This window comes from Arachis hypogaea, chromosome 17 (genome assembly GCF_003086295.3).
Source record: "Arachis hypogaea cultivar Tifrunner chromosome 17, arahy.Tifrunner.gnm2.J5K5, whole genome shotgun sequence".
In the NCBI taxonomy this organism is placed as follows: Eukaryota; Viridiplantae; Streptophyta; class Magnoliopsida; order Fabales; family Fabaceae; genus Arachis; species Arachis hypogaea.
Window position 1 is genome coordinate 43,113,527 of NC_092052.1, and position 72,089 is coordinate 43,185,615.

The 72,089-nt window shown below is 35.9% G+C and overlaps 1 protein-coding gene, 3 long non-coding RNA genes and 1 other non-coding gene across 6 annotated transcripts; 3 read left to right on the plus strand and 2 right to left on the minus strand.

Moving 5' to 3' along the window:
- Positions 1-23,095: 23,095 nt before the first annotated feature.
- Positions 23,096-26,923, plus strand: LOC140180945 (uncharacterized). Of its 2 annotated transcripts, XR_011875192.1 has the most exons (4): positions 23,096-23,926; positions 23,999-24,080; positions 24,193-24,306; positions 26,678-26,923. It is a non-coding gene; the product is annotated as an uncharacterized lncRNA (long non-coding RNA). The 2 variants fall into 2 exon arrangements; XR_011875191.1 differs by lacking the exons at positions 23,096-23,926; positions 23,999-24,080 and having other exon boundaries at positions 24,177-24,306.
- A 5,367-nt stretch (positions 26,924-32,290) lies between these two features.
- LOC112765500 (uncharacterized) lies at positions 32,291-36,078 on the plus strand. Its single transcript, XR_003183798.2, has 4 exons — positions 32,291-33,130; positions 33,203-33,284; positions 33,397-33,510; positions 35,882-36,078. It is a non-coding gene; the product is annotated as an uncharacterized lncRNA (long non-coding RNA).
- A 1,841-nt stretch (positions 36,079-37,919) lies between these two features.
- On the plus strand, positions 37,920-39,032 carry LOC140180946 (uncharacterized). Its single transcript, XR_011875193.1, has 2 exons — positions 37,920-38,414; positions 38,468-39,032. It is a non-coding gene; the product is annotated as an uncharacterized lncRNA (long non-coding RNA).
- A 2,785-nt stretch (positions 39,033-41,817) lies between these two features.
- Positions 41,818-54,579, minus strand: LOC112763215 (uncharacterized). The gene is made up of 4 exons (XM_025808944.1): positions 54,461-54,579; positions 42,860-42,957; positions 42,035-42,739; positions 41,818-41,948 (listed from the first exon to the last, which is right to left on the minus strand). Exons 1-4 carry the CDS (start codon positions 54,577-54,579, stop codon positions 41,818-41,820), a joined length of 1,053 nt encoding a protein of 350 aa, XP_025664729.1.
- Positions 54,580-65,343: 10,764 nt separating this feature from the next.
- On the minus strand, positions 65,344-65,451 carry LOC112768917 (small nucleolar RNA R71). Its single transcript, XR_003186292.1, has one exon. It is a non-coding gene; the product is annotated as a small nucleolar RNA R71 (small nucleolar RNA).
- Positions 65,452-72,089: the final 6,638 nt, after the last annotated feature.

Sequence of the window (72,089 nt, forward strand, 5' to 3'; positions counted from 1 at the left end):
TATTTATTTATTTATTTATGTATTTATTTTTCTTTTATTTTTCTCAATGCATATGATTAAATTATTGAATGCATGAACATGTCCTAAACATTTCTTTCACATTTTTAGAAAATTCTAACATACTCAATTCTCAAACCAAATGTTTCCAAACCCAATTTCCCACACTTAAATCATAAGCACTCTCACTAGTCTAAGCTAACCAAGGATTCAAATTAAGGACATTATTGTTTTCCGCTGAGAGTTAATGATGTGCTAAAGTAAAGAACAAAGGGGTATAATAGGCTCAACATTGGTTTGCAAAGGATAATGAAAGGGTAAGGCCATATGGGTATGTAAGCTTAGTGAAACAAGGCCTCAATCATATAAGTGCATGCATACATCAAACCATGAAAATATAGAATTAAGCAAGACAAAGATCACAATTTTAGAGAGAAAAACACACACCAAAAATAAAATATTGGTTGATAAAATGTAACCAATCAAATAGGCTCAAAATCTCACTGGTTTTGTGTGTTCGAGCTCTAAACCATGTTCCAGTATAATATTTCTTCAAACAAGTTCAATAAAAGTTTTTAATTTAAATTAGTGAAATGCTATAAAATAGTTTCTTGGAAAAGAAATTCGTTACTTCAACCAAGCAGTGGTAGAATATGCACAAAATCAAACAAATATGCAATCAAATATGCAAATGCAATAACAAATTTGACAAAGAAAATTAAACATTGGTGTTGAGAAGAAAGTAACTAACCCACGGAGATCGGTATCGACCTCCCCACACTTAAAGATTGCACCATCCTCGGTGCATGCTAAGATGTGCAAGTGGACGGGCTGCTATAACTGATGCTATTCTCCAAAGATTGTGCAAATGGAACTTGTCTGTCTCCCCATTTAGAAGCTTTCTCTTTCCCTACTTTGGTGGCCATCCTGAAAGAAGAGGAAAAAAAAGAAAAGTAACCCAGGAATAAAGAGAAGAAAATAAATAAGTCTGGGTAGGTTAATACCAAATAATGAAGGTCTCAATTACATGGTAGCTACAACATGCAAGTGAGAAAATAATAGAAGCACATGGCAAATCAAGAGTGCAAAAATTTGTAACAATGGGGAAGAGAGTGTGGGTAATGCAAGATAGTATAAGCTCATGTCAATGCAAAAGGAATACAAGTATCAGAAAAGATCAACATTGACTTAAATAATATTACCCAACAGTGAAAAACAAGTCACTAAGCACCAAAATAATACCAAAAAAGATGTAACAGTTGAATAAGAAAATTTAACACCATTGGAAAAATAATAGACTTAGAAAAGAAAATAAAAATATACGCAAAATTAATGTTCAATGGATGAAAGTATGCAAATAAATTACATAAAATAGAATGAAAGTGAAGAGGGATGAGAAGTGAAAGAGATGAAGAAAAAGTAAGTAAGAAAGAAGGGAGAAAGAAGGAGAAAAGATGGAAAAAAGAAGAGAGAATGATAATAGAAAGATAAGTAGGATTGGAGAAGAAAAGATAAGATATCTAGCGCAGATTTGGATAAGCTGTGCGGCGCAGGTGACGCGGACGCGTGGGGCACGCGTTCGCGTGGGTTGGGCTATTTTCAAGTGACGCGGACGCGTCAGGGACGCGTTCGCGTGACCTGAAGTGTGCTAGTGGCGCGAGTGCAGCCTCGCGTACGCACAACTCTCTGTTTTAAATGCATTTTGCCAAAAATCTGAGTGACGCGTTCGCGTGGGTGACGCGATCGCGTGAATGGCATATTTTGAAAAACGACGCGGCCGCATGGGGTACGCGGTTGCGTGATAGGGCTTGTACTACCAGCACCATTCCAGCCCAGCTCCATCATAAATTACTGCCATATACCTCTTTACGTCGATTTTGCAGGGCCACGCGTTCGCGTGGGTGACGCAGACGCGTGGGAGGCTCTTTTTCAGAATGATGCAAACGCGTCATTGACGCGGTCGCGTGGGCATATTTGTGCCTAAGGCACACCTCCAGCCATACTTTCGCGTGACTCTTTGCTTCTTTTCTCCTTGTTTCGAAAGCACTATTGACGCGGACGCGTCAGCAACTGCGTGCTTCTTTTTTTTTATGCAGTATGCAAATGCGAATGCAGGCTATATGCAGCTATATGCAAAGATTATGAGAAGTGTCATTAACAAAAATAAAAATAGAGTAAAGTAAAATAAAACTAAGATTGAAACTGAACGATCATACCATGGTGGGTTGTCTCCCACCTAGCACTTTTAGTTAAAGTTCTTAAGTTGGACATTTGGTGAGCTCCTTGTCATGGTGGCTTGTGCTTGAACTCGTCTTGAAACTTCCACCAATGCTTGGACTTCCAATAAGCTCTATCAATACCAAGTAAATTTCTCAAGCTTTGATAGAGTTCTTCACAAGCTTTGAGCTCCCAAATTTGATCCTCATATATTCCCAGATCCCAAATCTTGATTCTACACCCGTCTTCAAGTGGAACATGATGATTCCATCCGGGTGGTAAGCAATCCGAATTCTCACTAAGGCATCCAAATAACTTCCTAAACCCATTCAGTTGAGCTTTACACCAACCCTTGCATTTAAACTTTGAGCTCCCAACCACAACGAACCTAGGATTGTGTTGCCAACCACTAACCATCTCCCTCTTACTCTTAAGGCCACAAAGAGCTCTAAGCTGACCATCTGTCTCAAGTAGCCCATATTCAAGTGGGAAGGTAAAGGTTAAAGATAAGTGTTTTACCTACTTGAATATTGTATTGGATGGTAATGGCTTTGGGAGAGGTGTTTCTAATGATCTTGCAAGTTCCACTCCCTTGTGCTCTTCTTTGAATTCTTCAACCTCCTTGTAAGCTTTTTCAATTTCAACCTCTTCCTCTTGGTAGCTTTCTTCCAATTTAATCTCTTCTTCATTACTCACCAAGGGCATGGGAGGTTGTGCGTCTTCTTCTTTAATCTCCATCTCTTGATCAACCTCTTCAAAGTCGTTAGCCATGATATGCCTTGGAGGTTGTACACCCTCTTCAACATCAAATTCAAACATCTTGGAAGGAGGTTCTATGACTAGACTTTCCCATGGAGGTTCAACATCTCCTAAGTCTTCAACCACTTCTTCCTCTTTAATGATTACTGCTTTGTCCATTTGTTTTAGTATAAAATCGTACTTATCTTTGATGATTTTCTTTCCATGATAACTCCTTTCAACTATTCCTTCATCTTCAAGGGTCTCACCTATCTCCACATTTTGGGCCTCCTCTTGCTCTAAGACAAAATCAGACTTCTCCTTGATGTCTTCCTTCACTAATTCTTCAACCACTCCTTTGACTTCAAGGGTCTCCACTACCTTCATCTGTAGGGCCTCCTCTAGCTTCTTATGAAGTATGGATTTGTGAAGATGATTCCTTCTTTCTTGTTTCATATCAATAGCATAAATGGGATCATTTTGCTCTTGGATCGATGGATGTGGGTGCTCTTCCATGGAGGGTGGTGATGGGATGGGAAGATTATTATGTGGTTGAAAAGGAAGTGCACTGAAGCTTGAGGGTTGAATATTGGAGGTTGAGGGTTGGTCCATGCGGGATATAAGATTTTGGAGTGTAAAGGTGAGACCAATGATATTAGAGATGAGTGTGTTGTTATCCAATGGAGGTTGGGGTGGATAGGAGGGTTCATTTGTTGGGAGAAAGGGCTCATAATACGGAGGTAGTTCTTCTTGATAAGGATATGGGAATGGTGGATATTGAAGTGGTGGTTCTTGGGGGTAATTGGATTGAAATTGGAGTGGATAAGGTTTAGGGTCATGTGGAGGTGAATGGTTGTGGGTGGCTTGTGAGTATGGTGGTTCAAAGCTATGTTGAGGAGGTGGTTCATAAGCATATAGCGGGGCTTGTTGGTACAAGGGGGTCCACCATATTCATCATCTTGGTACGCTCCCTAGAATGGCTCTTGACCATAGTAATTTGGTGGATGTTGTTTGTCACGAAAGGGTCCACCATAACTATTGTCTTGGTATGCATCACAGAATGGTTGTTTGTTATAGCTCACTGGAGGGGGTTGTTGCCAAGAGGGTTGATCAAATCCTTGTAGCTCCTTCCATCTTTGATTCTTCCAACCTTGATGCCTATTTTCATTATAGTTTTTATTCCTTACAACAACATTGGAACCAAACTTGAAACCAGAGGTGTGAGAATTTATAGTAGCAAAATAAAAACAAAAACTAATAAAAAAAATTAATGAAAATAAACTCCTAAAACTAGAAACACTAACAACAATATAAGATAAAGATTTGAAAAAAGTTTAAATTTTGAAAATGTTTGATTTTTAAAATTTTAAATTTAAATTTTGAATTTTGAATTTTGAATTTTGGAATTTAAATATTAAAATTTGAAATTTTATTTTGAAATAAGATAAGATAAGATTTTGAAAAAGATATGATTTTTGAAAAAGATTTGAATTTTGAAATTTAAAACTAAGATAAGATAAGATAAAAATTTTAAAATAAAAATCTGAATTTTTTTTTGTAATTTTCGAAAAAATCAATTAAAATAAAGAGAAAAGATATTTTTGAATTTAATGAGAAAAGAGAAAAACAATAAAATGACACCAAACTTAAAATTTTTAGATCAAAACGAAGAAAACAACCAAGAACAACTTGAAGGTCAAGATGAACACGAAGAACAACTTGAAAATCAAGAAAGAACAAGGAACATTATTTTCGAAAATTTTAATAACTAAATAAAAACTAATAACCTCTTAATTTACGAAAAAGCAAAAATAAAAACAAAAATAAAAACAAATAAACAAGCAAAAAGCAAAAAGCAAATATTTACAATAACCAATAATAATGCACACGTTTGCAATTCCCCGGCAACGGCGCCATTTTGATGAACTGAAGATTGATGGTTTAGAATTCACAATAAATTCTCGTTGCAAGTATAGTTTCTAAACCAAGCAATAATCCTTTCATACAAAAACTTGTTTGTCACTTAAGCAAACCCAATAAAATTGATAACCGAAGTATTGAAACCTCGGGTCATCTCTCAAGGAATTGCAGGGAGGTATGATTTATTATTGGTTATGGAAAAGGTAAAATTTTGGGTTTTTTAAATAGAGAACAAGTAATTTAAATGGCAAGAAAAATAAATTAATAATTATAAAGAAAACTCTTAGCAAGGTACAAGAACTGGAAATTCTATCCTAGTTATCCTTATCAAGTGTGATGAGAATTGTTATTGCTCCCACTTAGTTAACCCTTACTAAATAAAGAAAATTCAAGTGGACCAATCAATTTGACCCTCAAGTCCTAGTCAACTCCCGTGGAAAAACTAGCTTTAGAGCGATCCAAATTAATCAGCAATTCCTAAATCTCAATCAACTGCTGAGTTTGACAACTCAAGTGTTACCAATTACTTAATCAAAGCCAAAAGGGAATAAAAATCTAAATTAAATTAAAGGCATTATAAATAGAGTAAAACAATCATAAATCTGAAATACCTCAAATTATTAATTAAGAAAATCCTAACATGAAGGGTTCATAAGCCAATTTGGCAACATAAGTAATTAACAAGTAAAAGCATTAGAGTATATAAAAGTAAAAGAGAAACATAAATTAAAGGAACATTAAACCTGTAATGAAGAGAAGTAGCCTAATCATAATAGAAATCCTAAATCCTAAGAGAGAAGAGAGAACCTCTCTCTCTCTCTAAAACTACATCTAAAACCTAAAATTATGTGAATGAATGTTGTTTCTGTTGTTTGAATGAATGGATTGATTCTCCCACTTTATAGCCTCTAATTTGTGTTTTTTTGGGCCAAAAACTGGGTCAAAAATAGCCCAGAAATTGCCCCCAACAATTTCTGGTACGTACAGGTCGCTGCAAAGTCATGCGGAAGTGTCGTCTACGCGTTGGCGTGGATTGCGTTTTTGCCAGGTCACGCGTCCACGTGATCCACGCGTTCATGTCGCCTGGCTTCGAGGAAATTATAGAAAATTATATATCGTTGCGAATCCCCGGACGTTAGATTTCCAACGCAACTGAAACCGTGTCATTTGGACCTCTGTAGCTCAAGTTATGGTTGATTTAGTACCAAGAGGTCAGGCTGGACAGCTTTCGCAGTTCCTTCAGTTTCTTGTATTCCTTCCACTTTTGTATGCTTCCTTTCCATCCTCTAAGCCATTCCTGCCCTATAATCTCTGAAAACACTTAACACACATATCACGGCATCAAATGGTAATAAGAGAGGATTAAGATTAGCTAAATTAAGACCAAAGAAGCATGTTTTCAATCATAGCACAAAATCAGGAAGGAAAACATAAACTCATGCAAATCATATGAATAAGTGAGTAAAGAATTGATATAAACCACTCAATTGAGCATAAGATAAACCATAAAATAGTGGTTTATCAGTGTTTGACTAGAGAGTTGTGCTGTTTTGGGGTTGGAACTGTGCTAGAAGCACAAACCCCATCACGCATACGTGTCCCTGACGCGTGCACGTCATTTTCACATAATGGCCATCCACGCATACGCGTGCCTGACGCGCACGCATCATATGCATTTTTTGGCCTCAACCCAGAACGAACAGAGAGTTGTGCATGCGCGTGGCTGCCTTCGCACGATTCACACCATCAAAGGCACGCGCACGCGTGCCCGACGCTTACGTGTCACTATCGAATTTGCGCGACCCACGCGTACGCGTGCTATACGCGTACGCGTCGCATGCGACGCACAATTAAATAAGTACAGCACCTGATTTCAATCCTCCCCTCCCCCAATCCTAATTCTTTTTCATTCCTAATTCTTTCTTCTTCCTTCTTCCTCCTTTCTTCCTTATTCTTTCTTACTATCTACTACTTTCTTCTTCCCTCTTTCATCTTCTACATCAGGTTCTTTTCTTTCTCTCCTCTACTCTTTCATTCTCCTTTCACTTATTGGATTTATTTATTTTTCTTTCTTCTAAATTTTTTCTTTTAAGTTTAGTTATTTATGGTTTCTTTTTTATTCTTTTCTTTTTCCATGCATTTTTATGTTGGTATTGGAGTTTTATTTGGGTAGTACCTTATTATAATTAAGCTTGTAGATATTATGAGGAGTGATTTGATAATTGACATTTTATTTTGGCTCTTATATTCATTTGGATTCATTATTTTCATTCCTATTTTAACTTGCACACCAAATGTTTGTGAAAAAGCTCTTATGGCATTTTGAATCCTATTTTCGTTTACTATTTTACTTGAATGCCTCTTTTTCACAAAATTTGTAATCCACATGTATTTGGGATTATCATTCACAATTGTCATCATGCAATTGATCTTTAATTTGGCACATTTAATAATTGATGCTTGAGTTATACTTCTCATGCCTATTTCTGCATGCCATAAACCCTCTTGCATCTAATTATTCTGAATTGCCTTCTTGATCTTAATTGATGTCTTACCTACATGTTGTAGCTACCATGTATTTAAGCTATTATCTTTTCTTTGGCATTCATTATCACTTGAAATTTTCTCCCTCCTATTTTTTTGTTATATATATTTAACAATCTTCCTCTTTCTTTCTTCCTTAGGAATAGGTACCAAGAAAGGAAAAGAAAAGGCCACTGACAAAACACCAGTAAGAAGAGGAACCAAAAGAACACCGGCTAAGGCACCACCATCTACCAGCGTCAAGCCACCAACAAAGCAGGTGAAGAGGATCATTAAAGTTGATGAATCAGAGAAAGCCTTTCCTGTATGGGACTCCACACGGTTCACTAACCGTTACTGCGAACAGATGTTCCCTATCCTAGCCGAGAGGAACTACAACAATGAGCATCTACTCATTGTTCCAACACACTTTGTTGATTTTGTGGAGCCCCGAATTGAGAGGAGACAGTGGAGATTTTTGAGGAGACAGCCGCAGAAGGCCAACTTATCATGGGTAGTTGAATTCTACTCCAACTTCTACTCACTTACCCTGCAGACTGTCTATGTTCATCAGCGACAAGTCCCGGTCTCCGAGAATGCCATACAGCGAGAACTGGATCTTCCACCTAGCCCAGAGGGATTGGATCCATATCAAGAAGCCTCTCTTAAGCGCCAGATATATCAGTTCGAATAGCGTCCTTGGAGTTATAGCCCAACCTGGTAACACCTGGATCTATGGGCCGCATCGGTCAAAACCCAAGAGCATCTCAGCCCAGTCACTTACCTTGGAGGCTCGCGTGTGGGCACAGATTATGTCCCACTATATCTTTCCGAGCACTCATGAGTCCACCTTCACAGCGGACATGGCTGTCCTCATCTGGTGCATCCTGACAGAGCAACCTCTCAACCTGCCCCGACACATCCAGCAGGCAATGGGACATGTACAGATTGCGGGTAATCTGCCTTTCCCTGCTTTGGTTTCAGATTTAGTATCTGCAGCAGGTGTTTCCTATCGGGCTGGAGACACGAAGGTCGTGATCCCTAGGGCCGACCAGTATGTCCCGAATGGGAAGTACATCAGGCCACCAGTTCCCTCTGCGATCCGGCCTGTAGGCCCATCTTTGGATACTCCTCCTTCTTCTACTCCACCATCATCTACACCACAGGCACCATCTACCCATCAGATGTTCCTTTAGATCCTTGAGAGGTTCGACCGGTAAGACCGGCGGATGGAGCAAATGGAGTGCCACAACAAGTGCCGATACAACTATCTGAAGGAGCTCATAGTTGGTACTAACCCACCTCCAAAATAGAAGGACACCCAGGACTCCCCTTCACCTAGTAGCACAGGGAACCATGGCGAACTAGACAGCGGAGGCGCTGCTTCCAACCCTACCTTGCTCCTTACTGATGGCACGGAGGACCATGCCAAGCCTTAAGTGTGGGGAGGTCAGTCCTTGACTTCCGGAGGTAATTTCTCTCTCTTAACACCAACATTTTAGTTTTTTTGTTGTTAGATAGGGTAGATTACATGATAATAATTGCTTGCATAAATGTTCTGCTTGGTTAAAGTAATGAGTTTCTTTTCAAGACCCTATTTTATAATATTTCACTAATTTAAATTGAAAAATTTTTGTGTCAAACTTGTTTGAAGATTGTAATTTGGAACATGGTTGATAGCTAAGAAGATACAACTTGTGAGATTTTGAGCTTAATTATATGGTTACATTTTTTAACCATGATTTTCTATTCTTGTGTGTTTTCTTCTCTATGACTGTAATCTATAGTTTGTTCCATTCTATATGTCCATTGTTTAGTGTATTTGCATGCATACATATGATTGAGGATATCATTTGTTATCAGCTCACTTATCCCAAATAGCCTACCATTTTAATTACCTTTGTTTGCCACTTTGAGCCTTTTAATCCCCATTTGTTCTGTATTTTACCACATCACTAGTCTTAAGCGGAAAAACAATTAATTACCCCAATTGAATCTTTGGTTAGCTTAAGATAGTGTGTTAACTAAGTGTGGAGAATTGTGAGAACTGGGTTAATGGGAATGTGTTATGTTTCTACTCTAATTGAATATTGGGAATTTGGGGTGCATACTCATGTGAGACCAGAAAAATCATATGTATTGATATGTTATTTTTGCTTTCATGTTCATATATATATATATATATATATATATATATATATATATATATATATAGGGAGACAAAATTACCCCACTGTTAAGTTTAATAAAAAGATCAATGCATATGTGGTGAAATTAAAGAAAAATTTGATACATGAGTATGTGATGCAGAAGTGGAAATTTTGGGTAGCTAGGCATGATTTTAGAATTACATAGAGTGTGTGTGTTTGTGTTAGGTGAGAGCTTAGGTTAGTCAAAGATTCATATTATATCTCACTTGGTCATACATATATCCTCACTCCTACCTTAGCCCCATTACAACCTTGAAAAGACCTCATGATGTTTGCATTGGTATACTAAATATTTGTTGATTGGTTAGATGAAGAACAAAGTTTTAGAAAGCATGACTAGAGAAGAGTAGAGTGATTAACCCTAGACACTTGAGCGATTAGAGTGCATATACACTACCAGTGAGGGTTCAATGCTTGATTCTATATTCCCTGCTTTCATGAGCTATCTTCTTACAAGTTTACTTGTCTTTTATTGTGTGATTTGAATTAGTGGAATCTAATTTATTTTTATCTTGGAGAACTTGTTTACTCTTAACCAAGTAGATAAATACATATCAGCATATAGTTGCATTCACATACATAGGTTGCATCTCATGAGTCTTACTTTTCCCCATTCATTCTTTTATCTCCTTGAGCTTAGCATGAGGACATGCTAATGTTTAAGTGTGGAGAGATTGATAAACCACTATTTTATGGTTTATCTTGTGCTAATTTGAGTGGTTTTTATCAAGTCTTTGCACATTTATTCATACAATTTGCATGATTTTACAATTCCTTCCCAATTTTGTTCTATGATTGAAAACTTGCTTCCTAAGCCTTTAATTATGTATTTTAATCCCCCTTTATACCATTCGATGCCGTGATCTGTGTGTTAAGTGTTTCCAGGCTTTATAGGGCAGGAATGGCTTAGAGGATGGAGAGGAAGCTTGTAAAAATGGAAGGAGCACAAGAAATAAAGGAGACAACCAGCAAGGAGCGACGCGCACGCATGGCTCACACATGCACGTGATTTGAAGATCTGCACAGCGACGCGTGCGCGTACCTGACGCGTACGCGTGACACGTGAAGAAGACCATCGACGCGTACGCGTGACTAACGCATACGCGTGACATGCGCCACGTGCAGAAAACGCAGAAGATGCTGGGGGCGATTTTGGGCTAAGTTTGGACCCAGTTTTTGGCCCAGAAACACATACTAGAGCCAAGAGACAAGCAGAGACTCAACACAAATTCTCATTCGAATAGTTTTTAGTTTTTAGTTTTGGAATCTTAGAGAGAATCACTACTTCCTCTAGGTTTCTTTACTTTCATATTTTGAGAGTTTTATGCTTTTTAATTGGATATTGAGAAGAGTTACTACCTCCGTTGAAGTTGCCATTATTCTAGTTTGTTTCCTTATTCTCTTATTCTTTTAATCACCCATTAACCCTGTTCATATATGGATGTTTATGGTTTTGGAATTTATTAATATAAAGAACTATTTTTATCTTTAATTAATTTTTTGTTATTATTTTATTTGAATTTCCATGTTTTCTCTTCTTTTCCTTTTATCGTTTATGAAAATGGTATTCATGTCAATGGAGTAGACTCCCAACTTGACTTGGGAGTTGATTAAAAGGAGACCCTTGAGTTAGAATACTCAAGTGTAATTAGGAACTGAAAGTTGTTGGCTGGCTCTCTAGTCACTAACGCTAATCCTTCCATAGGAGAGGATTAGGACTTGTGAATTGAAGTTGGTTCAGTTACTTGACTTTTCTTTATTCGGTAAGGGATAACTAAGTAGAAACAACAACCTATTATCATTACACTTGGAAGAATCCAACAAGGATAGAACTTCCAATTAATCTTCTCCCAATCAAGGCTTTTTATTTTGATTATATAAATTCTCTTGCTAATTTTCATTGCTTAAAATTACAATAATTTATTTTTCTGTTCTCCAACTCTTAAAATTTCTCGGAAAATTCCTATCTAATAAAATAGCACCCTTTTGTCAACTCGTTGGGAGACGACCTAGGAATTCTACTCCCAGTATTTTTATTCTAAATTTGTGATAACCCTTTCTAAATTGATAAGCGGAATTTTCGTCGATTAAGAACTGTACTTACAACGCTGTTCTTATTATAATTTCTTAATCGGCAATTTTTTGCCACGTCAACAAGGCTATTGTATCGAGAAACTTTTCAAAACATGTTAGACGTGAAAATCTTAACAGGTCATTACTCTGGACAAAGAGCTTTTCTGCCTCGAATAAAACACAAAACAACTGAGAACTCAAGATTACCTTTTATGCTTATTAGAAAGCAATTTCATGTAAGGTTGAGTTTTACCTTAACGATAAATAAATCACAAGGGCAAACTATCCCTAACGTAGGGATCTATCTCCCTAAACATGTGTTCAGCCATGTTTAATTATACGTTGCTCTATCTCGAAGTGTTTCTCAGTCAACCACAAAAATCTTAGTCAAAGAAGGAACAGTAGATGGAAAAAACGAACAATTCACAAAGAAAGTGGTGTTCAAAGAAATTTTGTTATCTACACCTCAGGTAATTTATGTGCTTGGCAAATACGTGAGCTTTTTTACAAGTATAATCTGTGTATTATGTAATTTTATCATTACAATATCAACATTGGAATAGATAGTTTTGTTCACTAATTTTAACAACTAATGACTAAGATTTTTAACAGATAATTTGATATCAAGAGAGGTCATCAGCATATTAAAAGAGATAAGCGAAAGGAACTCGAACCTCTACTTTACCCAACAGGTATGCACTAACTACGATTCACATAAATTATAAAAATTATATCATACATTCTTAAAATATATCATTATTGGTTTTTTATGAAATTATAGTTTGAAATGTTTATATTTACTTTGAAAAAAATTCAAAATTTGATTTCTTTAAATGTTGTTATCAATTTTATAATTTTAGCAATAAAATTATAAAAATTAAAATTTTAATACCAATAAAAGATAAAAGTATGTCTTATTTGGGACGTATCATTACTTAATTCTAAAATAATATATAAAACACTACTGAAATATGTTGTGATACATATATGCAATAAATTACAGGAAATAGGATTTCAATTGTTATGGAGTACATGGAAGGATGAGCAATCAATTGCATCAATGAGACCAATCGATAATAAAGTAAGGATTACAGCATTAGTGACAGTGACAACTGCATTGATGATACATATTTTTGTTTTAATGTTATTGATCAAACGTGAAATTGACTCAGGTTCATCCAATCAAAATTTAATGTTAAAGCAGACAAAACTCAATTATAGAAAATGGTAAAAAGAGAAATATTGGATCAAAAGAATAAAAAGTAATGCAATAAACTTTTATTACATAATAAATATTTCCGTCTATTTCGTGCTATATACCAATTATGTTAAAACTTTAACTCTTTTTTTTTTCAGTCATGAACTTAGAAGAACACAACTAACTCATTTCGATACAAAACAATATCATTGCAGGTAATTGTTATTAAAAAAAATACCTAACAAAAAAATATGTAATATCATTTAATTTATATTTTGTTAATGATAAACAAGGATTAATGTCATTTCTTTTGTCCTTTCAGAAAGTTTAATGCAAAACAAGATATCACAATTCTACAGGTTTTAATTGAATTCTTCTCTATAATAAGCAATCAATTTAATTGAATAAACCTGAAACGTTTATATAGTTATTTTTATGGTAAACAAAATCTGACAGTTTTTCAAGATGCAAGAAGTTATTGACAAGGAGATGTATGATGAATTACGAAGAATTTTTTCCAGGTACACAATCTTTGTATTTTCCTAATTTTTTCATTAATTCTCTTATAGTTTGATATTTAAAAACGAAAAAAATAAGCACATTCATTTCTTCTATCCTTCCACTATTTGTAGAAAAATGAAGACCTCTTCAGATTCAGAATCATATTTTTAGCCTACTACTTAAAAAAGAAGACAAACATGAATATCCATGATATTTAGGCAAAATTAATCTTTTGTGAATAACTAACATGTATTTGGGTTTACAGATATATTCTTTGTAAATTAGGATAACATTTTTGTCGTTATTTCTTGAACTATACCTTTTTCTGATAATATATACATATATCTTTATTGTATGTTTTTATAATTTAGCATTTTAAAGATTTTTTATAGTAATTTTACTCTCAACAAAATATCATATAAATAAGACTACGTTAATTTTAAAATGATAAAAAAAATGTTTATCCGACAAATTTAAAAGATAAATAATATATTAATATTAACACTAAAATATAATATAAATAAGATCACGTCAATATTAAAATTAAGAAAAGGTAATCTAATAAATTTGAAGAATGAATAATATATTTTAAAAATAAAATTAATTTCTTCAAAACAATAAAAAAACGACTGAATAGCACGTTAATGCCTGCTGAACTGCTAGTAATATAATAGAGTGGATGAGTATCTACGTCATGAGACCCGTAGCAAATGTGTTTCTTAAAAATAAAATAAGATTGATGAATAAAGTGTTCAACACTCCGTAAAGTTCAATTTACACATACATGAAAGAATCTTTGGTCCATACTTCCATAGGAGTTGATAATTTAATTTGTAAATGTGCAATTTTTTTTAAGTACCGAATTCATTGGTAACACTGTCGACCAAAAGCAGCTAATAATCTAATAATAACCATTATAATAATTCCTTGCCACCAACTACGAACCATTTAGTTATAGTAAATTGATAAAAGAAAGCCTTAAAACTGGGGATAAGATGCCAATGTTTGGTTTGGTTATACTCAAAATTAAAGGGCGTAGGTGGTTACTTATTGTTGGTTTTTTAAAAAATAAAATTAAAACCACAGTTTTGGATATTAAAAAAGAGCAAAAAGGGGATTATAAAAAAAAAAGAATAAAAATAAATGAGACTTGTTCGGTATGTGAAGGTGATTGGAAGACGCAAAATTCATTATGCCCAATGGCAAGGAGTTGCTGGATATAGTTTGATAACAAAATATACTTATACTAGAAATTAGTTACCAAATGATCACAAACTTTAAGTTGTAGAAGCAAAGATTAATACATTAAAAAAAGGTTAGATTTTAATATAATTATGCTTTGGTAGTTATGGTGATTATGTAAGTATTATTAAAATTAAAGTTATATTTTTTTTTTATATTGTAGTAATATCTTTTAGGCAACACTTTTTAAAAAATATTATTTAATAATAAAAAAATACTTTAATTTTAGCAACACTTTTTAAAATATCATAGTCACGGTAATCACCGTAATATAGTTATATGAGAATGATCCTAAAAAAATTACATAAAAAATATATTTTGATAAAGTTAAACTAAAAACATAAAAATAATATTGTTTTAATACGATTATAGAAAAAAGTTAGAAAAAAAATAAAAGAAATTTAGAGTAAAAAATAGATTTTTTTTATATTATAAAATACTTAAGTAAGAACCTAGATATTCATTTTTTTTTATTAAAGGGAAGGTATTTCATTCATTGATGTAAAAAAAAAAAAAAAAAAAAAAAAAAACAAAATGGCCCACGTCCAGACACGTTTTTATTTTTAATATTGGGCCAGCATCGTGTTTTTGGAGTCTGGTGTGTTTCACTGGGGTGTGGGAGCTGCGCTGAAGAAATCAAACAGTCCGATTTTAGGAAGAGTAAACAGACGGTCCGATTACTAGTTTCAAGATACACAAACCGGATCGTCCGATTTACGTATCAAAGGCCACGCATCACGCATGCAGGAGGCCAGCCCAGTGGACCCAGTTTCAAAACAACGAAATCCCACCCTCCCATCCCTTTCAACCCCATTCGAAGCCCCCTATTCTACAGCAAACAACAACCCCACATTGTTCCTTTTCTCCTCTCCCATAGAAGGTGCGAACTTAAAATTGAAGATCGAAGTTACTGCTGTAAGGGGAAAGAAAAAATATCAACAATGTCAAGAAGATAAAAAATAAAAGATGTTAATCATCCATACCTACACATTATTAATTATCTTGGTCGTTTAGATTATTTAAGTTTTTTTATTAAATAATTTAATTGATCATAATAAGAATAATAGCATTAAGGATTAGTTTATTGTAGTAATTATTATTAAGTGGATTGTAGGTATATATTAATTTTTATATACTTATTAATTGTTAGAAGAGAACAGTAGAATAATATAATTGTTGAAGATTTTGAATAATAATTAAATTAATTGTTATTATAAATACTAGCGGCTCAACAAGTACTACAGCTGCTTTTTTATTATTTTTTAAAAAATTAATTTTATTTTTTGCTAATATATTATTTACTTTTTAAATTTATTAGATAAATATTTTTTATTATTTTAATATTGGCATGACCTTATTTATATCATATTTTGTTAAAATTAAAACTATTATAAAAAAAATTAAAATGTTAAATTATAAAAACACACAAGAAAGAGGAATATATATAATATAGTTCAAAAAATAATGATAATAATATTATCCTGATTTAAAAAAATTATATATAAACCAAAATACATTTTAGTTATTTACAAAAGATAATTTTTACTTAAATTTCATAGATATTTATATTTGTTTTTATATTTTTTAAGTGATAGGCCAAAATATGAATCTGAATCTAAAGAGGTCTTCATTTTCTTATAAATAATAAAAAAACAGAAGAAATGAGAATGTTTATTTTTTTATTTTTAAATATCAAACTATAAGAATAATTAATAAATAAAATAGGAAAATATAAAAATTATGTACCTGAAAAAAATCTTCCTAATTCATTATACATATCCTTATTAATAACTTTTTGAATCTTTAAAACGGTCAGATTTATTAACTATAAAAATAACTATATAAACGCTTCAAGAGTATTCAATTAAATTGATTCCTTAATATAGTAGGGACAAATTCAATTAATTTAATTAATTATAGATTTGATAAAATAATTTAAAAATAAAAAAATATATTTAAAAATAAATATAAAAATTTTATAAGTTATTTAACTTTTAGGACGTTCAAAAATTATAAATTTTAATTAAATAAGATATTAAAAAATTTATTATGTTATTATTATGTGTAATAAAATCAAGATAAATATTTATAAAGTAATTATTTATAAATATTATAAAGTTTATTTATTTATTCTTTTAACAGTATTTAATCTGAAACAAATATAAAATTTTATATTCAAAGTATTTTTTTATTTTTATTCATAATTCTAATAGATAAAAAAATATTTTTTTAATTTTATATTCATAATTTTAATAGATAAAAAATATTTTATTTTTTAAATTTTATATTCAATTTATTAAATTATCTTTAATTTTATTACTTTTTTAAATTATTAATGTATACTTTATTATATCTTCTTATTGTATCACACACTATTATTTTCTCTTACTATTATTTCTATCGCACACTATTATTGCCTTGTTCTCCTTTCTCATTTTATTCTTCTCCTCGCACCTTCTCTTCACCCGATCGTAATTAATTATCACCAAGTACTATTATCGCAACTTTCAATCTTGTCTATCACTTTGATCTATAATCATTTATTATGTAAACTTTTATGAGTCGTTGAAGTGTTGTTAAAAGAATTAGTTTTTGTGTCTTTTGAATATCTAAATGTATAAGGAGAATAATTTTTCTTGATGTGGGTTTTAAGTTGTCTTATTATTCTACTAAAAAAATGTACGACATAAAACATTCAAAATTTTTAACTAATAAAACAACAACAAAAACAAAGCCTTGTCCCACTAAGTGGGGTCGGCTACATGAATCAAACGACGCCATTGTGCTCTGTCATGTATCATATCTGCAGAGAGACCGTTTACATGTAGATCTCGTTTGACCACCTCATGGATGGTCTTCTTAGGTCTTCCTCTGCCTTTCGCCCTTTGTCCATCATCCATCTCATCCACCCTCCTGACTGGATGTTCTATCGGTCTTCTTCTCACATGTCCAAACCACCTGAGACGCGATTCAACCATCTTTTCCACAATGGGTGCTACTCCAACTCTCTCCCTTATATCTTCATTCCTTATTTTATCCAATCGCGTATGACCACTCATCCATCTCAACATCTTCATCTTTGCCACACTCAGCTTATGTTCGTGCTCCCCTTTAGCCGCCCAACACTCCGTACCATACAGCATGGCCGGTCTTATAGCGGTGCGATAGAATTTACCTTTAAGTTTTAAAGGCACTTTTTTGTCGCATATAAAACCAGATGCACTCCGCCATTTTGACCAACCTGCTTAGATCCTATGATTTACATCCTGTTCAATCTCTCCATTATCCTGTATGATGCACCCAAGATACTTAAAATTTTTAACTTTTCGTAGGATGTTTTCTCCAATCTTCACCTCTATATTGGGGTTTTCCCTTCTCAGACTGAACTTACATTCCATATATTCCGTCTTGCTACGGCTTATGCGCAGACCATATACTTCTAGAGCTTCTCTCCATAACTCCAACTTCTTATTTAGGTCTTCCCTTGACTCTCCCATAAGGACGATATCATTGGCAAAAAGCATGCACCATGGCACAGGCTCTTGGATGTGCTCTGTGAGTACTTCCAAGACTAATGTGAAAAGGTATGGACTTAAGGATGATCCCTGGTGTAATCCTATACCAATAGGAAATTCCTCTGTCACACCACCTTGAGTCTTCACACTAGTTGTGGCCCCATCATACATGTCTTTAATTGCCCGAATATATGCGATCCTTACTCTCCTCTTTTCTAAAACCTTCCATAAGACCTCCCTTGGTACCCTATCATACGCTTTTTCCAAATCAATAAACACCATATGTAGATCCCTTTTATTACTACGATACCTCCCCATCATCCTTCTTAATAGGTATATCGCTTCAGTGGTAGATCTGCCTGGCATAAATCCAAATTGGTTCTCTGTTACTTGTGTCTCTTTTCTCAACCTCCGTTCTATCACCCTTTCCCATAACTTCATAGTATGACTCATAAGCTTAATCCCTCTATAGTTTTTGCAACTTTGTATATCCCCCTTATTCTTGTAGATAGGTACCAAGGTGCTCTTTCTCCACTCATCAGGCATCTTCTTTGACCTTAAAATCTCATTAAAAAGCTTGGTTAACCAGTTGATGCCTTTTTCTCCAAGACCCTTCCAAACCTCAATCGGAATATTATCAGGTCCTACTGCCCTGCCATTTTTCATCTGCTTTAGAGCCTCTTTTACCTCGAAGTCTCGAATCCTTCGATAGTAGTCAAAGTTTTGGTCTTCTTCCCTTGTGCATAATCGACCAAGACTCGGAAGAGTCTTCTGTCCCTCATTAAATAACTCGTAGAAGTAGTTCTTCCACCTTTCATTAATCTTCTCCTCTTGAGCCAACACCTCTCCATCCTTATCCTTTATGCACTTAACCTGATCCAAATCGCTCGTTCTTCTTTCCCGGCACTTTGTGATTCTATATATACCTTTTTCTCCTTCTTTCGTGCCCAAAGACTGGTAGAGACCCTCATATGCTCTTGTTCTTGCTTCACTTACAGCCACTTTTGTCTCTTTCTTAGCCGCCTTATATTTTTCCCAGTTATCTGCATTGCGGCATAAAGACCACTCTTTAAAGCATTCCCTTTTTATCTTTATCTTTTCTTGTATACTCGCATTCCACCACTAGGACTCCTTGTCACTTGGTCCTATTCCTTTAGATTCACCAAAACTTTCTTTTGCTGTTCTTCTAATAACTTCTGCCATCTCCCTCCACATCTCTTCCGCGCTTCCATTCCTATCCCACTTTGCCTCTTCTCCTATCCGTCTTAGGAAGCTTCTTTGTTTCTTACCTTTCATCTGCCACCACCTTGTCCTTGGGTTCTTCGTATGATGTCTTTTCCTCAACTTTTGCTCAACGCAAAAATCCATGACGAGCACCCTATGTTGTGTTGTCAAACTCTCTCCGGGATAATTTTACAGTTAATGCAAAATTTTCGGTCGACTCTCCTCAACAAGAAAAAGTCGATTTGAGAGCTTGTCATGCCACTCTTATAGGTTATAAGATGTTTGTCTCTCTTTTTAAAACATGTATTTGCGATGAGAAGATCAAAAGTTGAGGAAAAGTCCAAAATAGTTTTACCCTCGGCATTGATCACCCCGAAACCATGGCCTCCGCGGATACTCCCATATCCAGTCACTTCTCTCCCAACATGGCCATTTAAATCTCCTCCTAAGAAAATCTTATCTCCCAAAGGTATGCCTTGAACCAAACTCTCTAGATCCTCCCAAAACCTTATCTTGTGTTGTTCGTCCGAACCCACTTGCGGTGCATAGGCGCTAATCACATGGAAAGCACATCCCTCCACCACAAGTTTGATAGAGATGATCCGATCTCCCACCCTCTTGACATCCACTACGTCCTTTTTCCACTACTTATCCACAATTATTCCAACCCTATTCCTATTCTTCACCTTTCCTGTATACCAAAGTTTGAAACCAAAAGTATCCAACTCCCTAGCCTTTGCACCAACCCATTTCGTTTCTTGTAGGCACATAATGTTAATCTTCCTCCTTGTCATGGTGTCCACCACCTCCATGGACTTTCCTATTAGAGTGCCTATGTTCCATGTCCCAAATCTCAACCTTCTATCGCTTCGACCTTTACCTTTTACTTTGTGAATTAGCTTATTTACCTTCGTCCGTTCACGAAAATGCGAGAACCCTTGCTCATTTAATACTACATCCGGGCACCAATGCAGCGGTTCTTGCTTTGACACCGTACTCGAGCCATACGGCGCATTGCTTCCGGGCAACGACCTAGCTTTAGCGCAATAATGTCTTTGATTCATGTCATGGGGGTTCGGCTATATTTTTATGTTGGTTGCCAAAGACCTAACACAACCCTCCTCCTTTATCCGGGCTTGGGACCGGCTATGTACCGCAAGTATATTATTATAAGTTTTTAACTAATAATTATAAAGTTAAGTTGCAATTTAATATAGACCCTTAGAATAAAAGACTGTCATTGCTTCTTACATTTGACTACTATTATATAAGTTGTACGTTTGTTTTATTGTGTAAATTAATTAAACTATATTTTATTATTTTATTTTTCATGTTTTGAAATAATGCGATCCTACTATAAGGATGATATTAATTTTCATAATCTAATACGAATATTCTTACTATTTTGTTTGTCACTTAAATACTATCCATAAAAAATAGTTAGTTAAAATGAAACAGTATAAAGAGAATCAAAAAAATTTTGAATTTAGAGTTCTAATATCTTTCTTAATCATTACTTGATACAACTCATATTTAATAGGTTATTAAAAAATTCTCTCTCTCTTTCTCTCTCTTATATTCTTAACTTCTTCTATAATAAATTTTTTAAATTATCTAATACATAAAATGTCACATCATTACATTTATCTTAAAAGTTAAAAGTTAAAAGTCCGCCACCAGTATAAAATGCATGCTAGAATATAAATACACTTTGAAAATAAATTAAACTACACATATATTTATACACAAATACATTGGTGACTAATTTTAGTGTACAAATAGTATTTTTTATTAAATTTTATGTTCTTTTGTACCAGAATATTATAATTTATTAGATTATTATATTATCTTTGTACTACAGAACAAAAAGTAAAATTCTATATCTTCTTGTTGTTACTTATTTTACTTTATTTTTATTACAGTTTATTATATTATTACATTATTTTTGTACCATATAACAAAAAGTAGAATTCTATATCTTCTTGTTGTTACTTATTTTATTTTATTTTGACTATCTAAATTAGCCTGTATAATATTGTAAAGGTTGAAACTATTAAAAAATATATAACAAAAAATTTAGATATTTATTGTATTATCAGGTTATTTAAAAAACTAATTCATAAATGTTATTATCCTACCACATCTTTAATGTTATATGTCAATCTAATATTTAATAAAGAAATAATATTAACCAACAAAGAACTGATTAAAAATACAAAAAAAATAATTAGCAAAATATCCATGAGAATTTTTTTACTTTACTATTGATAGGTACATATTTTTTTTGCATCTTTTATATGCCAATCAAATAATCAATACACTATGCCAAACAAATAATATTTAATTAATTAATTTTTTTGAAATAAAAATCATTTAGTTTAATTTAATTATAAAAAAATTTGCATGTACTTAAATGTCAGAATTCTACATCGTTAATAATTTAGGAAATAAACATATTAATATTTTAACAAATCATTGGTAGTTGCAAATTTTTTGCGTCTTTTTATGTCAATCAAATAAGAATTTAATTTTAATGTCCTATTAGTGTAAAATAGTTTTACACGTGCATCTAATTACGCAACCCCATCAAAATTAAACTCATCAAATAATGGCTATATGCCAAACAAATAATATTGTGGAATACAAATTTATTAAATTTTTTGTTGTATAATTTATTTGATTTAATTTAAAAATAAATATTTATGTACTCAAATTTTAATTATAATAATTTAGAAAATTAAAAAAATAATATCATTAAATAAAAAGTAGTTTAAAAAAATGAGATTTAACTAAAAAGTAAATATTGATGTACTCAAAATTTAAAAAAAAATATTCTACATAATCAATAATTTAAAAAAATTTTAAAATAATTTTATCTTGTACAAAACCGTTTAAAAAATAAAAAAGAGTTAACAAAATAATTTATGAGAGTTTTTCAGTTCATTATTGATAAGTATATACATGTCAAAAAAATTAAAAAATAAATATTAGATAAAAAATAATAATATTTTTAAATTAAATTAATGAGAAAAAATTTTGTATGTGAAAAACAAATTAAAAATACATAAAAATTAATACAGTTTGGTAAGTAAATTGAAGATAAAGGAAAATGAAGGTGAAAGTTATGCGTGAAATTAATAAAAAACCTATAAAATTTGCAATTGTAGAAATGAAAGTGAGAAAATGATGGAGACGATACAATCACGATGTTGAAGGAAGGAGAACGATGGCTGTAAGATCCAGAACTTTTGAAAAGTCTTATTATGATCAAGTCTCAAATCATATAGTTATTTATAGCCTTAATTTCAGAAATTATTTTATTAAAGGTAATTAAGGCAAGTTTTGATTTATTAGATTTGAGATGAGTTATGATTATTATCCAATTTTATAGGATGTTTGGATTATTTTCTATATTTGAATTATAAAATTGGTAGTTGTGAAATAATAAGGATTTTTATATGGTTTGGATTAAATAATTAATATTTTAAATATTAATACTGCTATTTTGGAAAATAAATGATTTAATTATATTATTTCTAGTTATTGGATTTGGGCATTTTATTGAAAATAATTTGTAAAATTGATGAGCAAATAGTATTTTCTATGTACAAATAGTGTTGGATTTAATTTGGGTTTCAATTACTATATTATCCCTATTTTAAGTGAAATTACCAAAATGCCCCTAACCCTAATTTTCAAAAAAATAAAACCCTAACCCAGTGACCCGTACCCGACCCGGTTCCCTTCACACACACAGCCGCAGCAGTAGACCCCTACCCCTTTCGTCCCTCTTTCCCCCAAAAACAGCAGCAAACATACAAAGCCCTCAAATGGAAACAGAACAGAGAGAGAGGGGCCGAGTTACGGATGAGGAGAGGAGGAGGAAAGCTCGCTGCGCCGCGCGCTGGGCTCCACCATTGCCGCCGCATCACCGCCAGAACCGCGCGAGGGACAGAGGGTAGCTCACCGCGTCGCGCCGCCTCCGCAGTCCATGCCGGCCTGGAACCACCGCTGACGCGTCCTGCTGAGTAGCCGTAGAAGCCTTCCTCGCCGATGCCATGAACTGCGAACAGAGGAGAGAGAGAGGTCGAAACGGAGAGCTAAGCGAGGAAGGGGGTGGTCGTGGGTCGCCGTTGTCGGGGCTTCCGTCATGTCTTGCCGCTCGCCGACGCCGACCGATGGAGGAAGTGCAGCGCCGGCGCGGGTCCATTACCGTTGAACTCGAAGGAGGAGGAAGGCCGCCCAGTCACACCGAGCAGGAGAGACAGAGTTGAGGCGAGCTGGGAGTCTGACCACCAGGCATAGCCAATGTTTGCGTCACTGGCGTCGCCTCCATTGGAACCGCCGTGCCCAGACACGCCGCTGCTGTGCTCCTTGCCGCAGCGCCGCTGCTGTTGCTCACCTTTCGTAGTTGCAGCACCGCGACTGATGAGGGGTCTGCCACCGGTCCGATCTGAGGGGGAGGAGATGCGATCGGAAGAGCAGGCAGGGAGCTATTGCCGCTGCTGCCAGCTCCTGGATGCCATTCAAGCCGCCGCTCCTGCCGCTGTCGCCGGAGAAGTATGCCGGTAAGGGTTTTAATTTGCGGTTTTGGTCATTTTGGATCTTGAGAAGGTTTTAATGCTGCGCGGTTTTTATAGTTGATCCACCAGAGCTTCTGGCCGCCGCCGGAGCTGCTGTTGAGCCGGTTCAAAATCGCAGCTGCTTCGTGTTGAAATTCCGGTAAGAAATTATGTTTCGAAAGCCCTACGTTAGTGTCCCGTACGTGTATTAAAGCCCTTACGGTATTAATGTTCTTAGAGTTTAGTAACTGAGGTTGCTTGTTGTAATTTAGAGCTGTTTATGCTGCTGCGAAAATGTGTGGGGCTGTGCTTTGAAGCTGCCTTTGATTTCGAGTTGAGGTGAAAAGAACTTATGAGGCGTGTGGATTATGGATTTGCGTTTTGAGGTAGGGGCGCTTTCCAAAACTATACTTTATGTATTGGAATTATTACATATGGATACTGATGTGAGAAAATGTGTATTTGGTGATTGTATCGGCCTTATGTATTATTTGATTGTCTCGAAAGCTTATGAATGTTTGTTTGGCTGAATTGTTGTGCAGCTTTGTGAAATGTAATGTTTTAAAGTTGATTCTTTAAAGATTTGAAATATGAGTTTATTCCGTTGAGGATTGGTTTGAATTGAGTCAATTGTTTTGATGATGTGAAAGATAGAATACTCTTTGGAATTCAGCCTGGTTTGCTTTCACTGATTTGGTTTTGATAAATGATTTGTTGCTGAACCGATTCTTTAAAGCTTTGGAAATGAGTTAAATTGATTGATATTGAGTTGATTTCTGAAATAGTTTCTTTGAGATATGCCACTGAGGCGACTGTTGGATTTAGTTTGCTTTTGAATTGATTTCTGGTTTTGGGCTGTTAAAAAGGAATGAAAATCGGTTTAGTTGGGACCCGAACCGGGTGGCAAAAGTCCAAGTTTTAGGGGAGGTGCTGCCGAAATTTCTACAAAATTCTACTCTTGTTTGTAAAGTTATTTAAAAAGGGTTGGATTTGAGAAATTGTATTAATTGATTTATTAAGAGAATATTTATGTTTTCAAGCTTAATTTATTTAATGAACTTTATGCGTTGAGTTCGGCTTATTTAGAAACGAACTATTTGTACAGTTTGAATCACTGAAGGAAAGAATGATGCTCTAATATTGATTTCAATATAAAAAGGAGCTTTTAGTGATTTTAAAGGAATTTAGACTTTTGATTGAGTAATCAAGTTTGAGGCATTTTGGAAGAGCTAGAAAAATGGGTTCCAAAAAGAAACCTGAAAGTGGTTTGATTCAAATGAACCGGTTCCGTTTCAAATGAGTTAATTTTTGGACCGGGTAGGAACTTGTGATTTTGTATGATCGGTTTCATAATAATTCAGTTTTGTTTACTTGAACCGGGAATCTATGATTTTAAAAGTTTCAATGAATTTTAAGGAATTTATATAAGTTGACCTTCCCTAAAGACTTGGGACTCTGGCAAGAAACTTTTGTTATAAAATCCCATTGTTGGATGGGTGATTTTGAATGTTCCCAAAAAGAATCTTTAACTTTCCATGGTTTTGGAAGTTTTGGAAAGAGAATGCCGAGAGTGGCTTTGTTTTAAAAAGGGAACTCACTTTGAGTAAATTTGGCTTATGAGCCTGAGATGATTTGAGAAATGAGATCTTTAAAGCCAAGGCTAAAAAGAGTTGAAATTTGATTTCAAAGTGAAATGGCTTGAGAAAAGTGATTTATGGCTTAAATGCCGGTTTTATGAATTTGATGATGTTGAATGGTGGAAGTGTTGTTTTGTTGTGAGCCGGAATGGCCGTGTATGCTATTGAACTATGGCTGATTGCCGAATGAGTTGTGAGCCGTATGACTGATTATGAATTATGAACTTAAGCCGAAGGGCTGTATTTATTGATAAATTGGCTGGTTCTGAATTGAACCGTGAGCCGGATGGCTGAGATGGATGGTGATCCATGGTTGAGTATAAATGCATGTATGCAATTGAATGAATTGTGAACTTAAGCCGGATGGCTGAGATGAATGTTGTATGCGAGTATGCTTGTGTTTTTTCTCTGGTTGTAAGGGTGACAGGGCACCGATACCCTCTAATGGCGACAGGGCGCAGATACCCTCTAATGGCGACAGGGCGCAGATACCCTCTAATGATAATAAAGCGCAACAGAGAGACTGTGTCCGGGTTAGCTACCGGACACGTCGGGTTGGCTTGGTAACCGACAGATGATATCATCAGCCACTAGGGACAGGCATGCATCATATGCATTTGTGTGACATTGGTTGGGTGTGCATATTATACTTGGTTTGCCTATGTGATTAATTGCTAACTGTTCTACTTGTAATAACTGTTTGTTTGTGCTTGAACTTCCTATTTGTGTTTGCTACTGGGATTCTGTTGGACTGTGGTGATTGGTTGATTGTTGGATTGTTTGGGCCTAGGGCCGTGGTTGGAATGAGATGAACCGATAGTTGATTTCGGTTTTATGTTTCTGATTTGGAATAAAATATGAAAGCCTATTTTGTTTCAGTATAGATAAACCGTTTTGAAAGGCTTTTGAGTTTTTGAGAATTGAATGGTTCCTCTTTCAAAAAAGATTTCCGACTTTACTTCTATTGTAAACCGTTGTTTTTGAAAAGAGGCATAAGACGGTTATGAATCACTGGTGCGGTTATCTTCACGTATCCTATTACAGTAATTCCCAAAAACCCTCTACTGAGAACCCTTTCGAGGATGATGTTCTCACCCCCCCTACATTTTTTCCCTTTCAGGATATGGGCGCAGAAGTTACGAAGAGCTTATTTAATTGTTGTGATGCTCTGTATTATTTTAGCTATGGTTTATTGTACCCTCGCCTTTATCTTGATATAATCTGTAAGAGGGATAGGAATTGTATTGGATTATGGTTGTAATATTACTTATATATATGTATGTATATATATGGATGTACTCTTTATGAGTTTTGTAAGTTGTATGGTATTTATGGATGTATGATATCGGATGAAAGTATTTTTGGATCGGTATTGCGATTTAAAGTTTTAAACAGGCTCATATTTTAGTATTAAATAATATAAAGTCGTCGTAATGTCCGAACTATCAGAGTCGCGCAGCCGGAAGTGTGAGCTTTGGTAGTTAGGGTGTTACATTATGGTATCAGAGCAGTCCTTCCTGTAGAGCCTGAGGAATGGACCGACTATGCTTTAGTTGCATACTCTGAGTGTTTGTCATGTATTAGGTCTTGTCGAATGACGAGAATTAGAGCTTTATGCACATGACAGTCTATTGATTAACGCTGTTAGTCTTGCATTGCATAATTCTTGGTATCAAGTTTGGCCGGCTTAATACTAGTGAATTATGTATATGAAAGCACTGATGGCTTATCATAGATGAAATCCGAGTTTTGAGTAAAGCGAATCGCGGGTTTTGGAAAAGTTGGAAACTATTTCTCGAGGCTATTCAGTTGTGTGTCTTGAATTTTGTTCGAGTCGACCTGTTCTTTTATATCCTAACTTGAAGTTCTTGTTTGCTAGTCCTTTTTGAAAAGTAATTTGATTTTTCAACTCTATTCCTCTATCCATATGCATTCTTGTTTGACCTTAAGTGCATATGCTGGTTTAAGATCCTTGTTGCATCTATCTTCCTCTGTGTGAGTTCTTCTTGATTCAAGTATTCTTTGATATAGTCTTGAACTTGTCTTAATGTGCTGTGACTTTTAACTCTGGGTTCCGAGTTCATTCTTAGAGAACTTGTTGATTCAGTTTTCCTCTTATTTGACAGTGATTACAGCTAATTTTGAGATTTTTATAAAAATTGCTGTTGACTAGATATACACTTATCTATATGTGGAACTTTGGAGATTTCTTATACAGTTTAACAACTATTTATTTCTAATACATCACCTGTACTTTTACTGGTTTGCGGAACTGCATTTACTTCAAATACAATTTGACTTTCTAGTAATTTTACTATAGTGCCAATGCACATCTTCATTTGATTGTGTATTTGGGGTATTTTTCAAAATTCTGGAAAGAAAGGGGATTTCTCGCTTTTATCCCAGTTGAGTTTCATTTGATAAACCTTACTTAATTTATTTTGATTTGACCCTGATTTAGCATACTACATGGTTTATGCCATTGTTGTTCTTTTGAAAATGTTGGACTCATAGCTTTCTTCTTATGAACGGACTCGTTCCTTCTTAAGCTTTTCACCTCTATGAATGTCATACGTGACCCTGTTTTTAACTAATCTTTTACATCTTGTGAACATTACCACTGATCTTGGTTTGTCCTCTCTTGTGAATCTCATCCTTATGTGGGTCAATTTAATTCGTTTCAAAATAGTGCATCGTTTATCCTCTCATTATCTCTACCAGAGTTTTTAGTCAAATATTTATTCTTGAAAAACTACTAATGATTGAGTTGCCTTTTCCTATAACTTTTGTATTCTTTTGGATCAATTGAAAGCTTGTTTGATTTCTCATACCTATTGGATCTTGCTTGAACTACATTGATTTAAGATTCTTTCTTGCATGGCTTGACTCCTTTTAAGTATAATGCTAATTTTCTTGAATATTCTTCTGAGATGGTGATTTCAAGTATACTTTTGGAGTCTTGTTTTGAACTTTTAAGGAAGTTTTGAATTCTCTTTGAAGAAATTCTAAACGGAATTTATTTTCTGTTGCTTGATTGAGATTGAAACCATTGTTCAATTTTTGATAAAATTGTTTTAAAGTTGACATGCGCTATTTTAAATGAGGTTTTGAAAAGTTTCCTTGTTTAATGGAAACCTGTTCGTTTGTAGCGCACCACTTGTTTCCTCTACCAATTTACAAGCAAACTTTTACCTCGGATTTTCTTTTCCAAATAGAGCTTAACTTTCTCTTTCGTCCTTGCTATAAATGTTATACACGCTTGTTTGAATATGGACTTTGGAAATTTTTGAACAAGCATTTGATTTCTCTTCCGAGTTTTATGATTGCTTTTGGTTGAGTTGTGCACCTAATTATCCTTCTAAAATATTTGAGGAGATATTTTAGCCTTTAGCCAAGCTTGTGTGCACCTTGTTTTTTTTTAAATTCTACATGGTCTGTTTCAACATGAAATTGTATTACAGCAAAGCCACGTTTATACTTTTGTTACTCTCTTGAAGAATGTTTATTACTTAACTTTCTTCTAAGCTGCGAAGTGATATTCCTGCAAGTTTTCGATTCTTTTATGAATAATATATTCGGAAGTGTTTTTAATCGTGCTTTTGAAGTTCTGTGAGTTTTGTCTTGGGTTTGAGAGATTCTTCTCTATAAACCTCATATTTCTTCGACTCAGCTTGAATTTGTTTCAAACTAATGCGCTGATTCTCCTTCCTATTGATCCTATTGAATTTCCTTGATCCAAGGATTATCTTGAAGTTGTCAATTGAATTGAGTCTAGCAAACTTCATTGCTTGAGTGTCCTTGTTTATTTGGAATTGGATACATTCTCTCAAATCTTTGAGTATTACCCTTGACAATTGTCTCTCCGTCCTAAATCTGGTATCCTTCTGAGTAGACTCGAGAATTGTTTTGATATCACGTGCGACTTGTAGACATAGTAACGCGATGCATTAGTTCTTTAAGACGTGATGTGTGTATACGGAAGTTGAAGCGGTAGGTGTGCAACGTTATGAGTTGTGGGCGTTTTGTTCCTTGTGAACGGGTTTGCGGTTGTAAGGCTTGTGATCGAGTATGGGATTGTAAAATGCTTGATGGAGTTGGAAAGTTGAAACCTTGAGGTTGATATGAGATTAGTGTGCGAATATTGAGCACATCGTTTTAACTCCATCCTGTTTTATAGCCTTTGATGCTTTGCCCTACTATCACATGATTGACCCATGTTATCTTTTGTATCGAGCCTACCTTGTAATGTTTGCTTTGCAATCACACTCCTACCTTTTGATGACAAGTCATCCTAGCCTATTTTAACTAGTCTTTTTCTTTTGTTTTCATTAGAATTATGCACTTTCTTGAGCTACAAGCAAGCTAATTGAGTAGATTTTCATGTTTCCCTTGATTGAATCAACCATATATGAATTCATGCCATTTCATGAGGTTTTATGCTATATTTGTTGCATATTGTGAAAGAATGAATATCTCATGATTTTGAGCATAGCTTTGATGTGTTTGGTTGATTAATTATAGGTGAAGAAAGCTTGGAGAAGGGTTGAAGCAAGAAGGAATAGCTAGGAGTAAAGAGAAGACAATGGAATAAGTGAAATTGAACCAGGAAGCAAGAAGCTGGACCTAAAGTTAGCATCAAACTTTTGCACAAACTTTTGGTTGAAAAGTTAGCCCCAACGTTAGCCCCCTAACTTGGAGGCTAACGTTGGAACTTGAAAATTCTCCCCTGGGCTCCAAAAGTTTGCGCCAACGTTAGCCCCCTAACTTTGAGGCTAACATTGGCACATGAATTTCTCCCCTGGGCACCAACGTTTGCGCCAACGTTAGACCCCTAACTTGGAGGCTAACGTTGGCACATGAAAATTCAAGGGAGAGGAGCAAAAGTTTGCGCCAACGTTAGCCCCCTAACTTGGTGGCTAACGTTGGCGCCACTAGCACACAAGGGAAGGCCAACGTTCATACCAGCAAGTTTTGTGGGCTGCTATGAAAAGTTGGAGCCAAAGTTAGACCCCTAACTTTAGCTCCAACTTTTGGTCCAACTTTTGCAAAACCCAAACCCGGTTCAATTGGTTCACTTTGGTTCTTCTTCAAACTTCAAGAGCAATCAACCAAGGCCTCTTTCAACCTAATTCCACCAAGAGCAAAGGCCCAACTCAAGGCTTGAAGATCATTTGAAGAAAGTGTATAAATAGGATAGAATTCAAGTTCTTCAGAGAGCTTTCCTTTTGGAATTTTCATAATAGTTTTCGGAGAGCTTTTGATATTGAGTGAACTTTAATTTCTTTGTCTTGGGGAAGGAGAATTCACTTCTCTTCCTCTCAGTTTTATTGCTTTCAATTTCAATTACACTTGTCTTGGATCTTGGATTGGAGAATTGAAGAAATTCTGTTTCAATCTCAATCTTGGATCTCTGTTTCTTTACTGCTAATTGAATTTCATTTCCGGTTAATTGCTCTTCATCTATTTTCCTTGCAATTTACAATTTCCTTGCAATTGTTCTTGTTGGATCTAGGAAGGCATTGAGATCTAGACTTGGTTTTCTAGTCTCTGGGTCCTGAGATCTGAATTTCCCATTTCACTTCTCTGTTTACTGCTTTCTATGTTCATTTACTTTTCTGCTTCATATCCGGTTCAATCCCAATTCCCTTTCCCTCTTCTGTTTAATGCAATTCAACTTTTCCTTGTTTAAATTCTGCAAATCCATTCCCCAATTCCCTTTACAATTCCAGCTGTTTACATTTCTTGCACTTTAAGATTCCGAAATTTACATTCCTTGCATTCTAAGTTTCTGTTATTTAATTTCTTGTTCTTTAAGATTCAGCAATTTAATTCATGTTCTCTTTAATTCCATGCAATTTAATTTCTGCAAATCACAAAACACTCAACCAAATCTTGATTCGCTTGACTAAATCAACCACTAAGCTAAAATTGCTCAATCCTTCAATCCCTGTGGGATCGACCTCACTCCCGTGAGTTTTTATTACTTGATACGACCCGGTACACTTGCCGGTTAGATTTGTGTGTTTTGGGAGAAATTCATTTTTCCTCCAAAATACTCATCACCTTTACACCCTTAAGCATATGACGATTAAAAGTATTTGAAAATCATATATATATGATTATATTTTGAGATATTTTTGCTTCTTCCTTAAATGTGTTCAAGGGTGAACTGTTATGGAATTTCTTTTATTTTGTATCAATTTTCGAGGGCAAAAATTTTTATAAGGTGGGTAGGATGTAAGATCCAGAACTTTTGAAAAGTCTTATTATGATCAAGTCTCAAATCATATAGTTATTTATAGCCTTAATTTCAGAAATTATTTTATTAAAGGTAATTAAGGCAAGTTTTGATTTATTAGATTTGAGATGAGTTATGATTATTATCCAATTTTATAGGATGTTTGGATTATTTTCTATATTTGAATTATAAAATTGGTAGTTGTGAAATAATAAGGATTTTTATATGGTTTGGATTAAATAATTAATATTTTAAATATTAATACTGCTATTTTGGAAAATAAATGATTTAATTATATTATTTCTAGTTATTGGATTTGGGCATTTTATTGAAAATAATTTGTAAAATTGATGAGCAAATAGTATTTTCTATGTACAAATAGTGTTGGATTTAATTTGGGTTTCAATTACTATATTATCCCTATTTTAAGTGAAATTACCAAAATGCCCCTAACCCTAATTTTCAAAAAAATAAAACCCTAACCCAGTGACCCGTACCCGACCTGGTTCCCTTCACACACACAGCCGCAGCAGTAGACCCCTACCCCTTTCGTCCCTCTTTCCCCCAAAAACAGCAGCAAACATACAAAGCCCTCAAATGGAAACAGAACAGAGAGAGAGGGGCTGAGTTACGGATGAGGAGAGGAGGAGGAAAGCTCGCTGCGCCGCACGCTGGGCTCCACCATTGCCGCCGCATCACCGCCAGAACCGCGCGAGGGACAGAGGGCAGCTCACCGCGTCGCGCCGCCTCCGCAGTCCATGTCGGCCTGGAACCACCGCTGACGCGTCCTGCTGAGTAGCCGTAGAAGCCTTCCTCGCCGATGCCATGAACTGCGAACAGAGGAGAGAGAGAGGTCGAAACGGAGAGCTAAGCGAGGAAGGGGGTGGTCGTGGGTCGCCGTTGTCGGGGCTTCCGTCATGTCTTGCCGCTCGCCGACGCCGACCGATGGAGGAAGTGCAGCGCCGCCGCGGGTCCATTACCGTTGAACTCGAAGGAGGAGGAAGGCCGCCCAGTCACACCGAGCAGGAGAGACAGAGTTGAGGCGAGCTGGGAGTCTGACCACCAGGCATAGCCAATGTTTGCGTCACCGGCGTCGCCTCCATTGGAACCGCCGCGCCCAGACACGCCGCTGCTGTGCTCCTTGCCGCAGCGCCGCTGCTGTTGCTCACCTTTCGTAGTTGCAGCACCGCCACTGATGAGGGGTCTGCCACCGGTCCGATCTGAGGGGGAGGAGATGCGATCGGAAGAGCAGGCAGGGAGCTATTGCCGCTGCTGCCAGCTCCTGGATGCCATTCAAGCCGCCGCTCCTGCCGCCGTCGCCGGAGAAGTATGCCGGTAAGGGTTTTAATTTGCGGTTTTGGTCATTTTGGATCTTGAGAAGGTTTTAATGCTGCGCGGTTTTTATAGTTGATCCACCAGAGCTTCTGGCCGCCGCCGGAGCTGCTGTTGGGCCGGTTCAAAATCGCAGCTACTTCGTGTTGAAATTCCGGTAAGAAATTATGTTTCGAAAGCCCTACGTTAGTGTCCCGTACGTGTATTAAAGCCCTTACGGTATTAATGTTCTTAGAGTTTAGTAACTGAGGTTGCTTGTTGTAATTTAGAGCTGTTTATGCTGCTGCGAAAATGTGTGGGGCTGTGCTTTGAAGCTGCCTTTGATTTCGAGTTGAGGTGAAAAGAACTTATGAGGCGTGTGGATTATGGATTTGCGTTTTGAGGTAGGGGCGCTTTCCAAAACTATACTTTATGTATTGGAATTATTACATATGGATACTGATGTGAGAAAATGTGTATTTGGTGATTGTATCGGCCTTATGTATTATTTGATTGTCTCGAAAGCTTATGAATGTTTGTTTGGCTGAATTGTTGTGCAGCTTTGTGAAATGTAATGTTTTAAAGTTGATTCTTTAAAGATTTGAAATATGAGTTTATTCCGTTGAGGATTGGTTTGAATTGAGTCAATTGTTTTGATGATGTGAAAGATAGAATACTCTTTGGAATTCAGCCTGGTTTGCTTTCACTGATTTGGTTTTGATAAATGATTTGTTGCTGAACCGATTCTTTAAAGCTTTGGAAATGAGTTAAATTGATTGATATTGAGTTGATTTCTAAAATAGTTTCTTTGAGATATGCCACTGAGGCGACTGTTGGATTTAGTTTGCTTTTGAATTGATTTCTGGTTTTGGGCTGTTAAAAAGGAATGAGAATCGGTTTAGTTGGGACCCGAACCGGGTGGCAAAAGTCCAAGTTTTAGGGGAGGTGCTGCCGAAATTTCTACAAAATTCTACTCTTGTTTGTAAAGTTATTTAAAAAGGGTTGGATTTGAGAAATTGTATTAATTGATTTATTAAGAGAATATTTATGTTTTCAAGCTTAATTTATTTAATGAACTTTATGCGTTGAGTTCGGCTTATTTAGAAATGAACTATTTGTACAGTTTGAATCACTGAAGGAAAGAATGATGCTCTAATATTGATTTCAATATAAAAAGGAGCTTTTAGTGATTTTAAAGGAATTTAGACTTTTGATTGAGTAATCAAGTTTGAGGCATTTTGGAAGAGCTAGAAAAATGGGTTCCAAAAAGAAACCTGAAAGTGGTTTGATTCAAATGAACCGGTTCCGTTTCAAATGAGTTGATTTTTGGACCGGGTTGGAACTTGTGATTTTGTATGATCGGTTTCATAATAATTCAGTTTTGTTTACTTGAACCGGGAATCTATGATTTTAAAAGTTTCAATGAATTTTAAGGAATTTATATAAGTTGACCTTCCCTAAAGACTTGGGACTCTGGCAAGAAACTTTTGTTATAAAATCCCATTGTTGGATGGGTGATTTTGAATGTTCCCAAAAAGAATCTTTAACTTTCCATGGTTTTGGAAGTTTTGGAAAGAGAATGCCGAGAGTGGCTTTGTTTTAAAAAGGGAACTCACTTTGAGTAAATTTGGCTTATGAGCCTGAGATGATTTGAGAAATGAGATCTTTAAAGCCAAGGCTAAAAAGAGTTGAAATTTGATTTCAAAGTGAAATGGCTTGAGAAAAGTGATTTATGGCTTAAATGCCGGTTTTATGAATTTGATGATGTTGAATGGTGGAAGTGTTGTTTTGTTGTGAGCCGGAATGGCCGTGTATGCTATTGAACTATGGCTGATTGCCGAATGAGTTGTGAGCCGTATGACTGATTATGAATTATGAACTTAAGCCGAAGGGCTGTATTTATTGATAAATTGGCTGGTTCTGAATTGAACCGTGAGCCGGATGGCTGAGATGGATGGTGATCCATGGTTGAGTATAAATGCATGTATGCAATTGAATGAATTGTGAACTTAAGCCGGATGGCTGAGATGAATGTTGTATGCGAGTATGCTTGTGTTTTCTCTCTGGTTGTAAGGGTGACAGGGCACCGATACCCTCTAATGGCGACAGGGCGCAGATACCCTCTAATGGCGACAGGGCGCAGATACCCTCTAATGATAATAAAGCGCAACAGAGAGACTGTGTCCGGGTTAGCTACCGGACACGTCGGGTTGGCTTGGTAACCGACAGATGATATCATCAGCCACTAGGGACAGGCATGCATCATATGCATTTGTGTGACATTGGTTGGGTGTGCATATTATACTTGGTTTGCCTATGTGATTAATTGCTAACTGTTCTACTCGTAATAACTGTTTGTTTGTGCTTGAACTTCCTATTTGTGTTTGCTACTGGGATTCTGTTGGACTGTGGTGATTGGTTGATTGTTGGATTGTTTGGGCCTAGGGCCGTGGTTGGAATGAGATGAACCGATGGTTGATTTCGGTTTTATGTTTCTGATTTGGAATAAAATATGAAAGCCTATTTTGTTTCAGTATAGATAAACCGTTTTGATAGGCTTTTGAGTTTTTGAGAATTGAATGGTTCCTCTTTCAAAAAAGATTTCCGACTTTACTTCTATTGTAAACCGTTGTTTTTGAAAAGAGGCATAAGACGGTTATGAATCACTGGTGCGGTTATCTTCACGTATCCTATTACAGTAATTCCCAAAAACCCTCTACTGAGAACCCTTTCGAGGATGATGTTCTCACCCCCCCTACATTTTTTCCCTTTCAGGATATGGGCGCAGAAGTTACGAAGAGCTTATTTAATTGTTGTGATGCTCTGTATTATTTTAGCTATGGTTTATTGTACCCTCGCCTTTATCTTGATATAATCTGTAAGAGGGATAGGAATTGTATTGGATTATGGTTGTAATATTACTTATATATATGTATGTATATATATGGATGTACTCTTTATGAGTTTTGTAAGTTGTATGGTATTTATGGATGTATGATATCGGATGAAAGTATTTTTGGATCGGTATTGCGATTTAAAGTTTTAAACAGGCTCATATTTTAGTATTAAATAATATAAAGTCGTCGTAATGTCCGAACTATCAGAGTCGCGCAGCCGGAAGTGTGAGCTTTGGTAGTTAGGGTGTTACAATGGCAACAATATTAATACAGAAAAGTGCACCTAATGAGAAGAGAAGTACTAAAAATTAAATAATGAAATAAAAAAAATTTATAACAGAATAATGAGATCAACTGTTGGTATAAAGTACTCACATAAAGAATATAATAAAACGATAAGATCGATAAAAAATTATTTATCACCCCTAATTATTTTTTTCCTCCTTTCATACATGGCGTCGAAAATCAACATTTGGCATAGTTATTATCTAGTTTAAAAAATCACAAAAGCTCATCCAAATAATTGTTACATACAGAGAAGCACATCTAGAATTGGAAAGAGAAATAAGAAAAATTGAAAATGATAAAATTAATTAAAAAGATAAATGATTGGAATAAAGAATTGAAGAAGAGGGTACGGTTCCTACAACTATTAGTGAAATACAGAATAAAAATGAGTTAGATGAACATGTGTTGCTGTTAATGGTGAAAGTTCTTTTATTTAAAGTAACTGACGCATGTACGAGAGAATCTCTGTTATTAAGGACAATATTGAAAAGTAAATTTGGATAGGAAAACTCCGTATCGGCATTATATATTGTTATAGATTATAGATACTGTAATGTATTCTTGTTTTTTTTTTTTTTGTGTTTACGTTGATAATAAAAAGAATTAATCTTTATAATAAAAAGAATTAATCTTTATTTATCCAATGCTTTTTTAATCACAGAAGATAAAAAATAATAGCTCTTGTAACTTTTTTAACCGTTATGTATAAATTCATTATATTATATATTGGTACAGATTTGATTAATGCGTACACTTTTATATGTAATTTTTTTAAAAAATAAATATTGAACATAAAAAATATGTAAACCATGTGTTGTAGATTTAATTATTCCAATGACTTTAGTTAATAATGATTTATTTTTCTTTATAATTTAAATACTATTGTCCCATTGAAATAACTGTTAATAAAATAATTATATTTTATATACTATCAGTTATTGTAATATAATGATATATTGATCACTTATATACTATTGTATTATGAGCTATTATGTATGAAAAATACTAATAATAAATAATAAATAATTAATATTTTGTTGACGTAATTTTATTTACAGGAGAGAAAGAATTGGATACTAAACCTATGTATCTCCATTATATATTGATATAGATATTATTTAAATATTTAATTATTAATTATTGTATCTTATTAATTCGATAAATGTGTAATTATAATTTATTTTATTGTATTGTACTGTGAGTTAGTTAAAATGTAGAAGTTGTTTAAATATAATTATTGAAGTTAAGCAAGTAATAAGTAATTAATTAAGTGAGGTATATTATTATATTATTATTGTACTTGTCATGGTTCTGAAAACCGAACCGGATTGGCCGGTTCAACCGGATTAACCGGGAACCAGTCACCTAGCCGGTCCGGGTAAGGTCAGAAACCATTTGGCAAAAAACCGGTCAAAAAACCGGTCGAACCGGCGATTAATCGGTGAACTGGAAGAACCGTCCGATTTTTTTACGGTTTTTGGTTTGAAAATAAAAATGCTAAACAGCGTCGTTTTGGGAGTTTAAAAAAAAAAGGGGGTTAAACGCCTAAACGAGTAAACGAAGCCCTAAATCCCTAATGTTCACAGAAATCACCCAGATCCCAGAACTCCAGAAGCCAGAAGAGAAGAAGAATCACTGAAAAAGTAGTTCACACCCACAGTTCCACCGCCATCGCCACCGCATCCCGCAGCGACAGCAGCGACGGCGTTGAGCACGGCAACCACCACCGCGTCCTGTTTCGTCGCTGAACTCGCCCCCTGTTGCGTCGTCGCCGAGCTCGCCTCCTGTTGCGTCGTCGCCGAGCTCGCCTCCTCTTCCGTCGTCGCCGTTACTCGCTGCCGGTGATACTCTGTTATTCACTTGTTCTATTTTTCCTCCTTGCTGCTTCATGATTTGTGGTTTTTGATTTGCTGAGGTTATTTGAATTTTTTTGCTGCTTCATGGTTTTGTGGTTTTTGATTTGCTGAGGTTATTTGAATTTGTTTGCTGCTTCATGGTTTTGGGTTTTGATTTTCTGAGGTTATTTGAATTTGTTTGCTGCTTCATAGTTTTGTGGTTTTTGATTTGCTGAGGTTATTTGAATTTGTTTGCTGCTTCAAGGTTTTGGGTTTTGATTTTCTGAGGTTATTTGAATTTGTTTGCTGCTTCATGGTTTTGTGGTTTTTGATTTGCTGAGGTTATTTGAATTTGTTTGCTGCTTCATGATTTTGGTTGCTGAATTATTTATTTGTTCATGGTTTTCTGAAGTTATTTTCTGGCCTTTGATTTTCTGATTGTTACAGATGGAACAATCACAAAGTAACCCACAGCCACAAGATAATGCTGAGAAGTGATTGAGCAATCTGGAGCAGTTCTTGCAGGCGATCACGCCCTCTGTGCCTGCTCAGTATCTTTCTATAGTTAGTTTTCAGTAACTAGCTGGCAAGTTTTGGCTGGAATTTTTAATAGTTGTGGCTGGGTTAGGGAAGAAATCGTTTCTTTAACTAAGTTATGTAATTTATTGTAGTATTGTCATTGTTTGTAACGGATAGATTTAATGGCTGGTGTGACAATAAGGAGTAACATTTTGAAGGTCTGAATAGGATCAATGAATAGAAAGGAGAAGTGAGTTTCTCATCCATAAAGAAGTAAGCTAGTAAATGATTATTTGGTATTTGATTATTGACAGATTTCCATTGTTTACAAGTCATATGACAGATTTCCTTTATTTTAATGTGGTTTACGGATTTGATTCTCCTTCATTGTTTTTGTTTTTATCCATTTGCTTGTCTTTCCTCTTTTGATTGTGAATTGAATATTGCAGAGGATCATGATGAGAGTATACCCTTGTATTAAACAGGAATGAGAGTGTTGTTCAATATTAAGTTTTCTATTTTTCTAGAATTAAACATGATCATGATGGATTGAAATTTTTATTGAATTTGTATATTTAAAATTGTATATTGAATTTTCAATAATTATATTATATATTTAATGAAACCGGTTCAACTCCGGTTGGACCCCGGTTGAACCATTGAACCATTAAACCTGTCACCTGACCGGTTCAATGACCGGTCCGGTTCTCGCAACCTTGGTACTTGTTGTTATTGTTATTATCGTTAGTATTATTATTATTATTGCTGTTTAGTTTACTTTAGCCTGGTTTAGGAAATTACTAACAGTAAATAGTAATTCTAAAAATGAACTTAATGTATGAATTAAAAAAAAATTTGCGGTATAATAATAATAATAATAATAATAATAATAATAATAATAATAATAATAATAATAATAATAATAATGGTTATATGTATGAGAATGAAAAAATGTTAAATACTATTAATTAATTAATGATGGTTATATTTGATTAATGTGACATATATCTATATTTTGCAGGGTTTACGGATGTTAATATGTGATCATTATCTGTTACCGGATCCGTACAATCCAATTGTGGAGAGATATTTATAGGAGACTAGGTTTTATCACGTTTCTCAGATTGGAGTAGTCCAATGTCAGTCGGCATTGATTAATACTCTGATTGAGAGATGGCGGCCCGAGACTCACACATTTTTTTCTAGTTGGTGAATGTGCTGTGACATTGGAGGATGTGGCGATCATTCTTGGTCTACCGACAGATGGTCTTCCAGTTATAGGACCGACCCTGAGTAGTTATGAGGCCTTAGAGGTCGAATACTTGCATCATTTTGGTGTTGCACCTAGGAAGACTGATTGTCGGGGAAGCTTCATAAATTTGACCTGGTTTCGGAGATTGAAGGATCATTTATTCTTGGATAATGAAATTCAGATTCCAAGGTACGTAAAGTGCCACATAATGTTATTATTTGGCACCATTCTGTTTGGGGAGAAGTCTTGGGCATCGGTGCACTGAAAATTTATGTCGTTGCTCCATAACTTTGGCGGGATCATACAATTTAGTTGGGGTTCGGCATGTCTGGCACAGTTGTATAGAGCATTGTGTAGGGCCACTCGTGTCGACTGCAGGGAGATCGATGGTCCACTGACCCTTCTGATGACTTGGGCTTGGATCCGTTTACCATTTCTTTCGTCGATTCCTGACAATCCTCGAGTCTTTCCGATTGCAAACAGGTAAAAATAGTCATCATCTGATTTGAATAAGTGTAGCACATTTTACTTGAGATTTACAATGTATATAACGGATTGTTTGACATCAGTTGGCGTAATTGGGAGCGTGATTATCGGCCTTACAGATACAATTCTCTTGCTCACTTTAGGAGGTCGTTGGACGATCTACAAGAAGGACAAGTATGTTGTATGCAATGTATTATATTTTTATGTTTAGTCGTATTATTATCTGGTTTGTAATCATCTGTTAATTTTAATGTGTTCAGTTTGTTTGGGAGGCCTATGGAGTTGATCGCATTGAGGTAGGCGTGATTCCTGCTGACATCCGCCAGCACTCGGTTATTTGGAGTGCAACGGTGCCGCTAATATCTTTTGAATTCATTGAGTGGCATGCGTCTAATAGGGTGAGTAGACAATTTGGGTTGAGTCAGGGCATCCCTCATCAAGAGCAGGATCTAGGTGTATCACACGGCGAGGTACTGACTGGACCTAAGAATCAAGATTGGTCCGATGTGCACTCATTCTGGGTGATGCAATGGACGAATCGGTATAGTCACATTCTTGCTTTCCCCCTGGTGCCTTTACATTATCCTTTGGATATTTACATGCACTGGTATCGAGGTACATATGGTGCTCACTTGCAATTGACTGAACTCGCATTTCAAGAGAATCAGCAGGACAATCCAGTGGATGATCAGGAGAACCAAGAGCAGCAACCACAGCCACCTCCATCACCGCCACTGCCACCGCTACCGCCTCCAGTGGATCTGCACTTGCACCACCACGTTGACGACATCTGCTATGGCTGTGGCCCTCGGCCCCGCATTGCTTACAGCGCCTTGGTGCACACAACATCCAAGTATCCATCTCATTCAAGAAGCGGGTCATCTTTGGGCGACCTTTGGCAACCCGCCTAAGAAACGGATTGCCAATAAATCGAGGTCCATGATAAATAGGCCACGTTGTTGGATTCTCCGGTGTTCTAAACCTAGCTCTGTATACTCGTCGAACATGGTCCATCTTGTTTATGTCATGAACGTACACTTGCCAATCAAGCCGCTGATTTAAACAACAAGCAAATACATGTCGACACGAAATTCGGTCCACTTGGAATTCACCACAGTCACATCTTCGATGTAGGTCAACTGCATACTCCACTCCACTCAGTATCTCACGTACTTCAAATACCTCATTCTGTCTAGCAAAGCAACTAACCTGGATAGTTCCCGATGCCCGCTGATTCACATGCAATTTAGAAGTCACAAGCTTAGAGAACACATGTCCAGCATTAATACAATCCTCAGCCTCGGCTCTTTTTCTTATGAACAACTTATTAAGCTTATAAAACGTTGCCTTTACAAGTGCAGTGACTGGTAGATTGTGTGCTCCCTTTAAGACTGAATTGATGCATTCTACTAGATTGGTGGTCATATGACCCCATCAGTAACTACCATCAAACGCCAAAGCATACTGTTCACGTGGGATCCGGTCTAGCCAGTTAGTGTAAGCCTCACCACGTTCGTGTAAATGCTGAAAACGTATCTCATACTCGCGAACCGTCCTCGAATATCCTGTGATAAAAAAAGGCCTCCTTGTAAAAATATGCATTATAACAGAATCTGAAACAATAACAAATTTTATTGGTATTCATATTTACCTATGTTGACGATAAGCTTCTGTAAGTATGGAGACTTGAACTTCCTCAGGAACTTCGACTCTATATGCCTGATACGAAACATGTGGAAAGCTCTAGGAGGAGACCATGTTCCATTAGTCCTAGCAATAGCTGAGTTGATGGACTCATGTCGATCGGAGATAAGGCCCACGCCGTCACATGTCACCACATGCTGTCGCAAGTTACTGAGGAAAAAGTGCCACGCCTCAGATGTCTCTCCCTCCAATATGGCAAATGCAATAGGCATGATATTATTGTTGCCATCCTGTGAAATTGCCACCAACAAACAACCCTTATATTTTCTATACAAATGTGTACCATCTACCTGTACTATTGGCTTCCAATGTCTGAATGCTCTAATACAAGTGTAATAACTCCAGAAGACTCGATGTAAAATACGGATATTAGGAACCAAGTCATCACCCTGGTACGCAGGCATTATTTCAAAGTGAACGACTGCTAATGGCTCTTTGTGATACATGGCCTCAAACCATATGGGCAAAGCTTCATACGAAGCTTCCCAACCGCCAAAAATTGACTCCACTGCCTTCTGCTTTGCTAACCATGCTTTGTGATAACTTACAGTATAGTTAAACTTCGCTTGTACTTCCGCAATGACTGATTTCACCTTTATAGATAGGTCAACTTCTACCAACAGCTTAATTGGTTCCACAATTGTGTCGGAACCTAACTTTAAATGGTCTTGAGAAATGGTTGCTCTAGTACAAGTGTGACTACCATTATACCTCCTTATCTCTCAGCAGTACTTCTTACACATTTTGCTAACTCTAATCAGCCAGTCACAACCTGTGCCATATTGTGTACATTTAGCATAGAATGTTGTTGGTTCCGACTCGTACACTCGATAATCTACGCCTCGACAGATTGTATAATCTTTTAGAGTCCTTTCAGGTTCAGGATCAGCTTCAACAAGAATGTTCTTATCCTTGTTCCTGCTCATATGAAAAAGAAGAAAATAGAAAAGAAAATATGGAATCCTCTATTTCACAGTATAGAGATTCCTTTATGTGAGTAGAAGAAGATAAGAATAGAAGAAGGAAAAGATAAGAATCCAAACACAGGGGAGAGGAGTGGGTTTGAATTCTTAGATGAAGAGGAGTGTCAGTAAATAAATAAATAATTAGAAGGAGATGAGGGAGAAGAATTTTCGAAAATCATTGAAAAGAAAAGAAAAATATTTTTGTTTTTAAATTAAATTTAAAGTTAGAATTTGAAAATACAAAAAAGAAAAATTAAATTAAATTAAAGTAAAAATTAAAACAATTAGTTAATAAAAAAAGGAATTTTGAAAAAGAAGGAAGGGATTTTCGAAAATTAGAAAGAGAGAGTTAGTTAGGTAGTTTTGAAAAAGATATGAATCAAACAAAAAGATAAGATTAATTGAAAAAGATTTGAAAATCAATTTTGAAAAGATAAGAAGTTAGAAAATAAGTTAGAAAAGATTTTGAAATTAATTTTGAAAAAGATGTGATTGAAACTTATTTTGAAAAAGATTTGAAAAAGAAATTTAAAAAGATTTTATTTTGAAAATTAAAGTTGATTACTTGACTAACAAGAAACAAAAAGATAGGATTTTAAAATTTAAAGATTGAACCTTTCTTACTAGGCAAGTAACAAACTTAAAATTTTTGAATCAATCACATTAATTGTTAGCATTAATTTTGAAAATATGAAATAAAAATAAGAAAAAGATTTTTGAAAATCAATTTGAAATTTTTGAAAATTATGAAAGAAAAATGAAAAAGATTTTATTTTTGAAAAATATTTGAAAAAGATAGAATTTTTTAAATTGAAAATTTGATTTGACTCATAAGAAACAAATAGATTTTAAAATTTTTTGAAAAAGTCAACTCAAATTTTCGAATTTTATGAGTGAAAAAGGAAAATATATTTTTTTGATTTTTTGAATTTTTAATGATGAAAGAGAAAAACATCAAAAAGACTCAATGCATGAAAATCTTGGATCAAAACAAATGATGCATGCAAGAACACTATGAATGTTAAGATGAACACCAAGAACACTTTGAATGTCAAGATGAACACCAAGAACTTATTTTTTTGAAAATTTTTTGAAAAGGAAGACATGCAAGACACCAAACTTAGAAATTTTTAATTTTTAGACACTAACAAATTGAAAATGCATATGAAAAACAAGAAAAGATGCAAAACATGAAAATGCAAAGATCAAACAAGGAAATTCATCAAGAACAACTTGAAGATCATGAAGAATGCAATGCATGAATTTTTGAAAAATGCAAGAAAGAGATAAACATGTAATTGACACCAAACTTATGATTTGACACTAGACTCAAACAAGAAACATAAAATATTTTTGGTTTTTATGATTTTATTAATTTTTTTGAATTTTTCGAAAATTCTTTTGAAAAGAAAAATAAGGATTTCAAAATTTTTAATAGGAATTCCAGTTATCTTGCAATGTTAGTCTAAAACTCCGGTCCAGGAATTAGACATGGCTCACTAGCCAGCCAAGCTTTCAGTGAAAGCTCCGGTCCAAAACACTAGACATGGCCAATGGCCAGCCAAGCTTTAGCAGATACAAATCAGACATACAACAGCTGATACTTCATTCAACTTGCTTCTGTGCTGATGAGTGGAAGCCTCGGTCCAAAAGAGTTAGACATGGCTTTACAGCCAGCCAGGCTTCAACAAGTTTCATGAAACTCTAGAATTCATTCTTAAAAAAATTTTGAAGCCACAGAATAATTTATTTTTTTGAAATTTGTTTTTTGAATATTTTTCAAAAATAAAAATAAAAGCTTAAAATTAAAATAAAATTACCTAATCTGAGTAACAAGATGAACCGTCAGTTGTCCAAACTCGAACAATCCCCGGCAACAGCGCCAAAAACTTGGTGCACAAAATTGTGATCATCAACAATGGCGCCAAAGACTTGGTGCTCTCAAACGTGAATCACACTTTGTCATAACTTCGCACAACTAACCAGCAAGTGCACTGGGTCGCCAAGTAATAAACCTTACGTGAGTAAGGGTCGATCCCATGGAGATTGTCGGCTTGAAGCAAGCTATGGTCACCTTGTAAATCTCAGTCAGGCGGATTCAAATGGTTATAGAGAATTGATAATTAACATAATTAAAAGATAAACTAGGATAGAGATACTTATGTAATTCATTGGTGAGAATTTCAGTTAAGCGTATAGAGATGCTTTCATTCCTCCTGAACCTCTGCTTTCCTGCTGTCTTCATCCAATCATTCCTACTCCTTTTCATGGCAAGCTGTATGTTGGGCATCACCGTTGTCAATGGCTACATCCCGTCCTCTCTGTGAAAATGATCCAATGCGCTGTCACTGCATGGCTAATCATCTGTCGGTTCTCGATCATACTGGAATAGGATTTACTATCCTTTTGCGTCTGTCACTACGCTCAGCACTCGCGAGTTTGAAGCTCGTCACAGCCATCCCTTCCCAGATCCTACTCGGAATACCACAGACAAGGTTTAGACCTTTTGGATCTCAGGAATGGCTGTCCATGAGTTCTAACTTATACCACGAAGACTCTAATATCTCGGACTCGGTCCCCTGTATTAGATATCTAAGAGATACTCATTCTATCTCATCTTCATGTAGAACGGAAGTGGTTGTCAGGCACGTGTTCATAAGTGAGAATGGTGATGAGCGTCACATAATCATCACATTCATCATGTTCTTGGGTGCGAATGAATATCTTAGAATAGGAATAAGATTGAATTGAATAGAAAAACAATAGTACTTTGCATTAATACTCGAGGAACAGCAGAGCTCCACACCTTAATCTATGGTGTGTAGAAACACTACCGTTGAAAATACATAAGAACAAGGTCTAGGAATGGCCAAGAGGCCAGCCTCCATGATCTCAGAACTAAACGTCCAAAGATCTCTGAATACAATAGTAAAAAGTCCTATTTATGCTAAACTAGTTACTAAGGTTACAGAGATAAGTAAATGATGCAGAAATCTACTTCCGGGGCCCACTTGGTGTGTGCTTGGGATGAGCATTGAAGCTTTCACGTGGAGAGGTCTTTCTTGGAGTTAAACACCAGTTTATAACCTGTTTCTGACGTTTAACTCCACTTTGTAACCTGTTTCTGGCGTTTGACTCCAGAATAGGGTAGGGAGCTGGTGTTGAACGCCAGTTTGAGTCATCTAAACTCGGGCAAAGTATGGACTATTATATATTTCTGGAAAGCCCTGAATGTCTACTTTCCAACGCAATTAAGAGCGCACCATTTAAAGTTCTGTAACTCCAGAAAATCCACTTTGAGTGCAGGGAGGTCAGAATCCAACAGTATCTGCAGTCCTTCTTCAACCTCTGAATCTGATTTTTGCTCAAGCCCCTCAATTTCAGCCAGAAAATACCTGAAATCACAGAAAAATACACAAACTCATAGTAAATTCCAGATATATGAATTTTATTTAAAAACTAATAAAAATATTCTAAAAACTAACTAAATCATACTAAAAACTATGTAAAAACAATGCCAAAAAGTGTATAAATTATCTGCTCATCAGTTGGGAAAAACAAGAGTGAAATCCAATGTTGTAGAATAAAATCCTAGTGTTTGTGGTGGTATTTGCTAGCTAAGTTGGTTCATTAATAAGAAACAAGGCTAAGATATCTCTTGAATTATGAGTTTGAAGTGCATTCTATGGGACTTAGATAATAAATAAGATCCTAGAAAGAAAAAAAAACTGAAAAGAGAAAGAAAAGAGCAAGAAATAAAGCTTGGCACCAATAGTTGAACCTTGAGGCATATGTTTGTGGTATTTTTGTACAAGGATATGCTTGGAAAAGTAAGTTCTGAGGAGTGCTTCATCACTTGATAACTTGGGTTAACTAACTCAGGATTGTCAACTGAAAGTCCACTATCAAGAGCAACCTTATTACAAAACATTTAGTAACCCAAAGAGGTGCTGGATACCAAGGTCTCAGGAATGAAATAACAAACTATGTGCCTGTGGTGTGTATGTGCTGAGGAGAGACTTGGGTGATTAGGTCCTTAGGGGTGTTTTAACACCTAGCACCTTGAACCAACTAGTTCGGGAGTGTTGGCTGAAAGCCTATCCTAAAGAGCTGCTCAACACAGAACACTTAGCTACAGAAAGCACTAAGCTCTAAAGAAGGAAAGAAAACAAAAATAGAGCTAAGTTAAGGATCAAGAATGAGAGTCTCATAGAAGGCAATAGAGTGAGAATTCAGGAGCATATGATAGCCTAAAAACCAGCAAGAACATGAACCTAAATTGCCATGCATGAAACTCCATGGACCAAGGATTTGAATTCTCTGAATAAGGACTTGTATCTCTTGTATTCTCATCTCATTCTTCTTATGTTCTATCACTTGCTTGAGGACAAGCAAGATTTAAGTTTAGTGTTGTGATGCTAGGACATCTTGGCTAGTTTCACAAGCCATTTTTAGTATGTTATAGGTTAGTTTCAAGCATTTTCTTAGGCAATAAGCAAGTATTTGGTTGGATATGCATTCATAACTTGATTCAAGCAAACATTGTGAATTCTAAATAATTTCATGAGAATAATGCAAGGATTGATGATAGAATGAATGATGCATCATCTCATGATTAAGAGCAAGACTTTGATTCACTTTGTTTGATTGATTTCAGATAAGAAGAAGCAGAGAAGAGCCACGTTAGCGCCACTAACATGGCCATTAACGTGGAAGAGGGGATAGCTTGCAATGTTAGTGGTGAAGTTAGCACCACTAACGTGTTCAAAGGCCAATTAAGCCCACGTTAGTGGCCCCGTTAGTGCCACTAACGTGGGAACTAACGTGGAACAAAGGGGAGTTTGCAACGTTAGTGGTGAAGTTAGCACCACTAACGTGAGGAATGGCCAAAGAAGCCCACGTTAGTGGTCACATTAGTGCCACTAACGTAGGCACTAACGTGGAACAAAGGGGAGTTTGCAATGTTAGTGGTGAAGTTAGCACCACTAACCTGTTCGAAGCCAGGGTATACCCACATTAATGGCTATGTTAATGCCACTAATGTGGGCCATTAACGTGGAGGAAAGGATGAATTGGACGTTAATGGTGAAGTTAACACCATTAACGTGATCAAAGTTAGGAAAGGCTACGTTAGTGGCCACGTTAGTGCCACTAACGGTGGGATTAACGTGACTCAAAGAGGTTGCGGACGTTAGTGACCAAGTTAGTGTCACTAACGTCTTCAAACCAGGAATTTGCACTTGACGTTAACCACACTAACAGCCTGACTAACGTGAATGATACCTAACTCAAACTCTTCCAAGCAAGCTAAGCAACACCCACTGAGATTATAACTGTTTCAACTGAGCTCAAAGGCCCACATCCAGAGACTTGCAGAGATAACTGAAGATCAGAGAAGTAGTATATATAGGGATAGTTTTGAACTAGAAAGAAAAAAAGAGACCTCGGGGATCTAGGATTGAAAACACTCTATATTTACTTTTCTCTGTAATTTAATTTTACTTTTAGAATGTATTTTACTTTTCCATCTTCCATTCCTAGAGCCATAAACAACTAAACCCACCTTCATTGGGTTAGGGAGATCTGTTGTAATTCAATGGATCAATCATAGTTCTTATTCTTCTTCTTTTTTCTATTCTCTTTGATTTTCTTGAAAGCTTTCGCTCTTCATCCAATTGAGCAATTGTCTCAGAAGAGAAATTGCTCATACTTGGATTTTCTCTAAACCTTGGAAGAGGAATGGGAAAATCATGCTAGAAATACTTTCTCATGTTGGACTGGATTAGGGGTTGGATGGATATAGTGACATATAATCCTCCCAATACTTTGATCAAGAAAAACATGTGGTATAATTAGTGATCGTACTTCATCTCTTCCCATGAGCAATTAGATCAAGGAATTGGGCAATTGTTCAAGCTTAGAGAGATTGAATTGCCAAGGAATTGGGATTCAATCACCTAAGATTGCCAAGAGATCAATGAGTTGCATGGATTGAGGAAGAGATGAGAATGGACTTGATCCAGAGAATACAATATCTCCTGAGCCCAATGAGCCTCCCATTTCTGATCTCCCCATTCTCTATATTCTGCTATTTTACATTTATGCTCATCACCCCCATTCCCATTTAAGTTTCTGCAATTTACTTTCTGTACTTTATATTCTGCCATTTACTTTCCGTTATTTACATTTCATGTAATTTACGTTTTCACCATTTTAATTTCTGCAAATCCCAATTTAAATCTGCTTAGTTCAACTAGAACACTCCTCTGATTAAAGTTACTCAATCAATCAATCTCTGTGGGATTCGACCTCACTCTATTGTGAGTTTTTACTTGACAACAATTCGGTATACTTGCCGAAGGAAACTTTGTAGCGATATAGATTTTCCGTGCATCAGTATGCCCCTTGTTTTCTCTATTTCATATGTTGGTCTATATCTATAATTCTTATTTGGATGATTTTCTGTGTAATATCTGGTAAAAAATTATTTGAAATGAACTATTCATTCCAGATTCTAATTTCTGTAATGAGTTGTGAAATCTGACTTAGATTAGGATTAATCACCTAGTTTTGTCTGAGAGTAAGTTACCCATGTGAATCAACCTATGATTATTCCAAAATTTTAACCATAGATGCTCTTCCAATCTATCATCACACCCCCTCTCTGTTATTTTTCTTCCTTTCAACAAGCTCCTCCATCCCCATGAGCGATTGTAACCACTGCCTGCCTGTAAGAAAAGATAGTTAGGTTAAATGACACCCTTGCTTTTTCAATATAGCTAAGTTAAATGCCTTGAGATCTTTATATCTCAGTCCTCTATAATTTTTAGCTACACAAAGAGTATCCTATTTGATCCACTGTTGCTTCTTTTTTCCCTACTTTTCACTCCACTAAACATTCATTAATAATTTTTGAATTTCCTCGTCTATAAATGTTTCAAGTATCTTAAAACACCCTAAGTATAAATTGGAATTGTAGCTTCCACTGACTTGATAAGCACTTCCTAGCCACTCACTGAGAGATCCAATGTTGTAACTTTTACATAACTTTATCTTTGACATAGGTAAATATTGATTTTTTTTTAATTTATGGACTGTAGTTGGCCCAGGTACCTATCTTACTTGCCAACATTTAGAACCTACATAATATGAGCCAAATTTTTCCTTTCGGCTGGAGGGATATTTCGGCTATAAAAATTGCCAATTTATTTAGGTTTACTTCTTGCTCACCAACACTTGTACTATTGTAAAATCTGCATAATATTATGACATGCCTCAAAGTGGTTAATTTTAGGATAGTTACTATTCAGTCTGATTCCAGTAATATCGTTATTCTATTCTTCCCTGTGGAGCAGATGGGAGAGACTCTGCATAAACGATAAATAGATAGGGTTAAAGAGGATGTTCTTGTTGGAGTCTTCTTGTAGGTTTAAAAAAACTTGTAGGTTGTCGATTTATAGTAACAGAATATGAGATAGTAGTAACACATTTCTGTATCCAATTAATCCACATGTGACAAAAATCTAGTTGCTTCATAATTTTCCACAAAAACTCTTTTCCACCTTATCATACGTTTTACTCATGTTGAGTTTCAAAGCCATATCCCACTTACCAAACCTCTTATTCTTCAAAAAATGCATATATTCATGTGTAATAAGAATATTATCACTAATTAAATGACCTTTAATAAAAATACTTTGATTATTAGCTTATCGCTAATGATTTGGTTCATAATAAATTGCATTCTATGAACAAGAACTTTATAAATAATCTTATAAAAATATGTGCTTAAACTAATTAGTCATACCTGCATCATTTTAACTATAGTAGGAGCTTTTGGAACGAGGCATATGTGTGTACGATTAAAGGATTTTAGCATTCGGCCCCCTGAGAAAAAATGATAACTGCCTTCATAGTATCCTCTTTCATAATACTCCAAAAGAATTGGTAAAATCTAGCATAATTCCATCATCCCCAGGTACGAAAAAATAATTTATAGAAAATATTACTCACTTTACCTCCTACCTTCATAGTATCCTTTTTTTATTGTCCCTTCTGGATCCATAGGATTGCTTGTTCTGAACAAGAATTCAAAATACAATTGAGCAGTTCTTTCAATACCCTCAAAATTCGAGTGTACATTTCTATTATCATCTTCAAGCCTCTAAATTTTGTTGTATTTATTCTAAATCTGGACATTTGAGTGAAAAAACCTTGTGTTTTGGTCCTGACACTTCAGTCATTGTACTCTCGCCTTTGATTTCCAATATCTTTCTTTATTGAAATATACTTCAACTAGTTCCTCTTTTAGAATTCTAATGCACATGCTATCTGCTGTAGTTGCCTTATTTTTTTCCTCTTCTAGTCGCTGCTTTAAGTGTTGAATCTAGCTTATAGAATTTCTCTCTTGCTACCTTTTCCATTCAACAAGTTTGTGCCTACATTTGTCAAGTTTTGCAATGAGTTTGAACATAGGCAAGTCTTTTGAATTTTCTTGCCTTGTTTCCTTCACAATTTAGATCACCTTTTCACTGTCGCACCATCTTTCCTAAAAATGAAACTGCTTCTTAGCTCTCCTTTGCCCCATATTTGAATTTACTAAGAGTTGTCTATGGTGCGTAATTTCTAATCTACAACTACTGACAAGTGTATCGAGTCGTACCAAGTAGTAAACTCACGGTGAGTAAGTGCCGATCCCACGAGAATTAACGGACTAAGCAAGCAACAGTTGATTAGCTATTCTAGTTAAACACGTTAAAATGAGAGTTTTGATTTTCAATAGGCATAAAAGGAAATAAAACAAGAAAGCAAACATTAAACGGATGAGAAAAAGGTATGAGAATGGAGTTAAGGCATGGGAGATGTTTAAATGTCTGGAATAATATTCAATGTCAACTACCTTGATCATGCAATGATTTTGTTTATAGCAAACCCCAGGTGATTAAATTCTTATTCCTAGGCAATCCAATCTCCTCTAATATAACCAACCGTCAATCCCTTGATCACTCAGTTATATAAGAAGGTTAAGTCCAATTTTCAATTTATAGGCCACACAACCCTAAGAATCCAAAAGCAGAATGCAATTATATGTTACGTCCCACATTTAAGTCCAGATAATTAGAAGTTATGAGGAATAGATTTTAACCTGTAATTCTAATGATATAACTTTTCCAATACTCAAATAGAATTCAAGTAGAATTAGAGTTATTTCTCAATAATCACTAATTCCTAAGATGAAGAACGAAACCAATCCTTAAATAATAATCAAGGCATTAATCAAGAATAGAAAGACAAATATTTTTTAATCCATTCAAGTAAACAGAGCTCATAACCTTAACAATGAAGGTTTAGTTACTCATGGTGTAGAAAACTCTAGCAGAGAAAAAGTATGAAAAGTGCCGAATGAAAAATTAGGAGAAGAGAGGTACCCGCATGGGCGGATCTCATTCCTATTTATAGTCCTAATTAAAATAGATTTGAAACTTAAAGAAAACTCTAAGATATCTATTCTAATAGTCTTATGATTTACAAAATCAAATCTCCAAAAGCCTTGTTGATTTGTTATAATATGGTCCCCATCCTTTTTAGTACTCACTCGGTGCCAAACGCCAGGTTCTGGGCATTTGGCGCCACCTAGGCAGTGGACCTTGTACGTGAAAAATATGTTTGGGTGCTAAACGCCGGTGGCTGGGCGTTTAGTGCCAGGTCTCCTGAAATGAGGCACACTCTACGAAGCTTTGGGCGCTAAATGCCGGGTTGTGGCATTTAGCGCCAGGCACCCAGAGAAGAATTGATCCAATTAAGCTCTTGTGGTCGTGCGTACGCTCAACAATGCGTATGCACAATCTCCCTTTTCGCTCCAGCGATGCTTACGCATGGATGATGCGTACGCATGGTCCTCTTTTATCTCTTAATGCCGTTTTCACAAATTCTTCACCAAAGTATTACCTGTAATCAATCAAAAGCCACAAAACTCAAAGTAGTATCCAATGGGGCTAATCCTCTAAAATCCTCTAACAAAGCAATAGAAAAACTATATAAATCACATAGAAAAGATACAAATGATGCTCACACATCACAACACCAAACTTAAAGTGTTTCTTGTCCTCAAGCAACTTGAACAATGAAAACATAGAATGGGTCTGGTTAAAAGTAAGAGTTCTATTGAAGCTCATGCTTGTTCTAAGAGTGGGGTTTAACAATGTCGTAATCATGAGTGCATCCTTATTCTTCATTGTTCCTTAAAACTTGGGAATGTCAACAACTCAAACGAACTAAAACCTGGATGATGTTATGAAACCTCACTCTGTTAAGTCCAGATTGATCCTTGAATTCCTTTCTTTGAACTTTAGAGAGAATTCTTTTGTTGACAACTCTAAATACTCAAGCACAAGGCAACTCTTGATAGTGAGCTTTCAATCGGTAATCCCGAACCAATTGGTCTAGGTTACCGGGTGATAAAGCACCCTGCGGATCTATTGACTCAAGCCTTTCCTTGACGAGATAGCACCACAAGCATATAGTTGAAATCTCAACCATTGATGCTCAGAGCTTTGCAACTTAGCTTTTTTTTGGGTAGGGTGCTTTTCACCTTGAGCCTTGTCATGACTCTAAATGCTTTATTTTCAAGCTTTTACTTGATACATAAGCACCACAAGCACTTGACTAGGATTTTCTTTGAGCTTATTTTTCTTTCAATTTCCTTAGTCGGTGGTACTCAGAGCCTTTGGCTTCTCTTTCAACCCTTTTTTTGTTTTTTTTTCTTTTCTTGCTCTTTCTTTTTCTCTCTTTTTCTTATTTTTCTTTTCAATCTCTTTTGGTTCAAGGATCACCCTCCTTCTCAGTTATGGATGTTTCATAATAATTCTCTAAATTCTTGTTCCTCAAAAGTCAATGTTCCCCTTGTTCAAGGAACTTCACACATTATTCTCCTAATACAATCATAACCACAACATATACACCACCACATGCATTGTAACAAGAAAATACATGATAAACTCAACTTTTAATCATAAATGCCATTTCTTTTTCTTTTTAAATACTACTTGAGGATGATACATAAGGCATTATTTAAAATAAAAGACATAAACTAAAACAACAGAGAACTAAAGGAAATAACTACTAAGAGCCATTCATTAACAATAAAACTGGAAAACATGAAATAGAAAATAACATAAGGAAACAGAAACAGAAATAAGATGAAAAGAACTCAACCACCTCAGTCATGTTGGTGGCAATCTCCCTCCTCAGGCTGTGCTCCATAAGGTCCTCTCAGATGCCCCATGTCTTGCCTCACTTAGTGAAGCTCGTGGCGCTGACTCTCTTGTTCAGTCACAATCTAATGGAGGAGGACGCCGTGGCTATCCTGAGTGATCCTCATCTGCTCAAGAGATGAGGTCAACTGCTACCAGTACTCCTGAGGTAGGAAGTAATGCTCCTGAGGCACAAAAGGTGGTGAAGGTGCTTGTTGAGCCTCTTCCTCAGCTTGCCCTCTCGGGACCCTTGCATATTCTTGTGCATGCTCCATGGTCTTCTTCGAGATAGGCCGCTCAATTGGGATCGGAAAATCATTCTCAAAGCGGATGCCAACAGTCTCACAAAGCCGGTAAACGAAATGAGGAAAGGCCAACTTGGCATGAGTGCTAGCGACGGAGGTGATGCTGTAGATTTTCTATGGAATAATATCCTCCACCGCCACCTCATAGCCAACCATGATACAGTGGATCATGATAGCTCTGTCCATTGTGCACTTCAAACGATTACTAGTGGGGAGAATAGAGCATTATGGATAAACTCCAACCATCTCCTAGCAACTGGCTTGAGGTTATGCCGTCTTAGCTGATTCCGCTGTTCATCCGAACTCAACCTCCACTGAGCTCCCGGGAGGCAAATGTCAGCTAGAACTTGGACGTACCTCCGATCCTGGTTCACCCTTTCACTGTAAGTCTCTAAGCCATAGCCCAGAGGTGGTAGCCGAAGGGCAACTCTAACCATTCTTAGATTGAAATCCAATACCTTCCCTCTCACACACGTTTGTTAGTTCTTTTCATTTACTCTCCGAACAAGGTCCTTGTAGGTGATCCACGCATTATTTTAGAATTCCTGGACCTTCAGCTGGCCCACATCGGTATGTGGATTGCATAGGAATTGCCAACCTCTTCTCTCAATTTATTGTCAAATCTCCAGATATTCATCCAGCTTGAGGTCGAACTTCACTTCTGGGATTACCTTCTTTTTGACTGTGATCTCAAAAAAGTGCTCTTCATGTCTGATTTGAGTCATAGTCACCGAATTGTGGTGCCTTGCCTTTCCTCTTCCTTGAGGATGACTCACCTCCCTTTGGTGCCATTGATAAAAATAAGAAAAAAGAGAGGCACGACAACACAAAACTTAAAAATTTTCTTATCTTCGAGCAAAAAAAAGAGAACAAAAGGGGAGTAAGTTCGGTTGGGATAAGTGGGAAGAGGAAGAAGAAGAGAAAGTGGAAAGTGATGGAGAGAGGGGGTCGTGTGCTTAAGGTGAAAATGGGGAGAGGGAGTGGTAAGAATGGGAGAATGGGAAATTAAAAGAAGAGGGTAGAGAGTGAAGGGGAGCCGTGGAAAAAGAGGTAAAAAAAGAAAGAAGAAGAAGTTCGGGTGTGAGGGATATGAGGTAAGTAGGGGTATATATAGGGAGGGGTGGGGACAAAAATGGAAGGAAGGAGAAAAAGAGGGGGGCACGAATAGGTGGGGTTGGTGGGTTGTATAGAGAAGGGGAGGGAATCTTGGGGAAAAGGGAGGGTTGGGATTGGTGAGAGAAAGAAGAGGGGTTTGATTGGAAAAGGGGAGGGTTTCTGGGGAAGAGAGTTATTTGATGGTAGAGGGGGTGTTGGGAAAGAGGAAAGGGGAGAGATTCAAGGAGATTTGTTGGTAGTTTGAATTCAAACTAAAAAGGGGGGAGGGGTTCGGCATACCTGGTGCCAAATGTCGGGTGGTGGGCGGTTGGCGTCACCCATTCCGAAGTCATTCCACGCCAATTCTTCCTTCGGCGTTAAACACAGAACCCTTGGGATGTTAAGTGATGAGGACGATCTGTTGGAACATAGCTTTGTTCTAAGCCAAAATTGCATCCAAGGCATCCAGCTCCATAACGCCTTTCTTTACGGTTCTCTCTGAGGAGTATAAGTACCTATTATTAGCCACCATTTCAAACAAGTCCAGGGCCTCATCAGTCATCTTCATATGCAGAAAACCTCCTACAGAATTATCCAAAGAGAGCCTCAAAGCCGGAGTGATACCCTCTGATGAGCGGATAATTTATACGCTTTTTGGCATTGTTTTTACATAGTTTTTAGTATAATTTAATTAGTTTTTAGTATATTTTATTAGTTTTTAAACAAAAATCACATTTCTAGACTTTACTATGAGTTTGTGTATTTTTCTGTGATTTCAGGTAATTTCTGGCTGAAATTGAGGGACTTGAGCAAAAATTAGATTCAGAGGCTGAAGAAGGACTGCAGATGCTGTTGGATTCTGACCTCTCTGCACTCAAAGTGGATTTTCAGGAGCTACAGGAGTCTAAATGGCATGCTTTCAATTGCGTTAGAAATTAAACATCCAGGGCTTTCCAACAATATATAATAGTCCATACTTTGCCCGAGTTTAGACGACGCAAACTGGCGTTCAATGCCAGCTTTCTGCCCTATTCTGGCGTTAAACGCCAGAAACAAGTTGCAAAGCAGAGTTAAACGCCAGAAACAAGTTACAAAATGGCGTTTAACTCCAAGGAAGACCTCTACACATGAAAGCTTCAATGCTCAGCCCAAGCACACACCAAGTGGGCCCGGAAGTGGATTTCTGCATCATTTACTTATTTTTCTGTAACCCTAGTAACTAGTTTAGTATAAATAGAACTTTTTACTATCGTGTTAAGATGAATCTTGGGATCATTTTTGAGACTATCCTTGTATCACTTTTGTCTCTTCATCACGTTTAGGGGGCTGGCCATTCGGCCATGCCTGGACCTTGTTCTTATGTATTTTCAACGGTAAAGTTTCTACACACCATAGATTAAGGTGTGGAGCTCTGCTGTTCCTCATGAATTAATGCAAAGTACTATTATTTTTCTATTCAATTCAAGTCTATTTCTTCTTTAAGATATTCATTCTCACACAAGAACATGATGAATGTGATGATTATGTGATGCTCATCATCATTCTCACTTATGAACGCGTGCCTGACAAACACTTCCGTTCTACATGCAAACAAGCTTGAATGCATATCTCTTAGCCTCCTGATCTACGATCAGAGTCTTCGTGGTATAGGCTAGAATTATTGGCGGCCATTCTTGAGATCCGAAAAGTATAAACCTTGTCTGTGGTATTCCGAGTAGGATCTGGGAAGGGATGGCTGTGACGAGCTTCAAACTCGCGAGTGCTGGGCGTAGTGACAGACGCAAAAGGATTACTGAATCCTATTCCAGTATGATCAAGAACCGACAGATGATTAGCCATGCGGTGACAGCGCATTTGGACCATTTTCACTGAGAGGACGGGATGTTGCCATTGACAACGGTGATGCCCAACATACAGCTTGCCATAGAAAGGAGTATGAAGGATTGGATGAAGGCAGTAGGAAAGCCGAGATTCAGAAGGAACTAAGCATCTCCATACGCTTATCTGAAATTCTCACCAATGAATTACATAAGTATCTCTATCCTATTTTACGTTTTATTTATCTTTTAATTATTAAAACTCTATAACCATTTGAATCCGCCTGACTGAGATTTACAAGGTGACCATAGCTTGCTTCAAGCCGACAATCTCCGTGGGATCGACCCTTACTCACGTAAGGTTTATTACTTGGACGACCCAGTGCACTTGCTAGTTAGTTGTGCGAAGTTGTGAAAAAGAACTAAGATTATGAACGTGCGTATTAAGTTTTTGGCGCTGTTACCAAGGAATGGACGATCACGATTTCGTGCACCAAGTTTTTGGCGCCGTTGCCGGGGATTGTTCGAGTTTGGACAACTGACGGTTCATCTTGTTGCTCAGATTAGGTAAATTTTATTTTAATTTTGAGCTTTTTGTTTTTATTATTTTTATTTTTATTGTCAAAAAAATTTTCAAAAAAAATAATATAAAATAAATTATTCTATGGCTTCAGAATTTTTAAGAATGAATTCTAGAGTTTCAAGATAACATGTTGAAGTCTGGCTGGCTGTAAAGCCATGTCTAAATTCTTTTGGACTGAGGCTTCCTCTTCACATGCTTGAACTATGTATACTGAAGCTTGGCTGGCCATTGGCCATGTCTAGTGTTTTGGACCGGAGCTTTCACTGAAAGCTTGGCTGGCTAGTAAGCCATGTCTAATTCCTGGACTGGAGCTTTAGACTAACATTGCATGATTCCTGGAATTCTCATTAGAAATTTTGAAATCCTTATTTTTCTTTTTCCAATTAATTTTCAAAAAATTACAAAAAAATTTTAATAAAATCATAAAAAAACCAAAAAAAAAATTTGATGTTTCTTGTTTGAGTCTTATGTCAATTTTTAAGTTTGGTGTCTTGCATTTTTTTCTTTTCTTAAAAATTTTCAAAAATATGTTCTTGATGTTCATCTTGACATTCAAAGTGTTTTTGGTGTTCATCTTGACATTCAAAGTGTTCTTGCACGCATTAGTTGTTTTGATTCATAATTTTCATGTTTTGTGTCATTTTTGTGTTTTTCTCTTTTTTTATTAAAAATTCAAAAATCAAAAAATATCTTTCCCTTATTCTCTCATAAATTTTCAAAAATTTGGTTTGATTTAGTCAAAAAGTTTTTAAATTTAATTATTTCTTATGAGTCAAGTCAAATTTTCAATTTAAAAATTCTATATTTTTCAAATCTTTTTCAAAAATCAAATCTTTTTCATTTATTTTTACATATTTTTGAAATTTTTTTTTTAAAAAAATTTGAATTTCAAAATCTTTTTCTTATTTTTATTTCATATTTCCAAAATTAATGCTAACAATTAATGTGATTGATTAAAAAAATTTAAGTTTGTTACTTGCCTAGTAAGAACGATTCAATCTTTAAATTTTAAAATCATATCTTTTTGTTTCTTGTTAATCAAGTAATCAACTTTAATTTTCAAAATCAAATCTTTTTAAATTTCTTTTTCAAATCTTTTTCAAAAATAAATTTCAATCACATCTTTTTCAAAATCAATTTCAAAATCTTTTCTAACTTCTTATCTAACTTCTTATCTTTTCAAAATTAATTTTCAAAATTTTTTTTTCAATTAATCTTATCTTGTTGGATTCTTATCTTTTTCAAAACTACCTAACTAATTCTCTCTCTCTAATTTTCGAAAATCACTAACCTCTTTTTCAAAATTCCTTTTTAATTAACTAATTGTTTTAAATTTTAATTTAATTTAATTTCATTTTTCTTTTTAAAAATTTTCGAATTTTAACTTTAATTTTAAATTAAAAACAAAAATATTTTTATTTTATTTTATTTTCAAATTCTTCCATCTCTCATCTCCTTCTAATTATTTATTTATTTACTAACACTTCTCTTCTACTCAAAAATTCGAACCAACTCTTCTGTGTTCGAATTCTTATCTTTTCCTTCTTCTATTCTTCTCTTCTTATACTCACATAAGGAATCTCTATACTGTGACATAGAGGATTCCATATTTTTTTTTCTGTTCTCTTCTTTTTCATATGAGCAGGAATAACACTACAAGAAAAAGCGTGTTTATCGACGGCAAAAATCGACGGCTATTTCTGCCGTCGATAATTTTTGACGGCCTGCTGTCGATATTACTAAAAAAATAATTAAAAATAAAAATATTAAAATCGACGGCCTAGTCGTCGATATTTTTATAATGCATTAATTTATTTCCCTATTATCGTCATATTATAGGCGAACCAGAAGTCGAAAATAAAATCGACGAATATGGCGTCTATTTTATTATTTAAATATCGACAAATTTGCCGTCGATAAATTTGAATGGTCTAGATTACTTTCTAAAATGGGATGAACGGTCTAAATTTAATCTATATAATAGATGCCATATGTGTTGTTTTTTATATTAAAATCGACGAATATGGTGTCTATTTTATTATTTTAAATATCGACAACATTGCCGTCGATAAATTTGAACGATCTAGATTACTTTCTAAAATGGAATGAACGGTCTAAATTTAATCTATATAATAGACGCTATATGTGTTGTTTTTTTTATATTAAAATCGACGAATATGTCGTCTATTTTATTATTTAAAATATTGACACCTTTGCCGTCGATAAATTTGAATAAAATCGACAAATAGGTCGTCAATTTTTATCACTAAAAACACATTTTCTCAACTCCTGCTTCCAAAGTTCACAAACGCATACTTCCCCAAATTCAAGCTAGGTATTCTTTGGTTGACTTCGCTAGCTATTCTAGGTATCCTTTGATTGAATTCGCTTTCTCTTTAACGCCGCCTCCGTCCGACACCACCACTGGCGACCACCATCGCCTACCCTCTCTCTCTCTTCCTTCTTCTCTTTCTTCCCCATTTCTCCATTTCTTCGTTCCTGCGTGCGACACCCCTATTCGTGGAGTCACCCTCTGTCCGCGTCTTCAAGCACCGACAGGCAACCACCAGCGGCGACGACCTTCTGTGCCACCGCGACATCACCACCACCCCACCGCCTCTCCGTTCTTCTTCCTCCTTTCATCAATGCAGGTTCCCTTCCCCTGTTCCCTGTCTTTCTTTTCTTTATTTTTACTGCTTTTTAATTCTGTTTTTAAAAATTTTGGTTAGGCTTAAGTTTGTTAAAACTTGTATTTCTGGACTGAAATTGTTGTTGGCTGTATCTTTCTGAAATTACTGGGTTGAATGTTGCTTAGATTAAATTGAAATTTACTGTTTTGAACTCTGCACACCACATGTTCGGAGAAATGCCTGAATGAAATTTTTGTGTATAAGGCTTTATTATTATGATTATTATTAGGTTTATTTTTTCAATTTTATAACATTTTGATAGAGTAAAATAGTAAATAGTGAATTGTATCTAGCTAGGGAAGAATCTAATAACATATCGTTTGGGTAATGAGCTCGATGGGATTCAATGGTTGGTACTACACTTTGGTAAAAGCTAAAGCACATTTTGTGTGGTCCGCTAGTTTTAGTTTGTACTTGAGACACACACACTTTTGGTGAAGAGTACTGTCAATAATGCACGATTGTTGGTTATGCTTTGAATTTTGTACTTGCTTCTACTCCTATGAAGATTCACGTTATTACTTAATTATTGGTTCTTTCTCATTCATGCACTTTATGCAATTCACTTTTCTACATCTATGTATTAGTTATGGAATCAATTCTTTATTTTCATGGCTTCACGCCATTTATGTATAAAACTTAGTAGTGGTCGCGTTTAACATAATTCACACAACTTTCAATCTAATCTAACACTCGGCTACTGCATATTTTAATTTCTCCATTTAATCACCTTCGATCTTACTCGTTTACTCCTCCCAACCTAGTAAAACCTTAACCTAATTTTGTGCTCACTGAAGTTTTTTACCTAACACCCTACTCTTATTTTATGTTACTAATTAATTAGCTTCATATTATTGATGAGTGAGTATATTATATAAAGTCTCCTATTGTCTAAAACAATTACGATTATTTCAAAAAGAAAAGAGAAAGTTTGAAAATTAAAATTTTTCAAATAACATTTCTTTAATTTTTGTCCTTTATTTTTATCCTTTGTTGATTAAAAAAATTGTATTATTACATACAAAAATGTGAATCTGCTAGCTATATCTGGCCTTCTTCTTGTTGCCAACTACATACACCATCTCATTTTTATAAAAGTGGAAGTTGTCACCTTTGTTATTATTATCATGTACTTTTACTTTGGATGTATAGAAATGGAAGGACATTTAGGAACACATACTATCATCTTTCTTCCAGTTCTATCTTATTACAAATAAATATTGCTAACTTATTTGTTGATCATTAAAAGTTTTCAAATGAAATGTCATGGCTCGAGTTTTGATTTTATTTAATCTATTTACCTTGATCAATTATATTTTCTGGTACTATTACTACACTGTTTAGTTTTAGATTATAGTGCTTATGGTATTAGTTCAACTTGCTAGCTATATTTCAATGTCTCTGAATTGCATGCATTAATTTATGATTAATAGATAAGATCCATAACAGTGGTCATTAGTGGACTGTTCTCTAGAATTAATAGATAAGATCCATAACCGTTTCATGAGTTTTGCTTAGGCCTGCCCAATAAAAAAGGGCTCACATGCTAATTACCAGTTTGGTTTTTCTTTTTATTTTTAGTGTCCTTTTAAGATATTTGTTTTATTTGTTCATTTGTGTCTGCAACTATAGGCTTATAGTATATCTGAATTCTGAAACATGAGAATATGTCAGATTTTTCATTCAAATTAAGCACATATACGTGTAAAGTGTAACATTGACTTGTGATGAAAGTTCAATTCATTAGCAATTAAAATAAAAAGTCATTAGCATATGAATCTTTCTTTTTTCTGGTAACTGTAGCATAAAAAGGCAATAATTGAATGCTAAAGCCTAAATTACAAAGTCTTTCAAAGTATGCCTTTTGTACATGAATGATGATGATGATGAGTGTATATCTAAGCTCCCACTTGGCTTTTGAGACTTCCACTCATTAATATGAAAGAAAATAAAGCTTTGTTTTCGTTCAAAACTCTGTTTCTTCCTACAAATGACCTATGCATTTTGTTCTATTTTCCTTTTGAAATCTGGCACAAATCTATTGGCTCTCTGGATTTTATCCTCATTTTTATTAATAACAGTCTCAAGACAAAAATATAAAAATATTGAAATAATTATTTTTCTATTGTTTCAATACCTTATAGTTTATATAGTATTTTAACGTGACTTTCATTTCTTCTCAAACATTTAGAGTTATATCTATAGATTGCAATGATTCCCTGTTCTTAACTTTATATTTTGATTTTCTAACAACAACATATACATTTGAAGCAGCTTTCTTAAAAGATTCCCTCTCTCCCTGGTGCTGCGAAGTTAGGGTTTCCTATGACCAGGTACACTACCCTTTTCATTTCTTCAATTACTGCTTGCTGTAATTTCAGCTCAGGTATTAGCAATTGCCAACTTCTGCTTATTCTTTATGTGTTGATTGCTTGCTTGATTTCTTGTTAGCTAGTTTTAAGTTTGTTGGAATTTGAAATTCGGTTACTAATTAAGCATTTTGTTACTAGCTGATTCTATTTTCTGGTTTAGCTTCTTCAAGCTTAGTTAGTTTTCTGCTTCTTTGTGAAGTATGAGGAATCATCAATATTGAAAGAATATTCAGTTTTTTGCTACCGAACTCAAGATTCTGATATACTCTTTTGCAATATTTGATATTTCTATGCAGCATTTCACAGTGGGAATTGTAGTGGTGTGGGTCAGTAGAATCTTTTGATCAAAGAAACAATAGTGGAGTATTTGGTTCTTCAGCATATACACTATCACAAAGTATTGGTAGAGTTTAAGACTCCCAGAAAAGCTATTCAAGGTTCTTCAGCATATACACTTTTTTTTTATTAAAGAAAAATCTGCTTCTGCTATATTCAATGAGCTGGCAGTGCAGGGTTAGTATATGCTGTAAAAAATCTTGCAGCCATTGATTCTTTTAAACTTTGAAGCATGCATTTTCCTCTCATCTTCCTACTCTTCCTTCCCATGCATTTTCCTTCATACTCTTCCTACTCTTTACTGAATTCAAATCCGCAAAAGCATTTTACTACTAGCTGATGACACTACTAGCTGATTTTACTTTAATTGCATTTTACTTTAACTAGTATGGATAATAACTTGCTTATTTTAATGTGTACAGGATATGGTTGGTAGAGACGGAGATCGCGGCCATGGAAAACCACAGAGTTCTCAAAGGGAGGATGATTCTGACGATTTTGATGACTCAGATGATTACTTAGACGAGTATGAGTAGGTTATTTGATTACTTTACTTTGAATATTTTGTATTATTAGTAGATAGCAATTTAAACGAATATAAGTCTAAGTTTAGTTATTTATCTTGTCTTGAGTCTTTATGTTAGAGGGTTATTTATTATTTTGATAAGTTTGTAAACTCATTATCTAATATTTAGTATAAATTTTATTTTTATATTTAAAAGTTTATTTGTCTTGTTATCTAATATTCTGTTTAAATTTTATTTTTATATTTAAAAGTTTATTTGTATTAATGGTTTACTATTTTTCAAATAGAAAAAAAATAAAACATATAACTATTAAAATCGACGGCAAAGTTGTCGCTTTTAAAAGTTAAAATAGACAAATCTAAATAATTAAATCGACGGCAAAAGTGTCGATTTTATTCAAGCACATATCGACGGCCTTGACGTCGATTTTATTAAACATATTATAGACAAAAGTGTTGTTGATTTTATGAGTTAAATATCGACACAAAGGCTGTCGATTTTATTGAATCAATTATCGACAAAGAGGACATCGATTTTAAATAATAATATTGACGGCAATGTTGTCGATTTTATTAAGGATGTAAAATTTTCACACCCATATTACAGACGGAACTAACGTCGATTTTATTAAATTATTATCGACGGCCATCAAAGCCGTCGATTTTATTAGCATTTTGAAAAATCGACAGGCTTTATAACGACCAATTGCGCCATCTATTTTGCCGTCGAATTTCAATATTATCGACGGCTAAGCCGTCGATTTGGCCGTCCATTTTAACGACATTTTTTGTAGTGTAAGGATAAGAACATTCTTGTTGAAGCTGATCCTGAACCTGAAAGGACTCTAAAGAGGAAGCTAAAGCACAACTCTCTGGAGAAAATCTGACAGAAATTTTTGAAAAAGAAGGAGACATGGCCGAAAATAATAACAATGGTGGAGATGCAAGGAAGATGCTTGGTGACTTTACTGCACCAAATTCCAACTTACATGGAAGAAGCATCTCAATCCCTGCCATTGAAGCAAACAATTTTGAGCTAAAGCCTCAATTAGTTTCTCTGATGCAACAGAATTGCAAGTTTCATGGACTTCCATCAGAAGATCCTTTTTAGTTCTTAATTGAATTCTTGCAGATCTGTGATACTGTTAAGACCAATGGGGTTGATTCTGAGGTCTACAGGCTTATGCTTTTCCCGTTTACTGTAAGAGACAGAGCTAGAATATGGTTGGACTCTCAACCTAAAGATAGCCTGAACTCTTGGGATAAGCTGGTCACGGCTTTCTTAGCCAAGTTCTTTCCTCCTCAAAAGCTTAGCAAGCTTAGAGTGGATGTTCAAACCTTCGAACAGAAAGAAGGTGAATCCCTCTATGAAGCTTGGGAGAGATACAAGCAACTGACCAAAAAGTGTCCTTCTGACATGCTTTTATAATGGACCATCCTGGATATATTCTATGATGGTCTGTCTGAATTATCTAAGATGTCATTGGACCATTCTGCAGGTGGATCCATTCACCAAAAGAAAACGCCTGCAGAAGCTCAGGAACTCATTGACATGGTTGCAAATAACCAGTTCATGTACACTTCTGAAAGGAATCCTGTGAGTAATGGGACGCCTCAGAGGAAGGAAGTTCTTGAAATTGATACTCTGAATGCCATATTGGCTCAGAAAAAAATATTGACTCAGCAAGTCAATATGATTTTCTCAGAGTCTGAATAGATTGCAAGCTGCATCCAACAGTACTAAAGAAGCATCTTCTGAAGAAGAAGCTTATGATCCTGAGAACCCTGCAAAAGTAGAGGTGAATTACATGGGCGAAGCCTATGGAAACACCTATAATCCCTCATGGAGAAATCATCCAAATTTCTCATGGAAGGATCAACAAAAGCCTCAACAAGGCTTTAATAATGGTGGAAGAAACAGGTTTAGCAATAGCAAGCCTTTTCCATCATCCTCTCAGCAACAGACAGAGAATTCTGAGCAGAATCCATCTAGCTTAGCAAATATAGTCTCTGATCTATCTAAGACCACTCTAAGTTTCATGAATGAAACAATGTCCTCCATTAGAAATTTGGAGGCACAAGTGGGCCAGCTGAGTAAAAGAGTCACTGAAACTCCTCCTAGTACTCTCCCAAGCAATACAGAAGAGAATCCAAAAAGAGAGTGCAAGGCCATAACCTTATTTGGTGTGGCCGAACCCAGAGAGGAGAAGAAGGACGTGAATCCTAGTGAGGAAGACCTCCTAGGACGTTCACTGACCAATAAGGAGTTTCCCTTTGAGGAACCAAAGGAATCTGAGGCTCATCTAGAGACCATAGAGATTCCAGTGAACCTCCTTTTACCATTCATGAGCTCTGATGACTATTCTTCCTCTGAAGAGGATGAAGACATCATTGAAGAGCAGGTTGCTAAATATCTAGGAGCCATCATGAAGTTGAATACCAGTTTATTTGGTAATGATACTTGGGAGGATGAACCCCCCTTGTTCGCCAATGAACTCAATGAATTAATAAGGCAGACATTGCCTCAGAAGAAACCGGATCCCAGAAAGTTCTTCATACCTTGTACCATAGGCACCATAACCTTTGAAAAGGCTCTGTGTGACCTTGGGTCAGGGATAAACCTCATGCCACTCTCTGTAATGGAGAAACTGAGAATCTTTGAGGTACAAGCTGTAAGAATCTCACTAGAGATGGCAGACAAATCAATGAAACAGGCTTATGGATTAGTATAGGACTTGTTAGTAAAGGTTGAAGGCCTTTATATCCCTGCTGATTTCATAATCCTAGACACTGGGAAGGATGAGGATGAATCCATCATCCTTGGAAGACCCTTCCTAGCCACAACAAAAGCTGTGATTGATGTAGACAGAGGAGAGTTGGTCCTTCAACTGAATGAGGACAACCTTGTGTTTAAAACTCAAGGATCTCCTTCTGTAACCATGGAGAGGAAGCATGAAAAGCTTCTCTCACTGCAGAGTCAACCAAAGACCCCACAGTCAAACTCTAAGTTTGGTGTTGGGAGGCCACAACCAAACTCTAAGTTTGGTGTTGGGAGGTCCCAACAATGCTTTGAACATCTGTGAGGCTCCATGAGAGCTCACTGTCAAGCTATTGACTTTAAAGAAGCGCTTGTTGAGAGGCAACCCAATGTTATTTAATTATATCTATTTATTTTCCATTGCTATTCTATGTTTTTCTTAGGTTGATGATCATGTGAAGTCACAAAAACAACTGAAAAATCAAAAACAGAAGGAAAAACAGCATTAAAAATAGCTCACCCTGGAGGAAGAACTTACTGGCGTTTAAACGCCAGTAAGAAGCATCAAACTGGCGTTTAATGCCAGAAATAAGCATCAAGCTGGCGTTAAACGCCAGAAACAAGCAGCAAGCTGGCGTTTAACGCCAGACATGCATTCTAAGGGCGTTTTGCACGCCTAATTGGAGCAGGAATGCTAAGTCCTTGACCCCACTGGATCTGTAAATCCCACAGGATCCCCACCTACCCCACCTCTTCTTCTCTCCTCTTCACACCTTTTCATAACTCTCCTGAGGTCCCTTTTAAGCTCAAAAAGAGCGAATATCCGGAGATCCGACAAGAGATTAGAAGAAGAGGATGGAAAGTTCTCTCTAATCCTATTCAACAAGTCGGGATCTTAATGGTTCAAGAGTTCTATGCAAACGCATGGATCACTAGGAACCATGATCAAAGTATGAACCCGAATCCAAAGAATTGGCTTACCATGGTTCGGGGAAAATACTTAGATTTCAGTCCGGAGAATGTAAGGTTGGCGTTCAACTTGCCAATGATGCAAGAAAACGCACGCCCCTACACTAGAAGGGTCAACTTTGATCAAAGGTTGGACCAAGTCCTCATGGACATATGTGTAGAAGGAGCTCAATGGAAAGTTGACTCAAGAGGCAAACCGGTTTAATTGAGAAGACCGGACCTTAAGCCTGTAGCTAGAGGATGGTTGGAGTTCATCCAACACTCAATTATTCTTACTAGTAACCGGTCTGAAGTTACTGTAGACCGGGCCATCATGATGCATAGTATCATGATTGGGGAGGAAGTGGAAGTTCATGAGATTATACCTCAAGAACTCTACAAGGTGGCTGACATGTCCTCCACTTTGGCAAGGTTAGCCTTTCCTCACCTCATTTGCCACCTCTGCAATTTGGTTGGAATTGACATAGAGGGAGACAATTGAAGAGGACAAGCCCATCACTAAGAAAAGGATGGAGCAAACAAGAGATCATGGACCTCAACAAGAGCATGAGGAAATTCCTCACCATGAAATTCCTGAGATGCCTCAAGGGATGCACTTCCCTCCACAGAACTATTGGGAGCAAATCAACACCTCCCTAGGAGAATTAAGTTCCAACATGGGACAACTAAGGATGGAACACCAAGAGCACTCCATCATTCTCCATGAGATTAGAGAAGATCAAAGAGCTATGAGGGAGGAGCAACAAAGACAAGGAAGAGACATAGAGGAGCTCAAGAGCACCATTGGTTCTTCAAGAAGAGGAAGACGCCACCCTCACTAAGGTGGACCCGTTCCCTAATCTCTTTGTCTATTTATTTTTCTTTGTTTTTCGTTTACTATGCTTTATGTTTTTGTCTTATTACATGATCATTAGTATTTAAGTGTCTATGTCTTAAAGCTATGAATGTCCTATGAATCCATCACCTTTCTTAAATGAAAAATGCTTTAATTACAAAAGAACAAGAAGTACATGAATTTTGAATTCATCCTTGAAATTAGTTTAATTATTTTGATGTGGTGACAATACTTTTTATTTTCTGAATGAATGCTTGAACAGTGCATATGTCTTTTGATATTGTTGTTTATGAATGTTAAATATGTTGGCTCTTGAAAGAATGATGAAAAGGAGAAATGTTATTGATAATCTGAAAAATCATAAAATTGATTCTTGAAGCAAGAAAAAGCAGTGAATACAAAAGCTTGCCGAAAAAAAGAAAAGAAAAATGGCGAAGAAAAAAAAAGAGAAAGAGAAAGAAAAAGCAAGTAGAAAAAGCCAAAAGCTCTTTAAACCAAAAGGCAAGGGTAAAAAGGATCCAAGGCTTTGAGCATTAATGGATAGGAGGGTCTAAAGGAATAAAATCCTGGCCTAAGCGGCTAAACCAATCTGTCCCTAACCATATGCTTGTGGCGTGAAGGTGTCAAGTGAAAACTTGAGACTGAGCGGTTAAAGTCGAGGTCCAAAGCAAAAAGAAGAGTGTGCTTAAGAACCCTGGACACCTCTAATTGGGGACTCTAGCAAAGCTGAGTCACAATCTGAAAAGGTTCACCCAGTTATGTGTCGTGACATTTATGTATCCGGTGGTAATACTGGAAAACAAAGTGCTTAGGGCCACGGCCAAGAATCATAAAGTAGCTGTGTTCAAGAATCATCATACTGAACTAGGAGAATCAATAACACTATCTGAATTCTGAGTTCCTATAGATGCCAATCATTCTGAACTTCAAGGGATAAAGTGAGATGGCAAAACTGTTCAGAGGCAAAAAGCTACTAGTCCTGCTCATCTGATTGGAGCTAAGTTTCATTGGTATTTTGGAATTTATAGTATATTCTCTTCTTTTTATCCTATTTGATTTTCATTTGCTTGGGGACAAGCAACAATTTAAGTTTGGTTTTGTGATGAGCAGATAATTTATACGCTTTTTGGCATTGTTTTTACATAGTTTTTAGTATGATTTAATTAATTTTTAGTATATTTTTATTAGTTTTTAAACAAAAATCACATTTCTGGACTTTACTATGAGTTTGTTTGTTTTTCTGTGATTTCAGGTAATTTCTGGCTGAAATTGAGGGACTTGAGCAAAAATCATATTCAGAGGCTGAAGAAGGACTGCAGATGCTGTTGGATTCTGACCTCCCTGCACTCAAAGTAAATTTTCTGGATCTACAGGAGTCCAAATGGTGCGCTCTCAATTGCGTTGGAAAGTAGACATCCAGGGCTTTCCAGCAATATATAATAGTCCATACTTTGCCTGAGTTTAGATGACGAAAACTGGCGTTCAACGCCATCTTTCTGCCCTATTCTGGCGTTAAACGCCAGAAACAGGTTGCAAAGTAGAGTTAAATGCCAGAAACAAGTTACAAACTGGCATTTAACTCCAAGGAAGACCTCTACACGTGAAAGTTTCAATGCTCAGCCCAAGCACACACCAAGTGGGCCCGGAAGTGGATTTCTGCATCATTTACTTATTTCTGTAACCCTAGTAACTAGTTTAGTATAAATAGAACTTTTTACTATCGTGTTAAGATGAATCTTGGGATCATTTTTGAGAATATCCTTGTATCACTTTTGATCTCTTGATCATGTTTAGGGGGCTGGCCATTCGGCCATGCCTGGACCTTGTTCTTATGTATTTTCAACGGTAGAGTTTCTACACACCATAGATTAAGGTGTGGAGCTCTGCTGTTCCTCGTGAATTAATGCAAAGTACTATTGTTTTTCTATTCAATTCAAGCCTATTTCTTCTCTAAGATATTCATTCGCACACAAGAACATGATGAATGTGATGATTATGTGACGCTCATCATCATTCTCACTTATGAACGCGTGCCTGACAAACACTTCCGTTCTACATGCAAACAAGCTTGAATGCATATCTCTTAGCCTCCTGATCTACGATCAGAGTCTTCGTGGTATAGGCTAGAATTATTGGCGGCTATTCTTGAGATCCGGAAAGTCTAAACCTTGTCTGTGGTATTCCGAGTAGGATCTGGGAAGGGATGGCTGTGATGAGCTTCAAACTCGCGAGTGCTGGGCATAGTGACAGACGCAAAAGGATTACTGAATCCTATTCCTGTATGATCGAGAACCGACAAATGATTAGCCGTGCGGTGACAGCGCATTTGGACCATTTTCACTGAGAGGACGGGATGTAGCCATTGACAATGGTGATGCCCAACATACAGCTTTCCATAGAAAGGAGTATGAAGGATTGGATGAAGGCAGTAGGAAAGCAGAGATTCAGAAGGAACTAAGCATCTCCATACGCTTATCTGAAATTCTCACCAATGAATTACATAAGTATCTCTATCCTATTTTACGTTTTATTTATCTTTTAATTATTAAAACTCTATAACCATTTGAATCCACCTGACTGAGATTTACAAGGTGACCATAGCTTGCTTCAAGCCGACAATCTCCGTGGGATCGACCCTTACTCACGTAAGGTTTATTACTTGGACGACCCAGTGCACTTGCTTGTTAGTTGTGCAAAGTTGTGACGAAGAACTAAGATTATGAACGTGCGTATTAAGTTTTTGGCGCCGTTACCAAGGAATGAACGATCACGATTTCGTGCACCACCGTCATAGAAGATCTGTAATTGCACCCAATCCGCAAACATGTCTAGAGGGCACTTCCTTATCATAGCCTTGTATCTCTCCCAAGTTTCATAAAGAGACTCTCCTTCAAGCTGTCTGAATGTCAATCCTCAGCTCAGTCAACCTCTGAGGCGGAAAGAATTTGGTTATAAACTTGCTGACCAAATCCACCCAAGTCGCTATACTCTCATTAGGTTATGTCTCAAGCCACTGACTAGCTTGGTCCCTAACAGCAAAAGGGAATAACATCAACCTATAGAGCTTCGCTGAAACCCCATTGGTCTTGACTGTATTGCACATCCTCAGAAAATTGGATATGAAAAGATTAGGGTCCTCCTACGGGCTTCCACCGAACTGATAATTCTGCTGAACTAGAGATATGAGTTAAGACTTCAACTCAAAGTTGTTTGCATGCACAGTCGGGGGTGCAATACTTCCCACATAACTTCCGGGATTGGGGTTAGTATAAGACTCCAGAGTTCTTCTAACACGCGGGACGTTGTTGGGTTATTGACCACAAGATTTTCAGTATTCTCAGCCATACTGAATTCAGCTTCCTCTTCAGACTCGTCCCCAAATATCTCGTGGACTCTGTGAGCTCTAGCTTGTTTTCTTTGCTTCTGAAGAGTCCTTTCAATCTCAGGATCATACAGAAGAGGCTCTTTATCCCTGTTCTTCTTCATAAACAACTAGAAC

Coding starts and splice junctions, on each gene's coding strand:
- LOC112763215 (XM_025808944.1), bottom strand. CDS start 54,579: ATGGAGCATGCACAAGAATATGCAAGGGTCCCGAGAGGGCAAGCTGAG. Junction 42,740..42,859: donor ATGTACACAATATGGCACAG/GTTGTGACTGGC, acceptor ATTTAAAGTTAG/GTTCCGACACAATTGTGGAA. Junction 41,949..42,034: donor GAAGCTTATCGTCAACATAG/GTAAATATGAAT, acceptor TTTTTATCACAG/GATATTCGAGGACGGTTCGC.